Source organism: Phycodurus eques, chromosome 3 (genome assembly GCF_024500275.1).
Source record: "Phycodurus eques isolate BA_2022a chromosome 3, UOR_Pequ_1.1, whole genome shotgun sequence".
NCBI classification, from domain to species: Eukaryota; Metazoa; Chordata; class Actinopteri; order Syngnathiformes; family Syngnathidae; genus Phycodurus; species Phycodurus eques.
In genome coordinates, this window is record NC_084527.1 from 12,121,359 (window position 1) to 12,192,500 (window position 71,142).

The 71,142-nt window shown below is 41.7% G+C and overlaps 3 protein-coding genes across 8 annotated transcripts in view; 2 read left to right on the forward strand and 1 right to left on the reverse strand.

Annotated features, from left to right (window-relative positions):
• Positions 1–1,242: 1,242 nt before the first annotated feature.
• Positions 1,243–9,435, forward strand: fsta (follistatin a). 3 transcript variants are annotated; one of them, XM_061672088.1, is made up of 6 exons: positions 1,243–1,427; positions 2,099–2,296; positions 2,401–2,619; positions 3,134–3,358; positions 6,542–6,772; positions 8,750–9,435. In XM_061672088.1, the coding sequence occupies exons 1-6, from the start codon at positions 1,337–1,339 to the stop codon at positions 8,830–8,832; spliced, it is 1,047 nt and encodes a 348-aa protein (XP_061528072.1). In that variant the 5' UTR covers positions 1,243–1,336; the 3' UTR covers positions 8,833–9,435. The 3 variants fall into 3 exon arrangements, with proteins under 3 accessions (XP_061528072.1, XP_061528073.1, XP_061528074.1); XM_061672089.1 differs by having other exon boundaries at positions 2,099–2,290; XM_061672090.1 differs by having other exon boundaries at positions 6,918–8,833.
• Positions 9,436–10,752: 1,317 nt separating this feature from the next.
• On the forward strand, positions 10,753–31,809 carry ndufs4 (NADH:ubiquinone oxidoreductase subunit S4). Its single transcript, XM_061672094.1, has 5 exons — positions 10,753–10,866; positions 13,943–14,021; positions 29,583–29,755; positions 29,824–29,897; positions 31,602–31,809. The coding sequence occupies exons 1-5, from the start codon at positions 10,772–10,774 to the stop codon at positions 31,703–31,705; spliced, it is 525 nt and encodes a 174-aa protein (XP_061528078.1). The 5' UTR covers positions 10,753–10,771; the 3' UTR covers positions 31,706–31,809.
• Positions 31,810–46,300: 14,491 nt separating this feature from the next.
• arl15a (ADP-ribosylation factor-like 15a) overlaps positions 46,301–71,142 on the reverse strand; it is a 142,223-nt gene continuing 117,381 nt past the window's right edge. Inside the window, exons 5-6 of one of the 4 annotated variants that reach the window (XR_009768276.1) lie at positions 55,692–56,018; positions 46,301–46,534 (exon numbers count right to left, since the gene is read on the reverse strand). Coding sequence is in view for 1 of the 4 variants with exons in the window: in XM_061672093.1 (XP_061528077.1) it covers positions 55,866–56,018 (153 nt within the window). In the remaining 3 variants the exon portion in view is untranslated. Of the gene's footprint in view, positions 46,535–48,641; positions 50,820–50,850; positions 56,019–71,142 lie in introns of those variants that run through there. The other 3 variants (XR_009768275.1, XR_009768274.1, XM_061672093.1) reach the window with 3 other exon arrangements.

The following is a 71,142-nucleotide window of genomic DNA, read 5'->3' on the forward strand; positions in this document are numbered from 1 at the left end:
AACATGTGCTTCAGATATATTGTAGTCACAATAATTATCAAAGATGTTTTAACAAGGTATGCTTCGATTTTTAAATGATCACTTCTTCATCACTGGTGACCTATTTTTAGAACAGGACCGCGGGCTACTCGTGTGGGCATGTTGCTGATGTTCCTAATGATGGCCAATGTATGACTTTAGCACTTGGACCGACTAGATCCTTTATTTATTTATTTATTTTGTAATGAATGATGAAATATGAATGTATTAATGGTTGAGCTATTTTTGACTACAAGTGCGTGTGTGTGTGAGTTGACAGGATGCATTGCAGAAAAAGTGATCACCAGGGAGAAGGAGGGGGGGGGGGGGGGCGACACGGCGGTTGTCTGGCCGCGGAATCATCACCTCCCGGCGGCGTCTGCTTGCAAAGGAGCCGCTCCTCTTCCACTATAACCAGACTTCTGCAGAAGAGGTCGCACAAGGACTTCTGAAAGGTCCAAACTTTGCACCACTGCGCGCGTATGCACGTGTATGAGCGTGTGTATGTGTGCGCGCTCCATTCAGTGAAACGTAACACCAGGCCGGCTCCTCAGTCTGAAGCCCCTTCGGAAACAGGTTTGATTATATATAAAAGCTTGACCCGGGAGAGAAACCCAAACAACTGTCTGTGCTAATATTAGACGCATGCGCGCCTGTGGAGGACCTGCACGTATTATTGGTGCTTGGAAGGTGGGGTGGCATTATTCCATCACAAGATTTACACATTTGTCTGCAGTTGGTGGAAGAAAAAAATATCAGTTACCACCATATAAGCCCCTTTAATAGGAAGGACGGATGTCCAATAACACTGCAGAAATGCACCTTCAACATGAGTTATTATCATTAGTATTATTATTATTATTCACATGTGCAGAAAATAAGTGCATTCATTTATATATATATATATATATATATATATATATATATATATAGAGAGAGAGAGAGAGAGAGAGAGAGAGAGAGAGAATTGTTGCAGGAGAAAGTTGCATGTCACCTGACTGCATGGAGTGAAAGAAGTTTGCTGAGAAGAAGAAGAAACAGAACAAGAAAACACATCTCCCCACCCCCACGGCAAAAAGGAGACCGCCCACCAGAGACAGTCAACCCGAGACCCCTTATAGATTTAAAAAGAGAGGCTGCATTCTCAGACTGACACTTATTCAACAGTGCTACCTTAAGCAGATTACTTTTTTTTTTTTTTTTTTTTTTTTTTTTGCACTGCCTCGCAGGGTCAAAACAGGCGCTTTCGTGCTGCTGCTGCTGCTTCTTGTCCGTCTCCTTCTCCTCCTCTCGTTCCACTTTGCCTTCTTCCCCCATCATGTTTGGGATGCTGAAAGATCACCCCCAGCCGGGATTTTTCTTCTTCTTCGTGTGCTTCTGCCACCTCATGGAACATCAGAAAGTTCAAGGTAAGCAATTCTCATCTTTTACAAACTTTTCTCTCTCTTTTTTTTTTTTTTTTTTTTTAACTCCCAACACAAACACACAATTTCACATGTAGTGCACATGCAACTCTTTCATTTTTTTAATACCTTTTTTTCATGAGTTAAAATGACGCGTAGAACAGGTGCCGTCTACAACGGGAGAAGTGAGGCAAGTTTTCTCGTGTTTGGATTAACTTGTGCCAAACTTGCAAGGTATTATTTTTGAGTCTGCATGGGAGGATTTATCAAGCAACATGTTGTTTTTATTATTATTATTATGGTTTTTTTCTTCAATAAATATGTGTTCGTGAAATCTCCACGCTTGATAGCGGTTATGCAAACCATTTGCAGTGGTGTAAAAAGAAAAGCGTGTTCGGCGCGTCATTGCGCGCCGTGGAGCTTTGGTGCTGCATGTCTAGACGCTCCGCGGCTGTGGGAATTAGGAGCACCCTCTTTTTTTTTTTTTTTTTTTGGTCCCCCCGTGTGCTTATTTGGTGCTCGCATTGTACGCGCTGTCACTCACGCGCACGGGAGCGAGTGTTGGAATAGAGTGGGGCGGGGTGGCGGGGCCGGGTTCTAAAAGCGTCCGAGGTTTGTTTGTGCGCCGAAATGCAAACTTTTGATTTGCAAAATGTATTTTGTGTTGTTGTTTGCAGCTGGTAACTGCTGGTTGCAGCAGGGCAAGAACGGCCGCTGCCAGGTGCTCTACATGCCCGGGATGAGCAGGGAGGAGTGCTGCAGGAGCGGCAGACTGGGCACGTCTTGGACCGAGGAGGACGTCCCCAACAGCACGCTGTTCAGGTGGATGATCTTCAACGGCGGAGCCCCCAATTGCATACCTTGCAAAGGTGGAGGTGCACTCATTTTCCCTTGGTTTGCACATTATTACGCGTGCGTATTTTCGGGTTTACAGCCGCGCGTCATCCTTTCTTTGCCTCCCTGCCGCGCTGCGTAACAGAGTCGTGTGATAATGTGGACTGCGGGCCGGGCAAGAGGTGCAAGATGAACAGGAGGAGTAAGCCGCGCTGCGTGTGCGCGCCAGACTGCTCCAACGTCACGTGGAAGGGACCCGTGTGCGGCTCGGACGGGAAGACCTACAAGGACGAGTGCGCGCTGCTCAAGGCCAAATGCAAAGCCCACCCGGACCTGGACGTGCAGTACCAGGGCAAATGCAAAAGTCAGTCACCTGCTCTCTCCCCTTTCCACATCATTGCGTAATTCTCGCTTTCATTTCTTGTTCTTTCTTTCTTTCTATCTTCCTTTCTTTCTTTCTTTCTTTCTTTCTTTCTTTCTCTCTTGGTCTGTCTAGCTCTCTGGCTCTCGATCTAACGATCTATGAATTGATCGAATGTCCGCCTGTCTGTCTCTCTCTCTCTCTCTCTCTCTCTCTCTCTCTCTCTCTCTCTCTCTATCTAGCTAGCTAGCTCTGTTGCTGTTGGGTGGAATCCTTGCATCTCTAAAAGCATTATTTTCCTGGAATTTTAAAGAACAGCATATTTTTTGATGTATTAAACATTGTTTCGTTAAAGAGCACAAGCATTGGTCAATACTTAATATTGCTTAACCCCCGTGGGGACTGACCAATTGTATGAAATTGGGTCCAAAAAAACATGAAGTTGACCAAATTTTGCCCGACAGCAACCGTTTACGCTCGTTATTGCATTATGGTGTAAGACTCTTTCATCGCGCAGAAACGTGCCGCGACGTGCTGTGCCCCGGCAGCTCCACCTGCGTGGTGGACCAGACCAACAACGCCTACTGCGTGACGTGTAATCAGATTTGCCCCGAAGTGACGTCCCCCGAACAGTACCTGTGCGGCAACGACGGCATCGTGTACGCCAGCGCCTGCCACCTGAGGCGGGCCACCTGCCTGCTGGGCCGCTCCATCGGGGTGGCCTACGAGGGCAAATGCATCAGTAAGTTCCCCCCCCCCCCCCCCCCCCCCGCACCCCATCGACCCCGCGTGCACCCGACCCACTTCTTCGAATGTGTGTTTATTGCTCCCAACATTCCACGCTGGATAGAGAATGTTTGCTCAAGAAATTATGGACATTTGATTATTTCCTGATGTTGGCAGCGCTTCCCCTTATGGGGGAGTGGGGAGGAACAGCAAAACACAGTTCAGTGCTGGGGGGAGCTAAGTAAGGGGCAGTGGTCGGAAGTAACCGAGTACAAATACTTCCTTACTGTGTCGAAGTACTTTTTTTTTTTTTTTATCTGTGCGGGGAAGATTTTATTGCCAGTTAACTTTTCACTTTTACAGAAAGCTTATGTTTATGGTGGGAAGATACATTCTAGACCCACCTGAAATAGGGGAATATCCATGATATCGAGGGACCATATATAAAATATTTTTGTTTTACTTTTATCCCTCCCACACATTTCAAATACATTTAAACACACATAGGAAATGTGTTTGAGCACAAACATTTTTTTCAAAAATAAAATCTACAGAAAGTACTGTCCAGTATTGATAAGTGATTTGTTCTGTGACTATACCTACATAGCATTAATGCCTAAGGCGGTGGTTCTAAAGCCTCTTACGTACCACCTAAAAAAAAATGTTCATCAAAATTGAGACCGAGGTTTTATTCCTCAAAAGAGAAAATATTATTATTGTATGCCATTGCAACATTATCTGCAGTTTGAACATTAGCATTGCACTTAAATATAGGAAAATAAATAAATCACGATTCAATTCAAATGTACTACACATAAATGGTAAATAAGAATTGTACCTATAATAAATGTTTAAAAACAAACACTTATGAAAGATTGAATGTAAATCTATTGAACTTAAGTTAAATACAACTGAATTGTACTTAGGCAGTCATTCTTTTGCGTACCACTAGTGGGAGCCCAGATTTGACACTTTGATAATCACAGGCCTAAAGTATGACTTTCCATTGTTATGGAGGAGAACAAATGAAGTGTTGTCAGTATAAAGGCCGTGTAACGCCGTCCTTCCCGAAGCATATCCTGAAGTTTAACTTCTCCTGAATGGCCAGAATCTGCCTCTGGCACTTAGGCTCTCTGCCAGAAGCCAAAGAAGATTCAGGACGCTTGGGGATCAATCGTAAGGATTAAAAAAAAATTATTCAACGCATTCTATCTGAAAATCCAGGAGATTACCAGCAGCCAATCAGAGCCCAAAAGAATGAAAATCCTGCAATTACATTATTTGAGATATGTATTGACTTTTTACTTATTTAAATCAATATTGATGTTTTCAATACTGTACGATATTTATATTAACGTAAAAAGCTGTAAAGAACCATTCAAAAAATAAAAAAATAAAACTATTGCTATAAAGCGGATCTGTTTCACAAACATATCAGCTATATCGTACAGCTGTTTAGGTGAACTGTGATATAGCGTGGTACACTACTTTGTACATTCGTACACAGGTATCTGTACTTTCTCGTCCTTGCTTTTCCAAAATAGACTTGATGCAAAGAGTTGAAAAGTCAACTGCTGTTGAGATCTTAATTGATTGAGCTCGTGGGGACTTATAAGGTGGAAAAAAACGTGGGCAGCTGCAACACGAAGTAACGTAAACCAGGAGGCGTTGACAAAAATGGCAGAGAAGAAATATACGTATTCCCAAATTCAAACATATGTTTTTTATCCTCTGCAAAAAACTATTAATATTACTCTAGACCACAGGTGTCGAACTGATGGCCCGGGGGCCAGATCCGGCCCGCCACATCATTTTAGGTGGCCCGCGAAAGCAAATCAAAATTGCTCATTGTGTTCTGGTGTAATACCATTGAGATATTAGCAAGCATTTTTTTGTTACCAATCCCCCTTTGAAAAGAAATGTAACAGTTGAAAAACATGTTTTTATAGGCTTCTGATTTCAAAACTGGTTATTCATCAATGTGTTGTGTATACTGTATGTAATTAGAATATATGTGGTAATCTTTCATTTATATGGGTTCGAGGGAAGTCATAACTACAATGTGGCCCGTGACAAAAATGAGTTTGACACCCCTGCTCTAGACTACAGTAGTTGAATGATACTCTTGTTTGTTTGTCTGCATGACTGTATTATACTACCGCCCGGTGGCCTAGTCACACACAACCGAAGGATGCACAAACAGTTTAAGTCTTTACGTTCTAATTAATTATGGAACTGAATCTACGTATCTCAAGGCACCACTGGGTATAATTAATGGTAAAAAATAAATAAATAAATAAACATTTTTAGTTTCGTACATAAGTACATTTCAAAGTCTGTTCTTGTTTTACTTTTAGTGAAGTAAAGGAGTTGAATCAGCATTTCTACTTTTACCAGGGTGCTTTTTTTACACAAGTACAGTGGAACCTCGGTTTACGAACGACCCCGTTTTCGAAAAAAACATTTTTAAAGATAAATTACCTTGGGTTACACACTATTTTCTTTTCACGACTAGCTTTGGCGTGGCCGCAGAAGGCTCTGGACTTTTTCTCATGCCGCATAAACATCATTGACTCCATGCTTCAGGTATATTTGTTTTTTGTTTTGTTTTTTTTGCCTAAAATGGTCACCACTTCCCACAATGCAATGCAAAAGCCGCATCGCATTGTGGGAATGCAAAAGCTGCATTGCATTGTGGGACGTGGTGGCCATTCAGAGCTAGCAGTAACCACAGTGAAGGTAAAGATTACTGTACCCAAAAAGGCTAAGACACTCCACAGTGATTTGCTACCGAATCCACTGTTATTTCATCATCATAAATTGCCTGATTTCTAAATTGCACAGTATTTGTTTTTAACCACACAAAGATCACAATGAGGTAAATATAACGTTGTCCTGCAGCTGGAACGGATTCATTTCATTTCCATTCATTTAAATGGGGAACATTACCTCAGTTTGCGCACGTTTCGGTTTGAGAAAGCGGTCAAACAAATTAAATTCGTAACCCGAGGTTCCACGGTATCTGTACTTCTATTTAAGTACAGAGAGTGAGTACGTCTGCCTCCACCACTCAGGGGGAGGATTTGTGTCCATGAGATCTAGTGTTGAAACAAATCAAATCAAAGCATGAAACAGCTTCCAAACAAGATGTGTCCTTCATTCCCTGACCCTGCCCCTTGAATGATCTCTGTGCTCCCAGAGGCCAAGTCATGCGAGGACATCCAGTGCGGCGGCGGCAAGAAGTGCCTGTGGGACGCCCGCATGAGCCGAGGACGCTGCTCGCTGTGCGACGGCGCGTGTCCGGACAGCCGGACGGACGAGGCGGTGTGCGCCAGTGACAACACCACCTACCCCAGCGAATGCGCCATGAAGCAAGCCGCCTGCTCCGAGGGGGTGCTGCTGGAGGTCAAGCACTCGGGATCTTGCAACTGTAAGTAAATATGACAACAGAGCTAGAAAAAGAAACAAACTCCCCACCCTCCCTCCAAGGCAGAAAGACAATATTCCACATTGCTTAAAAGACCCCCTCCCCTTGCCCCTTCCTTTCCCTTCTTTTCCCTAAATTCCTACCCCAGACGCACCGACAAGCACAGCTTTCGCAAGAAGAACGGACTTGGAATGGAACGGACTTGCATGATGTTGTCATTTTTTTTTTTTTTTAATTCCCCCATGTAATTCCTCTGCAAAACATTGTAACAGAGAGACTGTAATTCAATACGAGTGACGTGGCAGTTTGCAGTGGAACAATCATGATATGTAAATATAAAATATGTGATGAGTGCCGGAGTATATTTTGCCTTAAATCTCATTCAGCCGAGCAACTAATGGAGCGATTCCGTCGCACGCGCCGAACTAAGGATGGCCATTTGGACTACACTTCACATTATAATCAATTGACCTGTTTTGATCATCTCTTTCTCTCGCTGAATGTTCTTAACTCCTGTTTCCATGCTAGTGTCGTACTGAGCAGAATAATACTGACAAGAGTGAACACCATCTATACATCCATCCATTTTCTATTGCGCTTGTCCTTCACGAGGGTTGCGTCCAAGATGAAGCCTATCCCACCTGACTTTGGGGCGAGAGGCGAGGTATACCTCAGACGTGTCGCCAGCCAATCATAGGGCACATATAGAAAAACTACCATTCATATAGTGCATTTGACATCGTCTCAGTTTAATTAGTTTAATAAAAGTTGCGTCACAAATTCTCTCAACAATCATTGAACCGATTAATCGATTATTATGCCCATCCGTTGTTGTAAATTCCATCAATGACCTTACTGGTGCGTTTACAGTATGTGCGTGTCTGTGTTTTTTAATTTTTTTAGAAATGTTTTATTTTGCTTGGCTGTAAATCAATCAATTCCATAGTCTCTTGTAAATACGCTCCCAGGCCTTTTCGCTATATTCACGTGATGGTGATTGTAACATTGGTGCCGCGATAGGTCAAGATGAACGGTGAATTTGAACTTTGATAATGGGGTGTAGACTACCTATCTATCTGTAGAGCAGACAGCATTTGTCGGGGGTGGGGGTGTGGTGGTAGGGTGGTGGGGGGAGTGGGGGGTGCTATTGAGCAAGAGCCCTAAAGGAAGTATTGCATTTACATTCCATGTTGCTCCACTCAAAAGAATGTCTCGTTGTTAGGTTCTCGTACTATGACACCAGAGGGACCAACTTTACGATCACCTCATGGGCTGAATATTTCTCAATGTGATATCCGACAGCTCGCATAGGAAGCTCACCCACGTCCTCCTTTGATTGTTAAAAAAAAAAATTAAAAAAAATAAAAATAAAAAAAAATGATTTAAAAAAAAAAAAAACATCTTTATTGGTACATGTCACAATGTTTGGATTGACGAGGGACTGCCTGTTTTTTTTTTTTTTTTTAAATACTGTCACCCTTGCTTTGCTTAGATTTTATTTTATTTTATTATTTTTTTTTTTTGTACTGTGTCCAAAATGTAAAAAATGTAAAACGAAAAGGAAATACCTCAGAGTTGTGTTGATGATCTTTGAGCTGCTTGCCGAGGCCCGGGCTGTGACACCTCCTCCACTAACTAACTAACTAACTAACTAACTAACTAACTAACTAACTAACTAACTAACAACAACAACAACAACGAGCACCATACAGAGCAGAAAAGCAGCGTTTCTTTCACAAATCCACCCCAATCCACTGGACCCCGGACTCCCTGAACCTGTCCCTATCACAAACACCTCCCATCGATCCATCATCCCCCCTTTCCCCCCTCCCCCGTCCACCTTTTGTAGACCCCCTGCTCCGCTAGATAATGTAAAAGTTGCTTAATAGCGGCAAAAACAAGTACGAGGAAAGCTGTGTGTGCCAGTGTGATATTTGTTGTGGTCGGTATTCATACAACAGCTATATTCCCCTCATATAGCCATCAGAGAAGAGCAGGAAGAGGATGAGGATGATGAAGACTACAAGTCCTATGACCATTTATCTTCTATGCTGGATGGATAGCCCCCCAATCGTCCCCGCCCCCACACACCGATCCCCCCTCTTCTGATCACACCAATCCCAAGGAACCATGTCCATACTGTACATGATGTGTATGCTTATTTATTTTGAAACAAAAAGGAAGTATACATATAGTCCAGTCTGCTAGATGTTTATTTATACATTTGTTGTTTTCTAATTTATACATTTACAATGTCAGGCTTACAATCTACCACTCATTTGCTCCCTTTTTTGTTGTTGTTGTACTTTTTAATCATCTTTTTTTTTGTCTTTATTACTATGAAGAAATATATTTGTCCAAAGAGAAACGGTGTTATTTATTTGTCACGTTACCATATATGAGTTCTCGACAAATGCTGTAAATTGCATTCCGCTTTCATTCAGCTGTAAAAAAAAGAAAGACAGAAAGACAGAAAGAAAGAGAAAGAATAAAATCTGCTCGCCAGTGTCAAATTTCTATCACAGATGTTTATGTCACACCTACGTAAATGCATGTTTAGGCTGTGTGTTTATTTATTGGGAATATATCAACCTTTTTTTATGTACAGATGTATTTCTGGTTTGTTTACAGATCATAATAACTGACCAAAGGGAGTCTCTCAATGTTTTTTTTAAAAAACAGATGCAACACAGCAAGCAGTAATTTAAAATGAAAGACAAAAAGGAAAAAAAAAGAGCCAATTGATTATTCTTTTTCTGTTTTTCCAGTTCACTTTTAGGCCTTTAGCTTTGTCGACATTCTTAGATAGCATTTATATTGTGTCATTAGAACAAAAAGAAGAAAAAGGCACGTTTGGGATAATACTTGATGACTTTTGGAAACAATGTGCCATTAACATTTGTGTGCTGTTGTCTTTCTACTATGCCAATGTTGCTCTCGCTGAGCTCCGATAGGATTAACGTGTATTTTACTGCAGTATTCAACACAATATCACTTCGACAGTGTTTCTATTCTTTTGTTTCCTCACATCACATTTTTATTTTTACGCATTAGCAAGAGAAATACAAAATTCTCTTATGAATATATAGTTTTGTATTTTTTATGTAAATGTCATATGTACATACAAAAAAAGTTTGAAGGTATTTGTACAGATATGAAGAGTAAGACAATAAACGTTTTTTTTTTCCTTATTCATTTTCCTGACTCTTGTCTTGTGGATATGATTAAAATCGCCCAAATTAGATGGGAATACCCCTGTTACTGTAATAAATGTATTCTTAAATTAAATTAGTATTCAGTATTAGTATGTAATTATATATACAAATTAAATGTAAATTTATTTATTTAATTAAAAAGGATTTATTCAGTAATATTTTCGAATATATATATATATATATATATATATATTTATTTTTTAGGTTCCTACAAAAGGGTTGCACCAAACACAGCAAAGTATATGATACAGCAAATAAAATATCTCATAAAAAGCGTACGGTTGATGGTTGAGCAGTACAGATCAAATCATATGATAAAATGGTTGCTTTTCCAATAATGTTGGTGGTATAATAACACAATTCTGGAATGGCTGATACAATTGACAGTGAAAAATAAGTATAATTCTGAGGCTGTACTTTAAAAAAAAACAAAAAACGTTTGCTTTATAGCAGGAGTTCAATCAGTACCGCTACTTTAATAGTGTTGTCTGTAATTCTACTTTAATACAGAGTATGAGTGCTTTTGCCATCTCTGTTAAACATGGATCAATTAAAACACTGAGTTCACAATGACACTGTGGTAGAGAAATCGCTTGCATGATTTTGTGCATATCCTGGAAGTGGTGACTAAGCTTGTAAACGTCGTCATTAAATTATTTGTGCTCTGAATCATGTCTGGACACGAACGACCGTGTCGTTAACCCGGCCGGCACGCTGCAGTCGTTACAATATTCGCATTCCGTGGCTGCCAACTGTTTTGTCCTTCCGCAGCTGCCGTATGTAGTCGATGACAACAAACATGGCGTCCTCAATGTCACTTTTTGGACTGCGACGTCTTTCTTTGACTAACGCCGCTTCCAAAGTCTTCCTAAACCCCCTCAGGTAAATATCACATCGAGTGTTTGGTCCTTTTACACCCATTTATATGACCGTGGAGTGACTTTAGTAGAAATGTTACCTCTATTCGATAGAGAATGTCGCTCGTAGGCCGTGTGGCTAGCCTGTCGCAAGATAATCAAAAGAATTAACGAGACGTCCAAGTCCGACAAAATAGGTGGTGGTTGATGAGTGGAAGCTAAATCTGCGCGTGTAACTATTGAAATGATTGTTTCAAGAAAGAAAAAACGCCCTTTAACCCACACGGTTAGCCGGCTTGTTAGCCAAAGGTAGCTGTAGCTATTTGTGTCTATCGTTTCGAAATTACGCACTTGCTCAGCTCAGCATATGATTGCGGAAGCTATACGTGCCCAACTATCAATTTGTTTGTGTCATAACTTTAAAAAAATAAATTAAAAAAAATCGTCATTGTATCTAGATGTGGGAATTGAGTTAGTAAGTACCCGGGGGGGAGGGGCAAAAAAACCCTCAAAGTACTGAGGAAGTACTAACTAGAAATTAGTTTTTAATCAGCATAAACTATAAATTTTGTATTTGCTTTTATTATGCTTTGTTTTATGGCATCCACGTTGGCATTGCAAAAGATAATCTGTTCTCGATTGCCTTACCTGGATAAATAAATAAAATAAATACACAAAAGTATAAAATCGGACTGGATAACATAAGGTATAGTCCAACAGTCACTTTGCCTAAAACAACATTAACCTAAATCTTTATAAAATAACATAAATTAAGCTAAATTCAGCCACCAGAAATGGTCTTAAATTAACTTTGTCTACACTTGTGAACAAGCACTATTGGCTCACCAGCCTGAGATTACCTAGAAAACTGTGACGCATTTCCTCTAGTTTGAAGTAGAGTTATTTTAGGCAGACGCAAATGACAGCACATGATTATAGCTGTTGTTTTTCGTAGTCTGTAAGGTAAATGTCGGTTGAATGTAAAGTCAAACACCAAAGAAACCCCCTTTCTGCCATGTTTCACGTAAAATAGTCACTTCGGAAACTTTAATTCTGTGTGGGGTCGCAGAGACTTTGTTTGCGGTCATCTGACTGCCTGGCCCCGTTTGATTGTGGAAGTGGATATGAATACTGTTCAACTGTGTTGTGATGATTATATTCTCAGGACATTGACTCGATCACAACTGGACTTCTGGTTGTGTTAGAAGATGTTTTGCCTGGAAGCTTCATCGGTTAATGCCGCAAGGCTTCGTTAGGACAGCACGAGCCTGGGTTGGTTTGGAAATCTGATAATTGTCGTTACAGTAAACAAAAATCCCAAAATTCACCATCCCCCAAATTTTGATTATTCAGTAAGACAAAATCAAAATGATTTTTAATATTAAAATTAGGTAGGAAAAAAAACATTTTTTAATGGGTTATTCCATCGATTAAACTAATAATTGGATAAAAGTTTATTTGGCGTTAAAGTTTATTGGGAATTTTTTTTTTCAGATTAGATTACTTTTTTATAACTGCTTATTGTTTTAACGATTAAACAAAACCAAATAAACAACAACTAAGCAATATCACAGGAGAGGGAGTGAGGTACTCACCATCCTTTTTGAAACTGAGAGCTACTTCTTGGGTACAGATTAATGTGACGGGCTACTAGTTTGATATACACTTCAGAGGCTGCTTCAGGTTCAACTACATGTCACTTGTAAGTTATTCATACTACGGCTGCAAATAAATTCTTTTTGTAATAGTTTAAACTGACAGTTTGTTTCCATAAACCGATTACGATTCAGTTACTGATTTGGTCCATAAAATAACAAAATATAGGGAAACATGTTGGTCATTGTTTTCCAAAGTAAAAGCAGTTGTTTGCAAATGTCTTATTTTGATTAAACATAATGATAATCAGTCTGCTTCTATGGAGGACTACAGAAATCTGACAATATTTACTGTTAAGAGGCTGCAATCAGAGGATTTGGTAAATTTTAAGATACACCATGACTCTAAACAATTAATTGTTTTACAAAATAGTTGTTGGTTAATTTGATCAATTAATTGTCGATCATTCAATTAATTATTACGCCTCTAAATAAAACTTTGTTAAAAAAAACGTAACAGACTTATTGAACATGGCATAAGTTTCACTAATATCAAATGGTTTTTAGAGAAACAGCTAGCCATTACTGACATTTTAAACTTCCAAATGCATGTTTTTGTCTCATTCTGAACACTAAGGGCACTATGTAAAAGGAGTACATAGATAAGTCACGAAGAAGAAGGTAGTCTGGTAGCTATACAAGTCGTAATTCAATTGCCATGTTACCTGTGTGTTTTAACTACAAAATAAAGTGAGTAAAAATAAATGTTTCTTGCGAAAATCAGGTTATAAAGTAAAACAAAATGGACAGCTGAATTGATACTTTATCTTGCCATTGCTTATTTCTTTTTACTCAACGTGCCACACCCCAGTGTGTCGTCCACCGCAGCTTTGTGTTGGGAGCGGGGCTATCTCAGCTGGAGCCAAGCAGCACCGAGTAGACTGGGCAACTGGGCTTAAGAACCTTGCATCGAAAGTCGCCACCCGTGTGGAATTCATGATCCATCTTGCAGAGCAAAATTTTCATCCATTTGTAGCTGAAAGTATCGCCACATGGCTGTCTTGGCTGTCATGGCTTGTACTCCATCTGCTCTGTAGTTATATGTCAGGCTGGTAAAGAGTTGTCGGTGTCATAGTATCGGAGCATTTCTTTGCGTCCGAGTACGATCCCTACAGATAGCAAAGCGAAGCGTCTTTGTGATTGTCTAGAAGAATGGTGCTCTGGAGGCACATTGCACATTGACAAAGAGCTACACAGCCAGTCCTCACCAGACAGTTGACCACAGTTGACATGAAGCACATCCTGTCATTAGGATGCGAGCCACACTCGGCCAGAAATTCACCAGACAGAAGTAATAGGCAGCGGGGAGGGGATTCCCACCTCACTGCTTAATTTTCACCTCGCTTTCTCCGAGATAGTCCCGCTTGCCTAATTGTCACTTTTGCTACTTTGTGTGTATTTTGTCATATATTTGCGCTGCATTACATGCACATCTAATGGTTTTAGGTCTGCAAGCACGTCCGCGCAGAGGCTGGCAGAGGGAGCGGTACCAGACACGCAGCTTATCACAGTTGATGAGAAACTGGTAAGTTTTCCCTCCTTGTTACAACGTGAGACACAAATTGATGTTTGTCTCATGTGCTGCTTTCCAACCACACAATGCTTTTATCAGAGGCCAGAGCAATTACGCTTTTGTGGAAGAAAATGTTACAAACTCTTCTCGTCGCTTGCCAAATTGACGCTGGAATCAGTCGAATTGGGAACTGTGTGAAATCCTGGCAAGCGCTATAATTATGATACAATGATTTTGTGCTGATGGGAGACCTGCTTAAGGTAAGGTAAAACAACAAAATGTCTGTTGTTTCAGAAATATAAATGTGAAACATACATTAAAAGTACTTGAAAGGAGTTGCATTACTTTAGTAGCAGGAATCCTCTAATCAGCCTCCAAAAAGTAAGACATTTATTATTGCTATGAAAACTAACCATGAATAAAATGCATACAATCAAATGAGGAATGGATAATGCCATCATCCATCCATCCATTTTCTATGGAGCACTTGTCCTCATTAAGGTCACAGGTGAGCTGGAGCCTATACCAGGCTGAAGTGAGGGGCGGGGTCCGCCCTGGACTTGTTGCCTGTCAATCGCAGAGCACAGAGACAAACAACCATTGACACTCACATTGACACCTATGGGCCATTTCTTATCCACAGACCGCAATAAACGTAACATGCAGGTTTTTGGAATGTGGGGGGAAGAAAACCCAGAAAAGCCTCACACAACCATGAGGAGAACATTCAAATTTATCACAGAAAGTCCTGAAACAAGATTCGAACCATGAACCTGAGAACTGTGAGGCAGACGTTTTAACCACGTGTACACCATGCTAGTCTACTTTGTTATACACAGGGTGTATGAATATAGGACCTAATGTAGCTTTTGTACTATAATCCCGTTTGGGGCTCCCATTTGCTGAATTTGCAGTCTTTGCATTCCTAATCTCTCATTTATTACCCATGTGCTTGCTCATATTTTCCATCTTAATTTAATCTTGTAAAAACACTCCACGCAATCATTTTCAAAGGGGGTTGTTTCTACCTTTTATATTAGGTAGTCCAGATGTCTTTCGCAACAAGGAGCTGAAATCTAAACCAATATTCAAGGAGTTTCATTGTGATACCAACACACATTTACACATATGGCATAAAATTAAATACCCAAGGTCCTAGGTTAGCCCAATAAGTCTCAAGACTTGTGAAATATAAATAGAATAAGATACAATAAGACACAATAAAAAAGATTTAAAAAATACTGATTTGCAGTTGTCAATGTGTGCCAAGGTACAAATGCAGCAATGATTTGGATGTAACGAAAATAAATATGCCAGGGGGTTGAATTGCACATAATATCCATCCATCCCTCCCTTTTCCTCCGCTTATGCGAGGCCAGGTCACAGGGGCAGTAGCTTTAGCAGGGAAGCCCAGACTTCCCTCTCCCCAACCACTTCAACCAGCTCTTCCGGGGGGATGAGGAGGCGTTCCAAGACCAGCCGGGAGACGTAGTGTCGCCAGCGTGTCCTGGGTTGTCCCAGGGTCTCCTCCCGGTGGGACATGCCCGGAACACCTCACCAGGGAGGCATCCCAATCAGATGCCCAAGCCACCTCATCTGGCTCCTCTGAATGTGGAGGAGCAGTGATTCTACTCTGAGCCCCTCCCAGATGACCGAGCTTCTCACCCTATCTCTACGGGAGAGCCCAGACACCCCACGGAGGAAACTCATTTCGGCCGCCTGTATCCGGATTCTTGTTCTTTCAGTCACGACCCACAGCTTGTGAGCATAGGTGAGGGTAGGAACGTAGCTCGACTGGTAAATTGAGAGCTTCGCCTTTTGGCATAGCTTCCTTCTTCACCACAAATGAGCGATACATAGTCCGCATCACTGTAGATGCCGCACCGATCTGCCTGTCGATCTCCCGTTCCATTCTTCCCTCACTCGTGAACAAGACTCCCAAGATACTTGAACTCCTCCACTTGGGGCAGGATCTCATCCCAGACCTAGAGAGGGCACTCCACCTTTTGAGGACCATGGTCTCAAATTCGGAGGTGTTGATTTTCATCCCAACCGCTTCACACTGTGCTGCGAACCGCTCCAGTGAGAGTTGGAGATCTCGGCTAGATGAAGCCAACAGAGATGCAATACTGAGGTCACCAAACCGGACCCGCTCTATGCCTTGGCTGCGCCTAGAAATTCTGTCCATAAAAGTTATGAACAGAATGGGTGACTGGGGTTGGGCATCGAGAACCGATTGGAACCGGGACTAACGTTCCGGTTCTCCCGGAACCGTTCAAATTTAAACATTTCGTTTCCCAGTTTCTTTGCCTAGTCCTCCAGCTGCGAAGAAGTAGTGGCGAAAAGCAATGAAGAAGCGGCGTAAACCAACGAAGAAGAACGGGCACGATGACGTGCTTGTGCCCAACGGCAGCAGCGGCGAACGAATGTGTGTCTTAACTTTGTTAAAATGAATGACCAGTTGCCTCAAAGAAACACTTGGAATAAGATTATATTGTGCAAAATTCTTTTAACAGAACTAAAATAGCAAAATATTACCTAAAGTATTGTCTGTACGCTTACTAATGGTGTATATTTCCATTATTTCTTGAAGAAGTTGTAACAATGGTTTTGAACATCCGAGATGGACTTGATTGTGTTGGTCTTTGGAGGTTCTACTGTTAAAGTCGTTAAAAGGCGACTAAGATACGAGATGATAAATGGGGAGCTTCGTAAGAATGTGGAAGTCTGCTGTGGGCTTGTTTTTGGGGTTTGGTGGATTGGGGATGGGGGGCCTTGGTGCTGTGTGTGAGCAGCGTCAGTGTGCTTTTGTCTCACACCAAAGCTGACCATACTGGCAGAAAAACCTTTGGCTGGGTGGAGTGTCTGTCTCTGTCCTCTCAGTGGGAGCTACTTAGAAGAACAGCAGAGGGGAGGGGAAAAAAGGGCCTCAAAAATGAGGGTGGGGGGCTGGTGGTGAAAGAAAAGAAGCTTGGAAAAAGTTTGTGAGACACCCTGAGACTCTGAAAAAAGACAGTGGGCACTTCAGTATTGTTGGCCACAGAGGTTCTTTTGTGGCCCGACGTTGCTGGCGACGGCGGGAAGAACTCCAACGCTCGCTCAGACGGGCCCAAAAAGAGAGGCCCTCAGCTGTTTACAGTACATTGGTGCCCAGGTCACATGGGAGAGGCCAATGGGAGCCCTCTCCCTTTTGGGCATTCAGACTATGTCAGCACGCTAGTCATTCATCCGGACGTCAATAAGTGCGAATTGCTTTCTGGTTAGACCAATCAAACAAAGGTCTCAGTCCGCTGAGAGGTTATGTCGGGTTTGCACGTTGTCTCCCTCCCGAGCAGCCCGAGGAGAAAGTGCTGTGTCGTGTTGCCAACGTTTCTGAATAACCTCATTTAGATGAGCTTGCATATTGGCCGTGGCAAAACAATCTTTGATTTAGCGCCAAAAAATCTTTTGATGACATTCAGTATCTTTCCATCGATCTTGTCTGTCCAAAACAGTGCAAAGATTACAGGAACTTGCATCTGCACTTTGTGTAATGTTCATCTCTATTACAGATGGATTGGGAGGTGGGGTGGATGGGGGACGAGGGGACCGAGTCTCCTGGAGCTGAGGATTAGAAAGAATACTGAGTAGAATAAACATTTTTTTCCCCTGGATTTTCTAAGACTAGGAAGCTTACAGTATTAATGACAGTTGTGAAAAAAACTATCTGAAGCATCAAAATTGTGTGAGGACATTTTGTCTTTTTAGTTTCTTATTAAACTGAAACATTTCTGCCACCTTCAGTCCCAGAGTGTAGATGCCCCAGTCCCGTCTTGTCATATGTTTTTCATGGGCAGTTAAGATTGTCACTCGCCAATGAAAGGCATGTCTATGCATAGATGAAGAACTTTAACATGATTCATAGGACAGCATAAATATAATATAACTATCATTAATTCATATGTTAGAAGAATTAAACTAAAATTAATACTCTCCCAAGATAAATTTGGCAATGAAAAAAAATACTTTCTTGGAGGCTATTCATAAGAAACAAATGTGAATCAGTTTATTTATATCTTTTAAGGGAAAATTCATGCACATTAAATAAAAGGACTACAGAATGACAGTTACTACCCTTAATACTAACCCTTTTGTGGCAACAGCTTAAAGGTTTGACGTTTTTGAGCACATTGTCAAAAACGCCTCAACTTGAGCCCCCCACCCCAAAAAAAACAAACAAACAAACAAATAAATAAATAAAATGAAATAAAAAGCCCTGCGTGATGGAGCCCCAGTGCCCAGAGCTGTTTCCTAGACTGCCCATGCCGACCTGCTTTTCTTTGTAATTATTGTTTGATTTAGCATGCTGGGCAGCTCCCAGCGTCCGGCTGGCAGGCCACTGATACACAGCTTTACACGGAATGTCTGCGACCTCTCTCACTTGCAGCCTAGCCTTCTGCTTTGTGTTCTCACCCTTTGGGAGAGATCATTTGCTCCGCTAGTCTTAGAAAGTACATAAAATAAGCAATAATCCAACATCAATATGTCTGAGTATCTATGTTGAATTTACCTGTGGGCAAGCACGTTCCCTCATCCCACATAAAGGCAACGTCATAATCTTAAAGTGCTCGTGAAGCCTTGTTATAGAGTTCTCTAAAAGCACTTGGGTTTTACAAGAGAGAGGAGACGTATATTATTCGTGAGCGGGGGAATAAAGAGGGGAAGCAAAGAAGACAGGCGGTGAAGCATGAAACTAGTGTTTGATGCTTAGCACGGTGAGTCTTCCAATGGGGAAATAGAGCAAATTTAGAGTAAAGCCTTTGCTGGACATCTAACATACACAGCTGGACAAAAGCTGTGCAGTTCTAACTCTGTAGGTGGTTCTGTCCAAAGTCTGGTTAATGTTGTCTATTACACCCCTAAATTGAAATCAGAATGACAGCTTGTGAGATTGTCAATCAAGGTGACTACTGCAAAGACACAGGGTACATTCATAAGCCATGTCTGGTACCATAATTGTTCCTTGCCTCCTTTATAGTTAGGAGGCAATACCGCCAATGTAGCCAACAGTAGAATTGCAAGGTCTGCAGATAACGTCTAACTAACTGATCTGATTGTGAGAAACCAAACCACGTCTTTCTTGGCGCCAAGTCCGTGCCGTCTTGTTATGAAATACATGACAGCTCCAAGATGCGTCCAATTATCATCGTCCTAATTGTGTCACAATCAATCACGCTTTTGCTTAGTTCGTATGGCGTAGGGAAGTTTTGGACGGCGCTGTTATTACTTCTGCCAACGAAGCTATGTTCTCATCGTTGCAAGTTAGGCTGTCAGCGGGTTCTCAAAAACTACTGGCCTTATCTAAAAGGTTTAGTGTAATCTTTTGACATGGTGGTTTATGTAATCTAATTGTTTTAAATTATCGGTTGGTGCACCTTAACCATCTAATAGGATTCAATACAGGACCTGTATCAAATATTCTGCCTTTACAAATACGGAAGTGCAAACTATAGCTAGAATGGCCCTCATTAGGGAGTATGACGCATGAGTACATGAGCATCTCAGCCTCAAATGGCGCACACACACACACACACACATACGGGGGGCTGCTTGTTCAGCCCTTATCCATTTATTTGGTTCCAGGTGGCATTGTTAACTCCTCGGCCACCGCTAGAGCACAGACCTCCTCGTCCAGTCCTAATTTGAATTAGCTCCAATGCTGTATACTTTTGTATATATATGTCATATGATACATTTGAATAAGAACAGGAACTAAATCTACTTTTTTTCTATTGCGTTGCCCTTCGACATTTCGTGGAAATCGAGTAGTTCAAATATCGCTTGAAGTTGAAATATTCGTTATCGAATCGAAGTTGTTTTCGTGTGATCTTGTTACCTACCTCTGAAGTTGGGCAGCGACAAAAATCAACATGATTATCAATCCATACCAACATTATTGCCAGGAAAGGTAGTTCTTGTTTCATTAGATGCTGTGTTAAACAGTGAGGAGACATACACACCATAGACGTGGCAGTAAAAACTACTGTTGTTGAGATAGGAAGTTGATGTCGTACTAACAATACGACATAAAACTAAAAGAAACTGTGTTTTCTTGTCCAGTAAAGAGGCAGAATCACTGTAAAATACAAGCTACTCGCAGTCGGGCTATATTTAGCCCAAGCAGTTTAAGTCTGCAGTCCAGGGGTGTATATTCTCTAAGCCTGTCTAGCCTCAGACACCGAGCACGTTTGCGACACCAGACCCGACCCCACCTCCTGTCCCCTCGCTCCCACCCTAGACAACTGAAGTGTGTTTTGTCTGGTTGCCCTCTCGAAAGGCACGTGAAATACAAAATGTCAGCTGTGTCTGCGGATGTCGGATGTCTTTGAAGGGCGTCAGACAAGAGGCTTTATTATGCATCCTCCACTAAATAGTATTTCATTCATTAACACTCTCTTCCATACAGACTTAAGCCTTTTAAGAGGAGTCCTCAGCCCCTTCAGCATTGACCAGTTTCATAGGAAGTTGCTAAGTGTTGTTTGAAGAGCTTGCATGCCACTTCTGTTTACTTGTTTGCAGGATCAAACCTCTTATGAACACTACATGTTTAGAACATAACATAGGTCTGATTTCATCTGAAACTTTTATCCTCCTCCGTGCTACTCGTTGTAGATGTACCATTAAACAAATTTACTGACTGGACTAATCTACCAAAGAATAATGTATCACTGTTAGTTTTGTTGGAAGACTACAGACAGGCAGGATTAATGAGCGACATATTCTAATAGCTGTTTCCATTTAGGATCCTGTTTCAAGTATTTAGACTCATGAAGCTGTCATTCCAAACTTTCTTTGGTGCGTCATGTGCGCTAACAATCATGCACCAACACTGGTTTTTGTTGGTTGGAGTCCAGTGTTTGAAAGTCAATTGATCTGGATCTGCGGTATTTTAATAAAGATGTATGCTTCAAAGTAGCTTTGGCACAAACTTGCCGCATTTGTCCAAAAGAACTTTTGAAACAAGAATGTACGGGATGCTACACAGCAGACAATGATACGTAGACAAATGACATGGCCCGTCCAGCCTTTCCATCCTCGATGGTATGCGTAATGTGAGATTCGAGATGACCCTCACGCCAGCTGCTTCTTGTTCTCTTGGCCTCGACCACTCCCATACATGAGCAAGCAACCTAATATTTGTTTCAACATCGAATCAGTAATTGGCACGCTTTTTACACTTCAAAGATGTTGCGAAGGTGGGAACCGGCGGAGGTTGTTGAGTGAGGGTCTGGGTCTGGGTGCGGCCCGGACACTGGGTTGAGGGGTGGGGTTAAGGGTGATGTGTTTGGGCTTTCAACACATGCTGACTCGACATGATTCAGCTCCACTGACCCTGCGACCTCTCCAGGCTGCCGAGCTGCAGCTTTGTCATACGGATGTTTGTGGTACGATAGCCTGACCGTACGCCCGACATATCATAGCTGTCATGGCGTCTGCCGCCGTGTGAGACATTTTGTCAAACAACCGTGGTCCATCGGTCTGACACTCAATCAATTACCTAATATAGTCATTGTGAGAATGAAAATAGAATAGTCACACTTTAGCATAAACAAACAATTTGTTTACAGGTACCGTGCATAATAACAAATAATTTGATTCAAGAATGAAGTAAATTGATTCTAAATCAGTATTGTACAGTGACTGAAGGAAGTAAGGCAACAAAGTAGTTTTAAGCAAAGGAAGCAAAGATGCAAGATAAAGAGCAGGTCTAAGAGAAGGAAGGTAGGCGGGAACGAAGGCCGAAAAGAAGGTAGGCGGGAAGGAAGGATGTCAGAAAGCGGGAAAAGGTTCTGATGTTGAAGGAAGAAGGTAAGGAAGGAAGGCAGAGAAGCAGGTTTAAAAGACGGAAGGAAGGACATGAGGTTGCATGAATAATAAACAGGTGTGATGGAAGAATGGAATGAAGGAAAATGGCAGAAAAGTGGGTTTAAACAAAGGAAGGGTGAGAGGATGCACAAATAAAAAGCAGGTCTTGGGAAAAGAAGGAAGGAGATCAGTAAGGAAAAAATATACCAGGGAAGAAGAAGAAGAAGAAGGAGAATCACTTGTTATTGTCTTGAACATGCATGCATGCACACGAAATTTGTTCTCTGCATTTAACCCATCACAGTGAACACATACACTTGTTAGTGGAACACACTGGAGCAGGGGGCAGCTGAAGCGCTCGGGGAGCATTTCGGGGTATCAGTGTCTTGCTCAAGGACACCAGTCCGGGGGATGTTGGCGGATGGTCCAGTCGGGGTCTTGAACCTTGATCCCCTACGGTGGTAGGCGATGATCTTAACCATTGGTCCACAGCTGCCCGTGGCTCAACGGTTAAAAGCAGGCCTGAGTGGAAGGAAGGCAGGAAAGAGGCCAAGAAAGGAAAGTGTCGAAACAAAGAAAGAAAGCGGCAGAAAATAGGTTTCAGAAAAGATGAAAGAATGCAATAATAAAAATTAAAATAAAAAAAGGAAGCAGGTAAGAAACAGATGCCAATAACACGAAATTCAACTTGACTATTTGCAGTTTCCTATAATGTAGCAAAAAACGATGTTTTTTTATTTTTCTGGCATAATGCTGTCTTCAGTATGTATGATATTTATTTTTTTGTAGCCTCTCTTTGAGACAGAGGTTACCGTCGGCGGTAACCCCGCCCCCCAAAAAACATCAATCTAGTAGTCCGCTCAACCAAACTGCAGGCAGAAGGCTGTTGTGTGTGGAGGCCCCACTCATCCAATCACAATTCTAATCTCAAACACAGCTGTGGTTTGATTTGTGATTGCCAGTCAGCAGAAGAGGTACAGTGTACTATAATGGCGATGCCCTTGCGATAGTTTTGCCAAACTAGGACTAAACAGGGCAGCAAAACCAGCTAAACCTTTCTACGACGGCCAGTTCATCTTGTCACTGTGACAAAAAAAAAAAAACATATATATATATATTTACTGTAAATATTTCCAAGTGGAGGCATGGTGGACGTCTGGTTAGAGCGACTGCCTCACAGTTCTGAGGACCGGGGTTCAATCCCCAGCCCCGCCTGTGTGGAGTTTGCATGTTCTCCCCTTGCCTGCGTGGGTTTTCTCCGGGCACTCCGGTTTCCTCCCACATCCCAAAAACATGCATGGTAGGTTAATTGAAGTCTCTAAATTGCCCGTAGGTGTGAATGTGAGTGCGAATGGTTGTTTGTTTATATGTGCCCTGCGATTGGCTGGCAACCAGTTCAGGGTGTACCCCGCCTCCTGCCCTTGTGAGGATAAGCGGCTCAGATAATGGATGGATATTGCCAAGTGCCCAAGAAAAAGCAAAACGCATTCACACACTTGATCCTTGGATGCTTGCTGAGCTGAGGTTTACCATGCTAATGTTGTGCACGTCTGCCTCTTGGCTTCCCCGTACGCAGATGATTTTCTAATAATTGAGCCGTCAAGGAGCAACACAAACAGATGTGAATTTTATTTTTATGGTTTCTTTTAGGACTAAAATAATCCTCTTCTTCTCAATAGCCGCGAGGAGAGTATCATGTGTTTGAGCGAGAAAATCCAAGATAAGCGAACCAACAGTAACGGTGCAGAGGACGTGCCGCTCCCAGCTCTTGGCGCCGTTCCGCCAAAAACTCCGTGAGGTCCTTCGGTATTAGCTGCTAGTCCGTATCCCCCACACGTTTTCTACCTTCATCCAACTTGGCCGCCTGTGATCTCAGATGAATTGTCCAGTGCGTTTTCTTGGGTTTCTTGGGTCGTTAGTCAGAAATATTTTCAAGGCACTTTTCTTTCCATTTACGTTGGCCACAAAAATCCTTAAAATGTCCCCTACTTTTTTTTTTTTTTTTTTCTTAAGTAGATCTGCAAATGAAATCAACAAGAATGTTGAGAGCAGATATCACCAAGGAGGCAAAAGTGGGTTTAAATTTCCAATGTCGAAACTGTGGGAAATGCAGTGCAGGAAATGTGAACGATCTTGTGTAAATCATTGAAACAATATGGACATGATGTTGGCAGGACAGTTTGTGTCCCTCACTCATACACAGCTGTGGGGTTTTTTTTTTTTTTTTTTGGGGGGTGTTTTGTTTTTTCAGCCTTGGTAGGCTTCTTTAGCTGTGTCTTGATAGTTTTTTTTTTTTTTTTTTTTTTTGGTGAAGCGACTCTAAAAGTCATTCATCGACATTCATGCTCATTAATGGAAGATTGTATGTAACCAATCAGGATTAAAGGAAAGGAGCTAATCTAAGTGCAAAATAACAAAATGCTCCAGTGGACAGGAAGTCAGACTTGACTTGAAATGCCAAAATGGAGCCAAACAACATCTTTGATTTGATGGATTCTTTGAGCATTGAAAATAAATCCCACTTATTGTTATTTTCTGTCAACCTGTCCTGCAGTTAAAAAGTACATTCTCACCGCACCAATACAAATATCTATGGAGCCAAATTGCGCTTGTTATCAAGTGCATGCGGCGTTTATGCAACTGGCCATTGCAGGTCCCAGTCAGAGCATTAGGAGTAGCAGCTTTCAGCATTGTGGTAGAACCGGCGACCCCACCGCGACAAGCCTCCCTATGCTCTTAATTTGGCATGTGGCTCGGAGGTGTCACAAATACCGACACGCTTTCACGTGACGGAGACTTTAGCGCCCGCACCCCCCTGCTCTTAATCTCAGCATTCTGTCTGCGCAGCCAGGTATTGTCGGGCCCTCTGAAGGCCCTGTGAATAGTGTCAAACTTGATAGTTCTCATTTTTCTTGCTGTACGTGGCAGAAGAAAAAGTGCCCACCGTGCGGGTTTTTCCTTTTGTAAAGGCTGCCGCCTAGTCCTCCTGGGAACGCAGCGCATTCCAGCCACAATCGTTCCCTTTGTGAATCCCAGTATTGTGGCCCACAGTGTGCCGGACTGATAACCTTGTGAGTCCTCGGTCTCATGCATGCCGGCATGGTCTAGACTGCTCCTAGCGCTTACAGTGGCCCATAATGAACCAAGAGTGTTTCCAGTGCCTTTGTTTTGACACAGCCTACCGCCTTCATGAAGGACCTTTTGAGTAAGAGGTGATTCAAGCACCACTACATTCAGATGAATCACTCACCGTACTACTTCTCTTACGTCTGCATGGTGAAAGCGTTCACACTAATGCTGCTGGACATTACATGTATTACTTATTGTGTGAATCCTAAGAGAAACGCATTAATATTATTGCTCTTGGGTGTCAGAGCATTTTCAGACTAACGAGTTTCTCGATACGAGCTGTCATTTTTGTTTTGACTTGCAGCACTATATGGTAGCACTGAACTTAACAAGCAACAGCTTGGCTGATGGCGAAGAATTCCAAGCTGGTTATTGCCACTCCCAGTTAAGTTTGCTGTCAAACTAAACATAAAACAAAGAGAATTACACATTGCGTATTTAAAAAAAACAGATTGCTTTGCTTTAGATAAGTCTGTTTAGTTTATTGTTAAGAAACAATGCAAAACACTATGGATGTGTTAGCGAATAGCATCGGTGTTGCAGTGTATTTATAAGTCGGAGGATAAAGGTGTTATGGGTTCATATTTTCATAATGTTATGTAATACATGCACGTCACTTCCAGCAAGTTTTCAACTATAGTTTAGCTAAAAAATTGTTTTTTTATTACGCGTATTGAGCACTCCCCGAACATATCCGAAGCTCGAGACACCGGGTTGTGGTTACTCTATCCACCGCAATGTCTACCGGAATAGACGTTGCAATTGCCAAACACAGCGCACCACACTCTATACGCAATGGCAAGCCAACGTGTTGGAATATGAGGAGGAGGAGGATTTCGATATACAGGAGCACCCAACTGAACTTGTCAAACCGTACGTTTGAGCTGATCAGGAGGTCGGAACCTGACAGTGATGACGACGAGCAGCCAAGTAGCAGCTGTTCAACAGAAAAAGAGAGTGGCCACCGGCTCGATGTGACGGTATGTCTAAAGCGTATCTTTTTATACAGTCATGGCTAGAAATATTGCCACAGATGACAGTACTGAAAAGTAATGTGTGGGTCTTTTTTTCCTACCGCCCAGTGCATAATAACCATAATAGTCGTAGGTATATACAAGGAAATCTTACCTCTTGTCTGCGCTGCTTCGCCCCGTCACTGTGGCGGCTGCGAGATTTATTTCTCTTGCTGGCTGTTGAGGTCCCGATGGCCGTAGGAAAAATAGTTGGCACCGCAGCTGGTTTCAGCCTCTGCCTCACTACACCTGCGTATCGTGTTCTGCTGTGTTTCTCAAAACACGCCGGCTCGAAGTGATCAGCACAGAGTTTGGAATGCTTGCTAGGGACCCATAGCTGACCGCGTTTCTTCCCCTGGCAGTTGACTTTCCCTATTCACTGGTCACATATTCCTTTTTCACTTGGAAAGCCTCTTTCCACTGCCTGAACCATTTGTACAATCAAATGCAACACAATAAACCATCGGGACATCGCTAAATCATGCGACAACAAATATACAAGGACGGGAACAACAGCATGGAACAATGGCACACAACGCCGAATGAACAGGCTGTTTGGCTCGTGTGACGTCACAGCGCCGGATAGAGCCGAAGACCCGAATGCGCATTCTGAATCATATTTATCGATTTAACTGCTGTATATCTGCTATATAATCACTTCGAAATGGCAGATTTGGTTTATAAAGGGGTTCTAGAGTTATCAAGAAATGTTTTAACATCTTTGTCCTCTGACCTTTAAAACAACTTTGCCTTAGGAATGCCCCCGCTAGCTTAATGCTAACACATAATGGGAAACGGCATTTATTGTTCTAACGAATAACACCAGTGTTGCTGTGTTATAACCCTTTTAGCAACAAATACCTTGGAACAAATGGCGACGCAACACATGAAGAGAGACAATATAACAATACTTAGGCATATTCTTTATCCTCTGTGAAAAATTACTAATATTACTGCAGCTTACTGGGTAGTTTTGACCGGCTCAGTTTATATCGGTATGCCTATATTATACTACCCCTAGGTGGTCATGTCACGCAGACCAATAGAAGCAGCACAGTGTCCATTGAATTGAGGCTAAAAAATTTAGCAAAAAATGTTTACTTCTTTACATTCTATGTTTTTATAAAGTATAATATTATAGAGTGGTATTTGTCTTATTAAAAATACTTTACAATTAATTTTTTTTGGAGGTGGAAACAGAGTTAAGACCGTCGTCACGAAACGAATAAATCTTGTATTTCAAGGCACCACTGTATTTGAAAAAATAAATATGTATGCCATAAAATCATGTTGTGTGAATCTATGCACTGACACTCATGACCTTGTGTGTCCAAATTAAATGGCATGTGAATGCTGAGATTCAAGCGTTTATTTACAGAAGTTTTAAGTCTTATTGTGTTAATGCTAAGAGACCAGCATTCACGTTTAATGCTCTCCTCTGTATTTTCTATAAAATAATATAAAGAAATGTTATATCGCCACAAATGCTCTCGTGTGCCAGGAAATGTTAGGTTTTTGTGAGAAGCATTGACACTAATGTTGTTTTTATTGTGTCAATGCTAAGCGAGAGGCATCGTCACTTGTTTTGTTTTTGAAAATCTTGAGGTGCGAATGCGAAGAGATCATTCACACTAATGATTTCTTATTGTGTAAATTGATCAGAGACGAGCGTTCACACTGATACTTTAGTTTGTCCAAAAAATGTCTCATATGGATGCTGAGAATCAAATAGTTGTTTGTTTTTCACAGTACTGCATCTTGGATCCTCTGGTTAGTCACACAATTTCTGCTTAAATCCCAACGCCGACAACATTTCCAAACATGTATGGTTTTCTTCACCAGTTTCCAACTTGCTGAGAAACAAAAGGACGGGAGAAACAAAGGCGTCTTAATTTAGTTACACTCTCACACGGTCTCGGTTGTTCTTATGTCATCAGCCATCCGCCGCTCTCCTTTAGGGTGAAGAGAACATGTTTTTCTCTTCTCGGCAACACACAGGAATTGTTAAGGTTAAGTAGTTGGGGCAGACGGAAATAATTACCAAGCACTTGTGAATTCTTCTCCCCCTTTTGTCCCTCTTTTCCTTGAACAATCCTTTCAACGTGCAGATCTTGTTTATGATTACATTGAGTCGCACCACGGCCAAAGATGTTTAGCAGTTGGCCCTGTAATTTACAAGGCTTAAATACCGTTGGAATCTCCTTTACCGCAGCATAGATGGGGCTTTTGTGTGTGGAGTTCATGCAAAGCGACCCCGCCTCCCCCCTTCCTCCTCTCTACAAATCAAGCGGCGGATGACAGACAATGATGAAAATTTTATTCTTTGAAGTTGTAAAGGCCATTGAAACGTGTAAAATTCTTCAATTGAAAGGGAAGACCTCGGTCTTGGGTGGTTGCTGCCGGGGTGCTGGGAGGTTCGTTCGGGTTTTGTCGTCCACTCCCCATCGCCTGTTCGCTCTTTCCGTCTGAAATTGGACAGAATCCTTGATAAGAGCTTCAAGGAGCACCAGTTGCTTAGGAATATACACCCCTCCCCCCACCACACAATTATCCCATCTTCTTGTCAACAGTGGCTTTACTTTCTGTTGGTGCGAATATATCACCGGAATTGTCGGGCTTTCACTTCATCCAAGTGAATGCGAGAGAGATGTTCGCTTTTAGCCCTGGAACATTTTGTCGCCGGTAACTTTTCGTTCCAAAGTTAATGCTTTAAGCATTAGGTAGGTAGGTGTAGGTATTCCTAAGGCAAATCTATTGTTTTAAATACATGCGTCACTCTCTGTTTTATGTTAAGTTTGACAGTAAACCTCAACTTGGAGAGACAATAAAGAGCTGGCAGCCTTTTAAAATTTTTTTTTTTTTTTTAAGACTCGTTCACAAACTGCTGCTTGTTGTGAGGTCAGCTGAGTTGAGTTCACTGCCACAATCTCTCATTTTTGCTTGCAAGGCAAAAAAAAAAAATCAACCGAATTTTATTTCAAGAACTTGATAGTCGGGTCACTCGTATCTCAAGGCACCAATGTAATAATAAATTTGGTGGAAAGGGCCTAGCCAAGACACAGAAGTTTGAACCTTGTGGAGGCCATGGGATTTTGTGTCCAATTTTAAAAGAAGTCCAACCATCCCAAAAGGCTAAAGCCAAGTTGAATTTCTGAACTGCTGTAGGAAAGATATATTATCTGTATCAAACACTGACATTTACGTTACGTTGAAATATATGCTCAAATTGGAATCAATAAAACTTTTTTTAGTGTGCCATGGAAAAGTAGACATAAATCTTGACTGATTAATGCGAAGATCACATGATTTACAAGGCAGATTTTGCGCTCTTCTAGAATTCTGGCATGTAGAATACGTTGTCGTTTTCTCGTGGCCTCTGAACACCTGCTAGTCAACTTTCTCGCAGCCCCCATCACAAATCCTTCAAGCTCAAATGTTGGGGGAAAATATATCATTCACCCAATAGAATGAAAGAGCCAGGAAGAGTGCAAGAGATGTTGCCTCAAATCACCCTACCAACTGTGCGTCTGACTACAAGTTGACTCATCAGCTGATTTCAAAGTCATTTGTTCCTCTGTGCTCCCAGGACATAAGCGCTGTGACAGGGGTGCCGGAGGAGCATGTGAAAACACGCAAAGTTCACATCTTCGTGCCCGCCAGAACAGCCATGCAGTCGGGAGTGAACAACACCAAGAAGTGGGCGATGGACTTTGACACCAGGGAGCGTTGGGAGAATCCACTGATGGGCTGGGCCTCAACGTAAGAACCGCTCTCTCAAGATATTTTACATACGAGGTCCTTGCTTCACATTTTGATTTATTTCGCAGCGCTGACCCCTTATCCAACATGGTGCTCGCTTTCTCCTCCAAGGAAGACGCCATTGCCTTTGCTGAGAAAAACGGTAATTGTGTTTCAGTGTTTTAAGCTTTGTTTAGAGTGCCAGGGGAAGAAAATGTGTTAATTCACAATAATGTACACTGTTCCGTGTTGCGTTTCTCTTTCTTTAATCGAGTTGATGTCCTGATATTACGAGAGAGACACACCTCGCAGTGGAAACAGAAGCCTGATTAGGATTCGCAATGGCAACCCATTCCATCAGTCATCAGAATTAGTGTTTTTTTTTTATTCATCCGTTCCAAAAAGTCAAAAACGGAGTTGTAGGAAAACAGAAGCAATATTTCCCATAGGAAATAATGAAAATTCAATTCATCCCATCCCCCCCCCCCCCAAAAACATTTTTTATAGAGATTAGGCGTTCCAAATTCATCCATCTATCCATTTTCTGAGCCGGTTCTCCTCACTAGGGTCGCGGGCGTGCCGGAGCCTATCCCAGCTATCATTGGGCAGGAGGCGGGGTACACCCTGAACTGGTTGCCAGCCAATTGCAGGGCACATACAAACAACCAGTCACACTCACATTCACACCTACGGGCAATTTAGAGTCTCCAATGAATGCATGTTTTTGGGATGTGGGAGGAAACCGGAGTGCCTGGAGAAAACCCACGCAGGCACGGAGAGAACATGCAAACTCCACACAGGCGGGGCCGGGGATTGAACCCCAGTCCTCAGAACTGTGATGAAAGTGATGATACTTGGAACTTTCCTTGGCCCCACGGTTGCTTAGTGTGATGCTCAGTGTCTCACTCATGTGAGGACACGCTGCACCACATAAAACGGCAACATCTTACCATGCTTAAATTCGCCTGACAAAATAGGAGCGTTAACAGAAACCCATGTTGTAAGCAAGGTCGGTAGGATCCAAAATGGCTGATACGTCCATGATGCAATGCGGTATGAGGACACGTTCCCAAGCGCTACAAGAAAATCTTCAAAGTTGCGCATGGGATGCTTTTTGTTGGCGCTCAATTCTGGGAAATGAGTGGCCGAGTCATAAGGGTGGGACAGATGTGGGATGTGCGAACCATTTTCAACTGTACATAAACCAAACGGATGTACAACTTGGGGGGGGGGGGACTTGGCAAAATTATCATTAAAAACATTAATTGTATGAAACCTGGGGCACTCAAAAACTCAGGTTCCACTATATACCGTTTTGTAAGTGTGATGCTTTCATTAAAAAATTACATTGAAGAGTGACACGGTTACGGCCCTCTTAAACCGCTCAAGGTTTTGTTGTGTTCAAGTATCTTAAGAGGATAAAAGACCTAAAGTCACCCTTTGTCAGGTCTGTAACATAGCAGAGAAATGAAAACCAGTTTCGCCAAAGCATTTGTGTCAGCACACTGAGCGAGGACCGGTAGACAAGCAATAAAAGTTTGTATAAAAGTAGCCATGACGATCACATAAATGGCTCTAAATATGCAGTACAGGCATTGCAGATATCAAATTCCAGCATTTCATTTTAAATAATTGCGTTTAAAGTGTGTGCGAGTCGATTAGAAATGCAAGTTCAAACAGCCGATGACGCCTCCAAGCATCTGGGAAGAGTTTGTTGAAAGGACGGGCCGTACTGTGTTTATGACTCGGTGACAACAGCCAGCCCGCGGATGTCCACCCAACGCCTCCGCCGCAGTTGGAAGTCGTTCAACGTGAACATTCGCGACGTCCTCGTCGACCATCACTCACGCTGATGTTTGCCCTCCAGGTTGGAGCTACGACATCACCGACAAACGGACCCCCAAGCCTCGCGTCAAATCCTACGGAGCCAACTTCTCCTGGGATAAGAGGACCAGAAGGTCCGCTAAGTAAACTCCAGAGTCATCTGTTAGTTGCCGTGACCTCCCGTTGTCCCGCCTGCAGCGGACCTGTATAATTCCTGTCAATAAAAACTTCATCACACGTTTAAACCAAAACCTTGCGGTCATTATTGCGTTCATTTTTCAAACATTCACCTCATTACCGACTTCCTAATGTTTCGCACTTGATTCATGAAGTGTCTGCAGTGTGAGGAGGTTTGTGCAACAAAGGAACTTACTAGTACAATCAGAACCTGTTTAAACGCTGGAATAAATATATGTGTTGGCCAAAATTGCTGTTTTTCCCCCGGGTGACATTTTGCTTCCATCTGCCTTTGGAGTTTGGGATTTTTTTTCTTAGATGATGATTGACAACAGCATAAGCATTATTATTAGTAGCCTCTTGTGTTGTCGATTATATACCATTGCATGACAAACAATGAAATTCAGTCAAATCCAGGTCCCTATTTTAATGAAACTGGTGTCTTTGGTGTTGAAGCAGCACATCAAACCCTTAAATGGACTTGAAAGCATGAAACTATCCTAAGGAGAAGATTACACGGGGTTCTCCGTTCACGACGGTCTGGACACGTGTGGCGGTGTAAGAATACGTCCTGCGGCAAAAGACTATTCAGTTATGGCCTTACTTTTTCCATTCATGGCTTAGAAGTGTTTTTTTTTTCATACAAACATTTATTGTAATAATGACATATTATTACCATATTATGGGGTTCGTGTCGGAAAGATTCAGATTCAGTCGTTGCCATAAATGCTATAACTGTCTATCATGTAACCTTTTCTTTTTTTATATGTCCTTTCCTGGAGAGTAACAACAACAAGACACATAACTCAGGCGATAAAGTACCGAAACGCATTTCCGCGATAACATGGCGATGTGAACGAGCCGCAAATGGTTTGAAAGCGGAGATTGTTTGCGGCCTTTGTGTTCAGTAAACAGTGGCGTTACTCTGCGGCCCGATCCCGCTCTGCGTGACTGCACTGACGTTCACATACCAGTCATGGGCGCCTAATTGGTATAAGCCTTCATTAATTAACGCACTGCATTGCAAATCTTTCACAGCCTTGTGCTCGCTATTTATGTTGCTCTGTCGCCGGGCGCATCAAAGCCACCGATCTGATACGAGTGTAATTGTCCGATGGGGTCGGCGGGCCGTGAATGACAGCAATGTGTTGCTGTTAGCCTTTGAAATGCACTCGGCGAGAAGCGGCGCGGGGGGAGAAAAAAAACGCTCTTCGTCAAAGTTGAAAGCGTTATAAGTGCACAAATGTATGCGCAATGAGAGCATTGATTGTACGACATCCTCATTATGACCGACTGGCCATGCGCAATCCTGTTCAGGAGCAGATTCGACGTGAACTCATGAGTCAAGTGGTATTATTTATTGTGGACTCATTAACACGCAAACATATTTGAGTATCTCATGAAGGCAAGTCGCTGTCTTAAAAATGGCAGCAGGTAGCAAATGTACTCGCACACTATTTAACTTGAAGTACAGAGAATAGAAGGAGAAGTACTGATTCAGTTCCTGTACAGACAGAAACGTACTTCACTACAGAAGTAAAAATGATATTTTACAGTCAATTATTATCCAATACTTGCTTTGATAATGTAGTATACATTATGTAAAAACACTCGAAATCCCCCAAAGGCACGTGGGAAAATGTTTTGTGGTCTAACGAAACCAAAGTTGAACTTTTTGGCAGTAATTCCAAAAGGGATGTTTGGCGACAAACAACACACCAAAAGGACAGCATCTTGCCCTTTTTCTGCAGCTGGAACTTGGGCCTTAGTCAAGTTTGAGGAATTATTATGAACAAATCCAAATAGCAGTCAGTGTTGGCACCGGCAGAAAGCAAAGAAATTAAATAAAATGCCAGGAAAAACCTACGAGAAATATTTGGGGTGAATCAGAGGCACTTTAAATGGTGGCAGGTGTGTGTTGATACCCATTTGACAGGAGTTTGAATATGATTCAATTCTAAACACAGCCACACATTCCAGTCATAAGAGGGTGTGTCCCTGTTATATATTTTTACTTCTCCCATGAAAGAATTTTGTTTCGATTGGGTCGCATGGGTTATAGGTCACTTTAATGGTGGCAAACGTTTTGAAATTAATTATCTTGGTTATATCGCAAAAACCTGCCATTTAAACTGGGGTGTGTAGACTTTTGATATCCACTCTATCAGTGGATCAGTAGCATCTAGGGTCGTTGTTCAAAATGCATGGCGTTTTTGCTGTGACAAGTTTAAAACATTTTAATGGGGAAATATATCATAAAGAGATCATGACTAAAAGATAACTTTGACTTTGTGGTTTTAGATAACATAAAGTAGGTCTAAACAAGTACACCTGCTTACATTTATTAGATCACCACCCAATGCAAGATTTATTTAGCAGCTGCCCTAAATTTGGTAGAACAGCATTGGTAGTTACTAAAACATATTTTTTCCCCCCATAGGGGTCAATACACTAGATATGTAGAACCTCTTATTAATGCTAAAATAGAATTACGATTGGAATTTCTGAATTTTTAGATTGACTGTTTTACAAAAAAAACCTGAAAAAAATAGTCAAGCACATTATTATTTCTTCAGGCGTCACAGCTATTTACTTTTCTGAACAATAATAAAAAAAAATAGTGGTTGAATCTTAAACTGGATTAATTTCGGACTTCTCAGAGCGGCACTTAAGGCCATCTCAAATTTGGGTAAAAAAAGGTATTTATATAGATATTTGTTCAGCAATGTACAGTCAATTGAAAATCACAGTATTGTAGTCTGAAGTTGATCCATTGAATTATCATTTATTTAAATGCTAAGCATTTGTTCAGTCTAATTCCAAACATCCCGAGTTGGAGGAGAAAGCGGACTAAAGTGTTAGGACTGGAGCTAAACATTTATTGATTAAAGTTTTGACCTCAGCTACATGGGCAACCTCATTCCAATCACATTGTTTTCGTGTACTGTTAATAGTTCCACAAATGCATTCTAAAGTGTTAATTTCTTTACACAAAGTGAAAAGAAAAAAATCTGCCTTTTCAAAAAGTATTAAAAAAATATATATATTTTCTGCATTTTTCTTGATAAACTCAAATGCGTTTAAAATGAGTATGCTTTTCACGTGAATCACTGACAGCTGCTTCACATCTTTGTTGCATGGGGTCCACCAACCTTTGGGCATCTGTCAACGTCTATTCCAGCCTAGGACCAAAACGTTAAAAATATTGAGATGTCAAAACATGTGACGTGTTCTATGTTGTATATGATAAATGTGTGTCACTATAAGAGCCAGTAGAAGATTCTTGACATCTGATGTATGCGTGTAGCACCTGCTCATTAGTATCGAGTCTCTGGGTTGGCTGGCAAACTATTTTATTGTTGTATGGACTGTGTTTGTATTTGGCTCAAGCAGCTGGGAGATGCAATAAAAATACTTCGCTCACTACAAACTAGCCATGTTACACTTCAATTCTAAACTTAAAAACAAACAACAAGACTGCTTAGACCAGTGTACCCAATGTTTGTTGATCCAAGGTATGCATTTTACATCAGGAAAATGTCATTGTTGGATCCTCGATAGACTTAAAGCGCTGCGATTGAATTTCTGACTTTGGAAGCGGGACCACCGCTAAACATTTTCTCCAGCACAGTCAAAAGTTAGGTGTCCGGGATCAAAGATGGAGAACAAGAGCCTGCTGTGCTTGACCTCCGTCACAGTTAAATGAGCGGCAGACCATCTTCAGCGGTTAATCCTGGGACTAGTGCGAGGGTCGCGGCACTGATCAGAGAAGTTCGTAGTCGCCATTGAAGACATCGCCATCATTGTCACCAGTGATGATATAAGCCTAGCTAGCCCCTTAGACATTTTGTCAACCTTTTGAAAATGTGTAGTGGCGGTTTCCCTTCAAAACCAAGAAATTCAATCACAACTCTGCTTCCGATGGGCATCCAACAAAGACGTCATTTCCAAAATGGCTGACAGGAAGAGGACAGGCTTATACAATCCTTTTTTATTGTTTTAATTTTTTTTAATAAACCATGAAACAAGTACTTAAACTGTGAACATTTCTGAAAAAGAAAATCAATATTTAGTAGGTAAAAAAATAAATAAATAGCCTCATTACTTTTTGACTGTCCCTCAAATATTGCTTACCTTTTCCTCTTATAAGAAACTTATTGTTTCAACATATTGAAATTCAGTTGATGTTCACAATTTAACAGAAGTTTAAAAAATGTGAAACTGTGCTGGGCTGTCCTGGTTTCGTTACAATTTTTTTCTATTTTGAAAAGCAGTAAAACAATAACATACACTAAGACTTTAGGGGAATCAATGAATGAGGTTAACCATCCAATTGTGTGTATTCCATGTAAATATATTATACAGTATCTTATAATGTACTATATGTCCACAAATGCAGATTTCGATAGACACATTTCTGGAATAATAATAGACTTTATCCATCCATCCATTTTCTGAACCGCTTATCCTAAACAAACAAGCATTCACACCTACGGGCAATTTAGAGTCTTCAATACACCTAGCATGCATGTTTTTGGGATGTGGGAGGAAACCGGAGTGCCCGGAGAATACCCACGCAGGCACGGGGAGAACATGCAAACTCCACACAGGCGGGGAACCCCGGTCCTTAGAACTGTAAGGCAGACGCACTAACCAGTCGTTCACCGTGCCGCTAGACTATTCATATGCGCATTAATCTATCACAATATGTCAAGTATACTACACTACAATTACTACATTTACTGATGGGAAAACGTGAGGTGAGTATTTGAGGGAGGCATTTATTTGTCTTAATTGGATGATATAGATAGATTGACCCTGCCTCTCTTTACACGAAGCAACTAAAACAGAAAAACAGCGGTGCGATCCTTTAAAGCATTAGCAGATTTATAACTACAGTATGTGTAGTGGAGTAAATTGCAACCAGTAGAAAGTATCTGGGTTCGGGGTTAGGGAAAGGCCCTCTCCTGGGACCGAAGGCATCCGCCGCATTACACTCTCATGTTGTGCCATTTATTTGCCTGGGCCGCTTTCCCATTCACACCGATATCAGGTTGGATTGTCCTAACATACAAACACTCCTTGTCCCCTCCCAAAAGAGATGAAAGATGCTCTCGGTATACATTCCAGACCCAACCACAGCGATGGTGATAAGCCACGATATAGTGAGCTTATCTTAAAAAAAAAAAAAAAAAAAAGTTGTCTTTAGCAGTTTTGCCCCTCCCACACGCTTTAGACACATTTAAACTTATTAAAACACACTTTTTAAAGTTTTATTTAGCACCTGTTCTCGCTCTCGCTCGCACAGTTCTCCAAATAAGAGGTCAAGTGTGCTTGCTTCAAGCTGATTTGTCCCTCCCAGTTAAAGTTTACTGTAAGATGAACACACAAAACAAGAGAATTGAAAATGGGATATTTAAACACCAACATGTTCAACCAAACCATATAATTTAATTTTATGAAAGTCAGCTAGCTTAATGCTACCATACAACATTGACACACTAACTGAAATGAGCAAATATGTTACGGTAAATATAATCCTTCAAACAACTGCTGCTTTAACACACACGGCGCAGCAACACAAATGGAGCAAATTGCATCACTCGAGGCTCTTAATCCTTTAAAATATGTTGGGAAGATGACGGAACCACAGTCGTTCGCTTTGGTGGTTTTAATCAAGGCCTTTTCGCTAGCCAAAAAGCTCAACATGACCACAAAATGATGGGCACGCTGGCAGCGCTGACTGTAAAATTGTAATCAATGACGGCGTAATTAAATTCAGCATTCTAGTTGTTGTTTTTGCAAATGATTGTAGGGATTGAACATGATGTTCGGGAGGTGTTTATGTTGGTGCACAACAGTATATAATACCAATTTTAATGATTGCAGTGTTTGGTAACTCAAGTACTATGTTTAAAAAAAAAAAAAAAAAAAAAGTAGGGATTTTGGAGACAGGATTCTGCCCGACCACAACGACATGCGGGAACAACGACCATTACTGTAGCTTATTTGGGGATCTTCTCTGCCTCTTCTTCTTGCTCTTCATTACGCTGCATCTCTTCCACTAGACTTCAATACCTGTCTTTGGCCCCATCACCCGCGAATAGTAAAAATAGCAAAAATCCGAGGCTAATTGACGCCTATTATAATGGCATTGGGAAATATACTGTACAAGAAACCACCCCACCCTAGGAAACACACCTTGGACTGTAAGTCACGACTTCTGTCTATGATTGGTTGTCAATCAATTGTCGCACCCCCCCCCCCCCCCTCCCGCCCCCCTTTGTTACCTTGTTACCCCAGAAAAGCAGCCTATTCCTAATGTATTGTTACTTTAACACTAAAGGTTATCAGAAGTTTTTTGGTTTTTTTTGTGATGCAGCGGGAGTGTGCAGTTCTACATCTGGACTTGTTTTTATACTGTAGAAAACCCATAAAAATGATGGTTTAAAAATGTGCGATATAGCCGGGATGTGAATGATAAAGCGCGAGATAGCGGGGGTTCACTGTAGGCCAGGAAGACAAATGAAAGTGACCAGTTAGCGCGTTGATCATCTGTAAATGAGTTGTTGATCTTCTGCAATGTCTCCCGAGGCATCAGTCGCTCCCAAGCATCATTTATTGGCTCATCGCATCGTGGCCAAATGACACGCGAGTCTGTGAGAGTCTGGAAAAGTCATTCATTTAAGGTGCGTGTTTGAAGTGGTGCGGGCCGTGGCGGCCGACGATGAATTGTCCCCCGAAGAGTTAATTGATGGCGAGGCTCGGAGCGCAGGGGAGGGAAAAGTTCACTCGACTGCCGTTTGAAGGAGATGCGAGTTGGCAGAGCAGGAGAGGCTTGAAGATTAATGTGGTCAAAGGGGGCTCTGACAGCCTTTCCGCCGCTTGCGCTTCTCTTGGGTGGCCCGATTGGTCTTGGATGTCACTTTTGCTACTTAATCTTGTGTATGTGAAGCAGGCGCGGCGGGAGGGTCCGAGAGGTGGGCAGCAATGGCGGCGACGCGCAGAGGAGGTGGCGGTAACGGCGCTTTCGTAAACGCACTTTTTGTTTTGAGCCAGTGGACGAGGAACACTCGCTTCTTAACTTTGAATATGTGATGCAAATCCAGCTTGTAAACACGCGCGTCTTTATTTTCGTCCACAACATTGGGTGTGGATCACAAGTGCAAATGTTCCACACTATTTAATAGTACTTAACACTACTGGTGCATTCTATAAATCTCACTGCAATCTAGTGGGATTTTGTACAAAAGTCATTAGTGTGTATGTATGTATGTGCGCGCACACACACACACACACACACACACACACAGTGGGGCAAAAACGTATTTAGTGAGCCACCAATTGTGCAAGTTCTCCAACTTAAAAAGATGAGAGAGGCCTGTAATTTTGAAAATGATCGGCCTCTCATCTTTTTAAGTGGGAGAACTTGCACAATTGGTGGCTGACTAAATACTTTTTCGACCAACTGTATGCGCGTGTGATGAGTCCAGATTTTCTCTGCTGCGCTCTTTACATATGACTTGTCGTTTAGCATCACTCGCCTTGAATCAAAACATGCCCAAAAAAACAGATGTTGATCCCATTCCAAGGCACTAACTCCGCACCATGACGCTCCTCATTTCAACTCTTTGCTGTACGTTCTTTTTTTTTTTAAGCATGACTCCCTCCACCGAGTGACTCAAGGTGAGCTTGCGCTACAGAAGTGCTTGGTGCCACTAGCTTGTTATTGGGGCAGCGTAATCGAGTCTTATCCATGCCTTCGCACCCTGGTGGTTGGCTGACCTGGTTGAGAAAGTGCTTCAAGTTCATATGCGGCAGAACCCGCATTTTAAATGTACAAATTGCTGACGATCAGGCTAATTGAATTGTGGCAGCCAAAATCGTAATCACGATTCAAATTTGATTATGCGGTTTGTGTGTGTGCAAATAATATAAAGTTTTTCCCTTTTTTGGTGACTGAGTCAGTGCATCAGTCAACTTGACATTGTGAATGATATATAATATGAATATATAATATGACATGTTTAAATATTAAGCCACAGAGCAGAATGAGAGCAAAGTGGTGGACAAGAGGCTCCTTTTCTTTTCTTCTCAGGTTTTTGTGCTGTTAATCCCATTAGAGGATGTTTAGGCTTCGTCCTGAGCACAACAGTAAACACGTGATCGTCATGTGATCAAAACACCGGAGACATTTCAGCATTCTCTCATGCCTGATCAACACATGATCAACAGGTGTGTGCGTGCGTGTGTGTCCAATGGCTTTAACACACTTTGACCTTGAATGTTTTACCTATGAGTTACGTGTGTTACGAAACAACCTTTTTCTTTTTACAGCCAGTCATGTGCATGCTAAACTAAACTGGTCTCTTCCATGACCCGCGTGACAGTTAACCCTAATCTCCAACCACCTTAAACACTATTTCTGGATGCAGCTCCCGGCTTATTGGCCGCCGCTACAAAGCTGACTCATGGCTACCTTCGCCGTTGCTCATCTGACTTTGCAGTTTTGTGGTCTGAGTCAGGTCGCTCGCTCACCAGTGGAGTGTCGAAAACACAGGTGTTCTTTCTCCGCACGCCCCGGCGGTGTTTACTCGAATGTCCCCCACAAAAGACGTGCTGTTTTTTGTTTTTGTTTCCCCCTTCGTTTGTATTTTGGAGACGTGCAAGCTGCCCACAGTCTCGTCAGCTGTAAACTATTAGGATTCAATGAGCTAATCCGCCTACAGCATTTGGCCTCCCGCCCCGCGGCACACCAGACACGGCAAAGTCATGTGCAAAAGTTGCATTTATATGCAACAGTTAAGTACTTACGGCTTCATATTAGCTGTTTATCCACCGCCGGCTTATTTGGAAAAATCGCTCAAGGCCACGGCTTGTAAAAATGTGACGTGTCCTTTCTTTCCTTATCTTGACCATGTAATTTAAACCAGAAGTAGGGATTCATTTTTGGCACCTAGTGTACTAGTGGTTGCTAATTGTGCCTCACAGTTTTGGGTTTGAATCGTTGATGCTTGCTGAACTAAAGTCTTGCGCAGTATGCTAACATCTCGTGTGATGTTCAAACCTTAGTGCGTTTGGGGTGAGTATTGGACGACTGTATAGAGTTTGCAGAACACCCCTACCCCCAACAGACGCCCGTTATTTCTGCAGTTAAGTAAATGGCGAAAACCCACAGGATCTTTTGGTAAGTTTACGTGCTGATGACGGCGCTACACGATGCCACTCCTCCTCCTTTGTTTTGGGACTTGTAAAAAGTCACAGTCTGGTGGGCATCAGCAGGACAGGGGACTCCGGAGTCTAGACTGGTCGAGACGGCCATGTTAGGGTCACGCTCATAAAAGACCCCCCCCCACCCCCTTGCCCTACCCTTGGACACAAAATCACCTGCCCACATGGGTCAGAGGCTACTGGGCCTCATTCCTGTGCCTGACAGTGCAAAAGTTTGCTTGTGTGGGGGTAGGTTGCACTTTTACCCCCTGTAAAATGAATTTAGATATTTGTTTCTTAACACATTACAGTGGACCCCCGCATACTCGCAGTTTCGCACCCGAGGATTCACCTATCCCCACATTTTTTCCCCCCAAACATTTTTTCCCTTTTTTCTTTTTTCTTTTTATGGAGAAACAACCTTGATAACGCTTGTTGACTGTTTGTCCCCGGTTATTCACAAATTAGGGGGTTTAAAAAAATATATTTTTTTCAATGCAATTATAAAGGGCATAAATTACTCACACATTTTCACTATTCGCGATCCGGCCTGGTCCCTATCACCCGCAAATCGCTGGGGTCCACTGTATACTTGTTTGCAGAAAACAGAACTACTGTATGTTTAGTACTCAGTAGTGGAGATATAGGGCTCTATTTTCCTGACTAGCACAAATCAGGCAAATGGTGTAAACTCTGCAAGGGGGCGGGGTTAGACCGGGTTGTCGTAATCTCACAGACGCACCCGCGCAGCCGGCATATTTAACAAAAGGGGCATCTGACTTTATTTACCACCAATCAAAGCGCCTTATTTCAATCATTCCCTTTAAGTGAGGCGCAATGACGTTCTCGCACGCATGGAGAGAGCGATTCGTACTGACTGGAGCAAATAAACAACATGTTTAAATACAGGATGAGTTGGTGATAACCACAGGTGACTTCAATATGTCCGCAGAACTCATGAATCCATCCCCACCCATGCATGATCGTTTGTGTATGCGCCCCGTCCCCCTCACTCATAGCTGTGTGCTAGCCAGTGTGGTGATGTAAAGAAATAAAAATGGGCTAATTATGATAACGATGCATTCAATGAACTGCTTTCTACAGTGATTAATAGGGGGTTTGATGTCCGCTGTTCACATATTTATGAATGAAATACATCTGACGCTCCCCACATAGTGGCGGAGCTGGTGTATCTATCTGCCCACTCTGCAAGGAGACGGTCTAGATCTGGTTTTGGTACTTTCGTGGACCGGTGTATCCCCCAGCGTGTTTAAAATGGGACGGCTGCACTGGTGTGGGCGTCACCACCACTGGCTTTAATCGTCTCCAATCGACGCGGGTTATTACCCTTAAAGGGCGGCTCAAATAGTCCTCGCACGGTGACGTCATATATGCAGAAGAGGACTCAGCGATCCGTACGTGACTGGAGAATTGAACGTTAGCAATATGGTGAATTGTGATTAAAAACAGAACGAGCTGGTGAAAAATCACTGGGGACTGTGTCGAGTGACCTCACTGATGTGTGTCCCCTCAAACAATCGTTCGTTCAAACCGAATTAAAAAAAAAAAACCCCAAAAGACGTTTGGACAGGGGGTTTCCACTGGCTTGGCTGCTTTCGAGCGCCTTTTTGCTGAAATATAGCGTAGTTATGTGTAGGCATAAGAAAGATGCTAGATGAAGTAGCATCCGTTTTCCAGCACATGGCAGCGGTATTTGATTGACAGCTGAGCGGGGCGTGGTTTCAGCACACTCCCGAAGACACGCCCACAAGGTTCGAAAGCAGCCACAACAGCTTGTATCTTCACAATTTTATTTACTGGACGATTTTTAAAATGATTCAAATTTAGCATGGTTGTTAACAGCACTCTACTCTGTGGTAAGTCAAATTCAGAAGACAGACTTTTGAGGGGACATTTGGAAAATGGACATTTGTATCCCAATAGGATGCTCTGTGGACCCATAAGATTACGCAACCACGTAAGTCTTTAGTTATCCGCCTATTTCTGAAAAGACGTCTGAGCGAGTCCGCCTGCACTTCAGCCCCAATGTGTCACATACACACAGTATAGTGAATGAACGTCTGCTTCCGCGAGTTAAAATACTTTTATTGTTATGTTTCCTGCCTCCAAGTTCTCAGGTCCAGGGTTTAAACATTGACTTGGAGTTGTATGTGTGGTTATTCTCCGCTTAGGTTTATTATGTATTAGGTATGTTGGGTTTACTGAATACTTGAAATTGTCCGTAGGTGTGATCGCGTGAGGGTCGTTTATCTACATGTGCCTTGCGATTGTCTGGCGACCAGTCCAGAGTGCACCGAACCTCTCGCCTAAAGTCTGATGGGATGGGCTCCAGCTCACCCTTGACCCTAATAAAGACGAGCAGTGAAGAAGATAGATGAAGGGAGTGAGAGCAGGTGTCCTCAAAACCCTCACAGAAGGCTTTAGTTCACGGTGGGGTCCATTTTGAAAATGAAAATGTCTAATTCCTGAGCCCATTTCACAGCAGTGGCCGCCATTAATTGACCTTTCGAAGGAATGCGCCACCCCGTCTTTGACGGACATTTGCTTTTAGCGACGGACGGGTGCAAGGCGATAGCAGGGAAGGGGGTTGTTGCGGATGCTTTGGGAGATAAACCACCGTGCCCCCTGTGCCTCAGACAACAAAGAAAGTGAGTGATGTTTGTCTGAAAAGCAAGAGGGTCGCTCTCCCTGCTCTTGTTTTGATGTGGTGGGGGGAGTTGGGGGCATTGGTGGGTGGGGGGCGCCCACCTGGGATGCGAGTCTCCATCAGCACCGGGGCCACGCGGAGAGGAAGAGAAACAGCACGCCGCACACACATTTAGACAGCAGGACAAACAACGGGAGCGACAAGCCAGGCGGGAAAAACACCACGAGGCGTTCAGGTGGCCTCAGATAAACGCACGCTGTGGGGGGCAATTGGTCTTTGTGCGGCTCAAGTTTGAATGTGTGGATAATGACATGAGGGCGTTTGTAGAAAAAACAAAAAATAATACACATCTCCATTCACCAGAAAGCAGCTTGCTAACACATGAAAACATTTATTTGTTAGCCCACAATCAAAAGTAGTACGATTGGGTCACCTGAACGTGACCCAGGAAGTTGCCTGCTTGCTACCTAACTAACAAAAAAAACACTTTTTTTTTGGCCGATTGAGCCACCAACGGACCAGTTTACCCTCTCCCACAATCAAGTGTTACAATCAGAATCATCTTTATTTTGCCAAGTATATAAAAAAAAAAAACCCACAAGGAATTTGTCGCCGGTAGTTGGAGCCGCTCTAGTACGACAACAGACACTCAAGTAACAGAGAATACTTTTGAGACACAGACATTGAGAAAAACAGTCACTGGGCAATAAAAGGTTGGTACTAATCTGGCAATGCTGGTACAATTATTATTATAAATGTGCAAAAAGATGCAGAGTTCTCTCACAATGAGAGCAGTTTGAATGACTCATAGAGCAATAGTCCGGTGCAATGACCATTGTGCAAAGGGCGCCGAGACTTCAAGAAATGTATGGAGTTTAAAGTGACTAGTAGTGCGATAAGCTGGGCCAATGTCGATTGTGCAAATGGTGCAGATGCTACTCAGGCACATGAGTGGCCAGCATTGGTCAACAACAGATATGCAAATAGTGGAGCGTGGCGAGACTACTAGTGAGTGCACGAGTAATGTATAATTGGCCCGACAGAAATGTGACAACAAACTCAAGATTTCAAACTCAATGATCAAGGTAGTAGCCAGCTACAGGTACATTTCAATACATTAGAATTGTTTCAACTTTCTTTTTTGTTAAAAAAGGCATTTTCACCTAAGATACTAGTGGAGGAGATGACACAATGCTGATTAAGCCATTCAGCTCCTCTAACATCTTGCATCATTTGTATCTTATTTTTTTGTATTTTGTGAATGCCCTATTCATTTCCCACACGGCCCGGTTGGTGGCGCTCTGCAAATGACGGCACGGAAATGACGCATGTCCTTCAAACCATAGTAAAAATGTTGTAGAATCACATACTGTATAAGGGCCATAACATGCATTACCTACTTCATATTGAAGCGACGGTTCTGTTCTTTTGTTGTAATGCAGAATTCAAGCTTAGGCGGGCAGCAGAGGTTACATCTTATAGCTTTTATGTCCCCCTAATGTCATTTTCAGGTTTTGATTCTAAAAACATGACATTTGTTTGAAGATGAATGCTGAAAACTTGCAAAGACTGAGAACAATGTCGTACGGAATTGTGGCGATATAGCTAAAAACTCTTTTTTTTCACGAACTCAGCTAGCCGTATTTTTTTTAAAGGGCTAAAAATGAGCCCTGTGACGAAAGCAAGCTGGGGTGTATACATTTTGGCATGAGTCCCCTTCCCCAACTATTTGAACACCAAGCGCCCTTATTCAATGCAGTGGGCATTTGACCGAATTTCCACTTCCATATTCCTAACAACTTGGCCCACTTCTACCAGTATAGCCGCTGTCTATGTTAGTCACGATGGAGTTTTTTTCCCCTTCTGATCAAAGTGTCTCTCAAAGATTATCCTGCGCGATTATCCTGTCGTGTGGAGTGTGTTAAGTGATTCAGCCCTTCAATCGTAAATATTAAAAATGCGTGTACCCCGCAGTTGCAGACTTTTAGCCACAAGAGGTGTTGTGTGTGTGTGTGTGTGTGTGTTCTAAAATAAATGCGTTTGCATTTTTAAACGTAACAAGTCCCGTGTACAGTGATGAGTGCTGAGGGATACAAGGCAGATAAATCCTTAATGGCCACCTTTGATTTCAAAGTGCTAACTGTTCATTCCAAAATGTCAAGTAGTTCTACAGTCCAAATAAGGTGCGAGGTTGGTTTTATGCATGCACATACTGGAAATGAAAGAGCGACAGATACGAAGCAGTTCAAAGTTCAACTCATTAAGAGTCAATCAGGCCTTAATGACTTTTACAGCTCGGAGCGGGAGGACTGGAAGCCTCCGGAAGGAAGGAAAAAAAAACAACAACCTTCAGTCTGTTTAATGGCTTTGATAGTAAAGACCATTTATGTTTTACGTTGACTCTCTTTAAAATCTGGCTGAACGTTACTTGTAAGGGGAGCGTCACAGCTCATTTGAAGAATATGATCGAATTCAAATAGTATCGGGACAGCTGGTCTTTGTTACACTCACAGTAGCCGATTCATGGATTGATAGCCATCCTGTTGTTGAAATGGAGATTTTTCTCATGTAATTATAATTATATAAAATTCTAGATTTCTTTAAATGTACAAAAGAATTGGATCAAACCTCTGCTATACTCCGTTCTCATTCTGTAAAGATTTTATGACTTGTTTTAATTTCCTTTTTCGGTGCTAATGATTAACCATGGAAGCAGAGTGCATACAGGGGCGAAAAAGAAAAAAAGCACAACAGGAGGGGTTGTGTCTATACAGTATCAAGTAAAGCATAACCCTCACTGTGAGGGTCCTGGGAATGCGGCGTGTCCTGCGTCGAGCATCATCATCATCATCATCATCGTCATCGTCAACAGTGGGAGGCAGAGCAGGGGTACGAAGCCCAGATGGATGTCAGGGTAACATCTGTTATCAGCACAAAGACACAAACACACTCGATGGAAGAAGACAGGGAAGATCTCGGGTAGGCATTCTTCTCCGGGTTTAAGAAAACAAGCCTGCTTGTGTTTGTCTTGTAAACACACATTTACATGTGACAAACTCACTGGGTTAATTGAGGGGAGTGTTTAAGAGAACTTTTCATAATAGGCCTCGGGGTCAGAACGCAAGTGACTACCGCTGACTCGAATTGAGAATCATGACAAAAACCTACGGCAGATATATTCCAAAATTGTCTTTGAGTAAATTTCGCAAAACATAATGGCGAGCCTGCTACCTAACGTCAGCTCTAGCACACTATAAACCGTCATCTATGCAACAGAAAAGCCAATTAAATAGCCGTTCCCTCCATGATCATGTTAAATAGCTCTGAATTTCAACTTACCTGTTAAAATGTAAATTACGGCCGGTGTTCCATATTCGAGAGAGCCAATCGGAGCCAAGAGCAATAAAGGTGAGACTTCTACTCAAAAAATGTTGTTGGCCAACTTGATGAATTATAATAGTAGCCTGTCAGAGCAGGTGTTACTGTCGGCCTGAGTTGGTGCATGCTACTAGCTAACATTACTTAACCTCACCACAACACAAAAGAAAGCCTGCAACAGTAGCCTACTGTAATAAATGTTATCTATATAATGGGTTTCTGAAATGTTGTGTATTCCTCTCCATTGCTCTTTGTTGCCTTTGAAAATGGGAATGTGATGCACTGAAGATGTTTATGTTAAGATCATTTGCAGGCATAGAATACGATAAAAGAATGTGCCCAATACTAAAAAAAAAAAAAAAAAAAACCAGTAAAGTCAAAACAATTTCGTTAATACCATGAATAAATACATGTACTGCATATGCATATCTCTAAATAATTACAAAAGTTTTTTTGTTTAACCCACATTCAAATATAGTAGCGTAGTAGGCCCAAGTGTTTATCAAAAACAAGGCAGAGGTTTTATTTATATTTATTTGATACTATTGTAAATCACTGGAACATTATGCACAGCTGGAACAGTAACTGCGCTTAAATATAGAAAATATTTTTGTTTACTTTGTGGTTCAATTAAAATGAATTGCACATAAGTTAAATAGAAATTGTACCTAAATGTTTGAAAAGAAACATTTCTAAATGATTAAATGCAAATGCACTGTACTTAAAAGTACTGTAATGGATTAAAAAAAAACAACAACAAAAGTTGCAGCAACAGTAACATGCTCAATTTTAATATTTAATTCAGTGATTCTTTCATCTACCACTAGAGGGAGCCCGAACCATAACACACTTTGGGAACCGCTGCTATGGTCCGTTTATACATAAATGTTGTCCACGTGATCCCCAAAATACACTCGATTGATGCATTTAAAACTCAAAATCTTTTTTAAAAAAAAAATCCCTCCCTCAACAAAAAAATATACCCCCCGCCCCCTTTTCCCCCTAAAGTTACTCCACTGCCTCTCATAACATCATCTTTTCGTCTGACACGTCACACATTCAAACTACAGTAGTAGAGAAGGACAAAATCAGCACTGAAGCCATTTCCCCTCGTTTCTCAGTAAATCAGTCGTGGTCAAATGACAAGGAAGAGTTTGTTGACGAAGACGTCCTGCTAAAAAGGTCAATACTTTACATAGCATTCTTTTCTGACTCATCACAACAATAGGTAAACCTGCACAATCTAATGACATCCAATACAAAACTATACCTTTAACAATGTTTATTGTTTGCACTGGTGTACAACTTCACTGCATCATATTGAGGGTTATAGTCTTAATATTTTAACTCTCATGGAGCTAAATGAGGCAACCAGAATATTAGAAACAATAACTAGGATCTGTCTAAAACGTACATAGTGTCAAGTACCAATGAGATCAGCAACAGTTTAATTTCAATTGAATAGTCATGTACTTATTACATTAATAAACATGTTAGTCCAGAAATTCTTGGTCAGAGACAACCCCAATGTTTTCCACTCGTAACGTTGCTACTGTTAATATACAGGTTAAGTTGACATCATTTGAGTGAGAATTGGCTATGTTGTAAGACTAGAAAATGATGTAGTCTTACAACATAGCCAATTCTCACTCAAATGATGACAAATTTTAATGAGATGAGTAAAAGCAGTGTCGTCCCCCCCACCCCTTAAAAAAGACAGTGAACTAATCAGAAATACATTGTAGACATTCTTAATGTGGTAAAAAAACAAAAAACAAACAGGGCATTTCTAAGTGACCGCCAAACCTCTGAATGATAGTGTAAATGTGCAACAATGTGTTTTCATGGAAAACATGAATTGTCAGGGTGACCTCAAACTTTTCAACAGTAGTGTAAGTTCAATGTTAGTTCAATGTTTTACTTTTGTTTTTCAGTGTGATAAATGCCATTCAATTGCAATGAAAAATCATTTTGAGTCTTATAGTTAAACACAGTGAAAACAAGTGTGTGTAGTGTACATTTTTGGGGAAATTCAATACAAATACAACAACTGGAAAGCACATTTGAACATGGCACAACAAAATTCATGAATCCATCCATCCATTTTCTGAGCCGCTTCTCCTCACAAGGGTCACGGGCGTGCTGGAGCCTATCCGAGCCCTCATCGGGCAGGAGGTGGGGTACACCCTGAACTCGTTGCGAGGCACTCGCAGGGCACATACAAACAAACAACCATTCGCACTCATATTCACACCTACGGGCAATTTAGAGTCTCCAATTCATGCATGTTTGTGGGATGTGGGAGGAAACCGGAGTGCCGGGAGAAAACCCACGCAGGCACGGGGAGAACATGCAAACTCCACACAGGCGGGGCCGGGGATTGAACCCGCAAAAAGGGCGCATATTGAACTTTTCTGATGGTTTGTGAACTTGGTTATGCATTCCAACCGTTTGAGTATGTTGGAATTTTGATGAATCTTTTATTTTTCAAAGAAGCCTAATTTTGTTCACCTCGGTCAGTGATTCTCAGTGTGGCACAGTCGGCTCCCTCTTGTGGTGCACAAAAGAATCTCTGCCTATGAACAGTTCAGTTATATTTAACTTTTTAGTACATTATATTTGCTTTTAATATTTAAGAACTGTTTGTTTCAAACCATTTATTCGGTACAATTTTTAACTTTTATGTGAAATACACTTAAATTGAATCATTATTTGAGGCCACCAGTTCTGGGTGTACTGCGCCTCTCACCTGAAGATAGCTGGGATAGGCTTTCAGCACGCCCGTCACCCTAGTGATGATACGCGGTATGGAAAATTGATGGATGGATGGCATTATTAGAGCCAACTGAGAACCATAGTGGGCTAACTCCATTGTTGCCATTTTGCATGGTAGTGAGGAAAAGTGCTGAGTGCAATTTTCTGTATTTAAAAATCGGAACCAAACCTTGATTTAGAACACTATTCTTCTGGGGGAAAAAAAAATTTAATCAGCCTTTCCTTGTGATTTCTGCACTTAAAAATGACCAAAAAAAAGAGTTTACCTACTCAATGGCTCATTTAAGTATTTTTTTATTCATCCTACATTTAGGTGTTAATGTTCAAACTGCATAATGTTATAGTGGCCTAAAATAATCTTAACTAGCTTTTTGTGAAATAATTTCTTGTTGTGTATTTGGATTCCTGCACTACTGTATGTTAATGTTGGTTACGATGGGGCGACTCACAGTTCTGAGGACCCGGGTTCAAATCCGCCCTCCCCGTGCCTGTGTGGTGGATTTCTCCAGCTACTCCGGTTTCCTCCCACATTCCAAAATCATGCATGCTAGGTTGATTGAAGACTAAATTGTCCATAGGTGTGAATGGGAGTGTGAATGGTTCGTTGTCTCTTTGTGCCCTGCGATTGGCTGGCGACTAGTTAAGGGTGTACTCTGCCTCTCGTCTGAAGTCAGCTGGGATAGGCGCAAGCACTACCTTGACCCTTGTGAGGATAAGTGGTTCAGAAAATGGATGCATAGTACATGGTGTCAAAATGTGGTCTCCGATATTCAGATTTCAAATGATGTCACATTTTTTGGACTACCCCGTATACGTATGTGGCCTCTTGGTCCCCGCCGTGGATGCCCAAAAGTGAGCAAAGTCTCCTTCGGCATGACCGAAGGGGAAGCAGAAGGAGCCGGAGAGGAATACAGGAAGAGGCAAAAAGAAGAGGATTTGTCCTGGGAGGGCAGCATCTTCCCGAGGTGCCGTGTTGTGCAGCAGACTGAAGAGAAGCGTGTCTGACCCAGAGGCACACACTGGAAAACAGGATCAAAGGGTCACCGCAGCAACCTGCGTGACACATTGTGTTCACCACCAGGAGCTCACAAAGTAGATCACCAGCAGCACCTCTCTCACTTCCCTGACCGTTTGCACTTTAGCTTTACACTTCAGAGGACTTTGCCCAGTCCGAGGGATTTATTATATTCAGGGGACATTTATTTATTTATTTTTTATTTGGGTCATTCTGCAAATAGAGGACATTTTATGTACCTGCCCATGTACCTGTTGTGTAAATTATAATTTTCCTGAAACAAAATGCAACTATAGCTGGAATAAAGTTAATTCTGAAATATTACACTGGGTTACAATTGTTTGTTTGTTTGTAAATTGATTTAGGACAATTTTGCATCACTGAATCTGAAAATGACATCCAATTCTATTGTTCATGTCAGGTTTTCATGCAAAGTGTTTATTCATCAAATGTTACAAATTATGTTCATTAATCAAATGTTACAAACTCTGCTCATTCAACAATGTATCGCAGACAAAAAAGTACCTGTAAATTGAATGTTACATCATCATTGTTCAAAATTCAGGGCATGAACCTCCGTTTATTTAAACCTCTAAAGTGAAAATACCTGTACATGTAAACAAAAAACAAAAACAAAAAAAAAGCATGTGGCTGTAGTCCAAAATGTTGACCCAATGTGGTATTTGGATTCAGCACATCAAAATTGTCCTAAATCAGCTAAATAAACTTGGACAATAAATTTACTGTTGACGAGTGTTATTGAAAATACCAAAATAGCTCTCGAGCAGCCCCTAAAATGGCTTCTCTTGTCCCTCTCTCTTGATGACCAACTTACATCAAATGTAACAGATGAAATACGTTTTAAAACTGTTTTTTTTTTGCAAGATTTTGTTGTCTTTCTTTTAGTTGTTAACATATTTTGTTTTTATCAGTTGTCTTTTAAATAGTAGTTATGCTCTAAATCTGTCTCTCAACATACACAACCCTGTTACTAAAAGCTTTTGAACCGTCCAGAGGAAGAGAAAAAAAAGTGAGCTGCATGACTCGGCAGAAATGACATTATCAAGCTAATTGCTAACCATGGGTAGATCTCAGGTTTTTTTTTTTTTTAGTTTGTTCATGACCAATTAGCATAGCAGCTAGCAAAGCTAGCATGTACTCGAGCAAAAACTTTACAAGCATTGAGTTGTAACCCTGTTACTGTAATTAGAGTTATAGTAACATTAAATGTCTTAAAATACAATCAGCAATATTTTTGTAACGTTTTTCCAGGTGCTTGAGTATCTGTAACAGGGTTGTACCAAACAGCAAAATATAAGATATGACAAGTATCTCATAAAAAGTATACTGTTAATGGTTGGGCTGGACGAATCAAATTATATGATGGTTTGGTATTTGTTTTTGTTGAAAACCTAACACAAATGTAAACTAAATGGTCAATTTTTAAAAAAATGTTGGTGCGCATTTTTTGAACATGTTTTGTGAGTTGAGTTCTCCACCCCACTGTGATACTTTAATTATAAATGTTATTCAATTCAGGCAATGTTCACTACAAAATAATTCTCCGTGCCAATTTACAAGACCTTCTCACCATGACGTCACACGTACTGTACTTCCGAATAGCAAAAACTGATTGCAGCACTCGTGAACAAACCCTTCCCTGTCATTTGACCAAGGCAGAGCGATTGAGAAAACAGGGGGAACGGCTTCAATGATCATTTTAGCCTTCTTCTCTACTGATATTGTTTCATTGTGTGAAGTGTCATGTTGAACTTCCAGTGACCAGTACGAGAGTAATAACAGCAAATTTAACACACCTGCTCCCCATTCACGCCTGAGACCTTATGACACTAATGAGTCACATGACAGCGAGGAGGGAAACTGGCTAACTGGGCCCAATTTGGAAATTTTCACTTAGGGGTGTACTCACTTTTGTTGCCAGCGGTTTAGACAATAATGGTTGTGTTTTAAGTTACAATATTTTGAGGGGACAGCAAATGTACAGTGTTATACAAGCTGTATAGTGACTAAATTGTAGCAACGTGTCATGTTTTCAGTGTTGTCCCATGAAAAGATATATTTACCAAAATGTAAGGCGGCGTAGGCCTACTCCCTTTTAGCGAGATACTCAATGTCTCATATATCATGTTGTTCATTATTATTATTAGAAGTATTGTTTGTTTATAACAAATTATGATGATCTTCTTGGGTTTTATTTGTAGTAGTTTTCTGTTGTTGTTGTGTTCCACAAATTGTAAAGATACAGCCGAGACAATAATTTAGATTTTTACCAATTTAATAGATGTAGACAAACCGAAAAAAGAGTCAGGATTCAAAAAGTAAAGATGAAACAAGACAAGAGCAAAGAGTGAAAGTTGTCCTGTTGTTTGTTCAATTTTGCAGACTGGATGCCAGGTAGATGACGTCAAGAGCAGAGAGGAAAAAAAGAACCCAAATACACTTGGGCGTGTGTGTGTGTGTGTGAAGATGTGTGGGGGTTTAGGCCGGTCTGGGCCAGAGGGGGGTCTTCACAGACAGTTGGAAGGCATTAGGGTGTCAGACAGGGACTTGTCACATGCAGCTGTTGCTGCAGCTGATTGACTGACTTTGTATTGGGCCGCGATGGCAGCAGCCTGCGTGCGGGCAGCGCGAGTCCACGCAGATTAGGACAAATTAACAACAACAAAAAACAACGAGTGACCCTGGAGGCGTAAACACTGACGTGAAACACATCAAGCACATTTGTCAATACATCCAATCTGTGCGACTTCATACGTGAGTGGGACAGGCACACTGAGAAGAAAAGAAAATAGTCATAAAAACAATAACAGATTCAAGTCCGATTTTTGTAGGGGAAAATGTTGCAATATTATGTGCATTGAGAAATATATCGGGGGGAAAAAACATTTCTAGCAATCTTTACGTATTTTTACGTATTCTTGTAACCCTGACTTTTTTTGACTTGTCTCTCCTAAAACCTTTTCCTTGGGATATTACAACTTTATTTGCATAAAACAATGATTTTGTTTTAGTGCCAATGGGATGGGTAACTCTGTGAAGGCACCATTAATGTTGAAAGGTACATACTATAAGTTTTGGAGAAACTTATGCTGCCATCCAAGCAATGTATTTTTCATTAACGCCCCTGCTTATTTCAGCAAGACATTGCCAAACCACATTCTGCTCCTGTTACAACTGCGTGGCTTCGTAGCAAAAGAGTGCGGGTACTAGACTGGGCTGCCTGCAGTCCAGACCTGTCTCCCATTGAAAATGTGTGACACATTATGAAGCGTAAAGTACGACAACGGAGACCTCGGACTGTTGAACGGCTGAAGCTGTACATCAAGCAAGAATGGGAACGAATTGCACCTACAAAGCTTCAACAATTAGTGTCCTCAGTTCCCAAACGTTTATTGAATGTTGTTAAAAGAAAAGGTGATGGAACACATGACCCTGTCCCAGCTTTTTTGGAATGTGTTGCAGTCATAAAATTCTAAGTTAATGATTATTTGCTAAAAACAATACAGTTTATCAGTTTGAACAGTAAATATCTTGTCTTTGTAGTGTATTCAATGAAATATAGGTTGAACATGATTTGCAAATCATTGTATTTTGTTTTTATTTATGTTTAACACAACGTCCCAACTTAATTGGAATTGTACAATGTAATAATATTTTTTTCTTGTAATATTTCATATTTTGTATAATGTTTCACCCGTTTTGCTAAAGCAATTTTTGTGTGTGCAAAATTAGAATGTTTTCCTCATAATTACTACTTTATTGACATAATATTAAAGATTTATTCTCGTAATAGTGCTAATTCATGCTTGTAAAATTGCAACTTGAAAAATGATGACTTTTTCTCATAAAATGTAACAGCTTTATGCTTGTAAAATTAAGACTATTTTTCTTCTCATCTTAATCACATTACAACATTATGCTTGTGTCTTTTTCCCCATTTTCATGTAACAAAGTCCTCAAAAAAATGATGACCTCACTTTCCCTGTATTGGTACAAAATTACTGTAGGAGCGTTTCCTCGTTACGTGTTTATGCTCATAATATTGCAAATTCATGGTTGTAAAATTGCAACATTTTGCCCAATCTTAATACATTATTCCCATTAAATGATTTTTTTCCTTGTAATATTACAACTTTTCCCTGTGATATTACAACATCATTTTTGCTAAATGAAGACGCTCAACTCATAAAATTACGACTGTTTAATTTTTATCTTGGGTTGTACAGAGTTTATGCTGTTCATTCCATTCATTCTGACGTTTTTCAGTAGAACGACATTCTCATACTATTACAACTTGATACAACTTTATTCTTGTGAATTGATAATTTTTTATGATAAAATTACTATTATTTTCCTTGTAACTGTTTTTACTTTACCATCATAAAAGTCCAGCTTCATTCTGGTATTTTTGGGGGATATTTGTTTCCTTTCAGTGTGCCCCTAGTACTCGTATTAGTCATTGGCTCGAGGAGAAGAGTTCCCAAATTATGCGTGGTGTGATATGCATTAAAAAACAATTATTACATACATAAAGCGCCATATGCTGCACATCGCTAAAAGCACTGAAAACGTATTGGCGCACTCGCACAGTCACATGATTAGTAGCAGTACTGTGTACGGTGTGCCGGTTACGTGGTAACTGTACAGCAGACTCCATGAGATAGCGCTACAAGGCTCAGGCTAGATGCGGTGTCACACACTGACACGCCGATATGTAACCGCTGTACACGACACACTTGACACATGTACAGTGGAAACCACATCAATGGTTCCCACTCGAACATCCTGAAAAGTAATTAGTGGAAGAGTTAAACTTATCTACAGGTAACCTGGGCTCCACTTTGTGTGTGTGTGTCAACAAGAGTGCAGCGAGAGATAACAAAGCCAACCTCATCACACGGTGCAGGAGTAGCTTCACAACAACGAGGTTCTACGTGGTTCCGAAGGCCCCTGGAAGGTAGTTCTGAAGAAAGGGGGGCGTGTATTCGTCGGTGTGCGCGCACCAGCGGGACATTTCGATGACGTCGTCTGCTGTTCGTGTCTCTTGGCGCTACCTTGCGCCATCATATCCTGGCGATCGGCGTGTCTTTGTCTTCCAGCAGGCCGATGAACTGAGCAAAGCTTTCCTTCACGGCGTCCACATGGTCTGTGCTGCTGCCGTCCAGGATCCACCGCTTGCCTCGGGCCAATGGCTCCAGCTCGAAGTATTTCTTGATCTGCACACAATTATTATAATTACTGCCATGAGTAATACAGTGGACCCTCACTACTACGGGCAGACGTGGTCCAATGGTTAAGATCAGCGCCTGCCACCGTCGGGGACATAGGTTCAAGACCCCGACCGGATCATCTGCCAACGTACACCGGACTCACGCCTGTGGTGCCCTTGAGCAAGACACGATATCCCGAACCGCTCCCCGGGCGCTTCAGCCGCCCCCTGCTCCAGTGTGTTCCGCTAACAAGTGCGTGTGTGTGTTCACTGCGATGGGTAAAATGCAGAGAACATATTTTGTGTGCATGCATGCATGGATGTTCATGGCAATAAAGGTGATTCTTCTTCTTCTCTCGTGGGGGCTAGGGACCGGGCCTGACTCTGGATAATGAAAACCTGAAAATAATTGACGCTCATTATAAATTGCCATAAAACATTTTTAAATAATCTGTTTTCCCCACCAAAAAAAACTGCAAAGGCGGCACGGTGGACGACTGGTTAGAGCGTCAGCCTCACAGTTCTGAGGACCGGGGTTCAATCCCCGGCCCCGCCTGTGTGGAGTTTGCATGTTCTCCCGGTGCCTGCGTGGGTTTTCTCCGGGCATTCTGGTTTCCTCCCACATCCCAAAAACATGCATGAATTGGAGACTTTAAAATTGCCCTTAGGTGTGAATGTGAGTGCAAATGCTTGTTTGTTTGTATGTGCCCTGCGATTGGCTGGCAACCAGTTCAGGGTGTACCCCGCCTCCTGCCCAATGATAGCTGGGATAGGCTCCAGCACGCCCGTGACCCGAGTGAGGAGAAGCGGCTCAGAAAATGGATGGATGGATGGAAAAACTGCATATAAGTGGGGGTTAAAACCACAAAACCACAAGTTTTGTGAAAAGGAAAAGTGCTACTTTGATATGGTTCGATGGGTTGGCTACATCAAAACATTTTGACCTTTGCCCTGAGACATCCCTTGCAACCCAACGCCTCCGAATTTTAATTGAAGATCCCTCCCCCAGCGAGTAGTGACCTTGCAGTTGCGGTACGTGAAGTAGTGTGATATTTTTACGATTTCCGACTGTCTGTGAGGCAATGAAGGAGTCTTAACAGATGAGCGAGTGTCTGAATGTGATCAACAAGTTGGGCCTGTGCAACAGAGGATGACAGGGGAAGTGAGTGAGCGAGCTTGCGTTGGGAGCCACGCACAAGGAGTTGACAACTGAGAAAATATCAACGACGTCCTCGATTAATTGCAGTCAAAGCTCACAGTTAAGAATGTTAAAATATAACTTAACGTTGCCCGTACACCTTTGTTTTGTTTTTCTTCATGATAGCCATGGTTTGACCCTGCAAGTGATTATTTCCATTCTTTCCTTTGGGACAAATGGTTTTGCAATATGAACAAATTGGAGGTTGTTCACAAGTCTGCACATGTTCCTGTCAAAGCATGCCAAAGCGGGTGATTTGAGGAGGGACGTCACCTTTAAAAATGAAAAAGGAAGCAATCAATGCGATTCTTTGGCTGACGATGTTGTTTTTGAGACGGCCCTGAGGTCAGCTGGCAAGGAAGTAAATATGAAATAAGAAACAGCGGCTTGTTTCTGCTGTTCAAATAAAAACCAAAAGACGACCAAACAGGTGCATTTGACACATCATCAATCTTAATGTGAGACAAAATTAGTTTTGTCTTGGCTTGCTTTGTTTAATATCTTGCCAGATTTACAGTCTGCGTATTAAAAAGGCGCACAATCATTGATTATTTGTTCTATTTCTTAATACAAGCATGTGAAGACTCATCGACTGGGAATGTAAATTCCAAAGTATCCTCGGAAGTGTTTTACAAAAAAAACGTATTTATATTTGTGGCTCTTTAAATCTTTAATGCTGGTGATCATTGACTAATCGGACGAACAGGTCATTTTATCTTATCAGACAAAATGATCCTTGGACGGTGCAGTGAATTCCCCTGTACCCAAATGCCTTGAAATGAAATCACTTATTTCTGCAGAGTGTCGTGCTGTCAAGCTGTGCCATGGTGTGTGGCATGCCCAGGATGGGGTTTCGGGGGAGGGGAGGGTCTTGTGTCTACTCAAATGCAGCCAGCCATGCCAACGGGCGGGAGAGCGAGCGCCGTCTCTTGCCTCCCTGAGCCGAGTCTCTGTCCGGGTGTAATGTGAGTTTAATGACAGATTAAGTCACCTCAGCCGCGTTTGGCTCAGAGGCCCGGCGAGAAAGCCGAGCGGACCCAAACAGTGTGAACAAATCTGTCTGGGTAACATGAGCCACCCCGGTCCAGGCAGTAGCCCCAGACCTAGACTGCAGACGATGCGGCTGGCTGCCTGTCTGCCTGTCTGGCTGGCTGACGGTCTTGCCTGTACCAAGGCCCTCTTCTGGAAGACTCTGGGCCCTGCACTGGCAGACAGTCAAAAAGCCAGCAGTGTTCAGTGTGCGCAGGTGTAGTCAGCTTCAAGCCTCTCTCGCTCCTCCTACAACCTGAGGGCAATTCACCAAAGGGCAATTGCCTTCTCTAGCATTGGCAGGCAACTGCTCTGAATTATGTTCTTGTTATCTGCTAGTACAGTAAGAACAGTGAAGGAGACCAAAGATTATGCATTACGGCTTGTAATATTACCCTCCCCTCCTAAATTTGTAACGCCGCTGTCCTGGACATTTTTTTTTTAAATTCCTCATACTATCTGCTCACCAAAGAATATATTCAGTAACATGAATAAATGCACACACATATTTTTCCGTGGAACGCATCTACTTGTTTATAGCGGAAATCCGTGACTGTATACTGTGTAGCAATTATTTTTTATTTTTTGTCTTTTCACACAATACTTAACTTTAGGAAAGAAGCGCCACAGTGGTCATTATACTTTGTCATTTATTGCAGTAAAACATTATGAGCACACTCATGCAGGCTCTGCTCTCAGCCACAGCTCACACCCAGAGACTCACACGCAGCCTCGCTGACATCAAACACCAACCCACCAGGCCCCGTCTCTTAATTCATTCACTGCCAGCAGTTTTCAATTCACAGTTCTCCATACTGCTAGCCATTTAACAGCACTTTGACTGATCTTTCAATACCCACATAATATTGTGTTCTGTGGCAATAAACGCATCAAACCTACCAAAAGAAAGAGTAGACTCTTCTTTCGCCAGAAAAAGTTTGTTTGTAGCTTTTTCCGTTTTTTAGCAATCAACCTTCCTCATTCACTCCACAATACTGTGTCATCTTTTCTCACAATTGCGATACAGATTTTCTACTACCTACCACGTTTCTACCCGTTTATACTATACATATACATACACTGTTCGAGTGTGAATTGCCTAAACTTGTCAAGACTACCAATGTGTGGCATTTCTCTCCCGTTTATAATTTACATAGCCACTACCACCACACTTCAGTGGTACAGCCGGGTTCACGACCCTTGTCCTGCATGCTTCCCCTCCGGTCCTTGTCTTGTCCTTCCCTCACAGGGTGTAGCACTACTGCCCCATACAACACTCTTGTGTATATGTAGGTATATAATGTTTTGCTTTCCTCATCTTGTTTACTGCTAGTGCTTTGTCTTTTTTTTGTCTTCTTTTCTCACTCCCCTCTAGAAACCTTGTTCTGTTTGACTGATCGACTTTGATTCTCAATATCCATAAAAACACTAAGAAACCACAGCGGCCGCTTAAAAAGTCCACTGTGACACAGTAAAACTGTTCCAGCATAAAAGGGATACAGTGCCACCTTTCTGCTTGACCTAACAGCCGAACAGGACAAAACAAACAAAAAAACAAACAAGAAGATTTTTGCATAGTTTCCCCACTTTAATATTTAAGATCATCCTTTAAGATCAACAAAGATAACCCAAGTAAACATAAAAGGCTGTTCTTAAATGTTGACTATTTATTAACTTCTCCCTTGTTAAATCATGAATTAACTGCAGCTAATGAAATTTTTTGGTTCATTTTCACTGACCGCACCCAAGCCTGATTACCTCCAGACCTGTTAAAATCAAGAAATCTCTTAAATAGAACCTGTTTGAAAAAATGAAGTCGGCCGATAAAGCTAAAAAAGCTGCAACAAAATGCCACGATCCAAAGAAATTCAAGAACAGATGAGAAATAAAGAAAATGTTTATCAGTTTGGAAAGGGTTACAAAGCCAATTATAAAGCTTTAGTATTCCAGCGAACCATGGTGAGGGTTAATATCCTTCCCATGAGTGGCATTTTTTCTTTAAATATGCTTACAATGTGGTGTTTAAATAAAATGGATGGGGTAAAACTATTAAAAAAATATTTTTCTTTTTTTTTTTTTTACATGGTCTCTCTATATCGCAGATTTTCACTTATAGTGGTATGGGCCTGGAAGGTATCCCCCATGATTCACAATACATTAATACATTACATTTAATTACCCCCATGAATTATTAAGAGTACTTGGATCCCTTGAAAGTTATTTTTTAAAATCATGATTATAAAACAGGGCTTTGTCTGAGACAGGTCCCGTGATCAGGGTATATTCAATCCAGAGGTTTTAGTCCCAGCAACAACAGGTGGAGCTTTGGCCTTCAAACCGCTTTAGTGTTATGAAGCTGAATGAACCCTGTGACCTAATGGCCGGGCGCATCCGCACCGGCTCGCCAACAGTGTGGCCCAAACCCGTTTCTTTAAGATTAAGTCCTCCTAAGCGCACTTATGCTTGCTTAAGGAATTGCGTGAGGCAGCAGGAAGGGTAAGTATGTAGTTGCCAGATGGCTCCGAGAATGACCAGTGGGTCATCCAGTCTAACGTCTTCTAGGTCATACACACCAGCCTATACATACAGTAGGAGAAAGTGGCTTATACCTCCGTATGGGTGTAAAAAAAATCCATAATCACCTGCATCACCTGCTTTCCTGGTGCTGGGATCCAGCTCATTAGTCACTCGAGATACACAATTGTGATTCAGAAGAGCACACTGACAACAGCAATTGAGCTTTGACTTGTGCTTCATGCACAGTGCTCTGACTGTCAACTTGTGCAAGGCATTTGATACAGGACTACTATTGATGCACTGAAATTAAAATTATTGGTCAAAACCGAAAAGAAATTATTATGCCAATTATTAGTAAAACTGCATTCATGGCTATGACTGAAGAGCCGCCAACCTATAGAAATTCACTTGCAGAACAATTTGTCTGAATTTCTATATTTTTAAAATTATGTCATGAACATTACAGCAGGACAGTTATTGCAGTTATATTATGTAACAGGATAAAAATAATTCTGCAATTTGACAATCGTTAATAAATTATGGCTTCAACGTACTTCTTGTACAAATGCTTTCTCTTGCATGCTATTTTTGTATTTACTGTACCCCTATTGCTGCTAAAATGCTGCAAATTTCCCCACTGTGGGACTAGGATATCATCTAATATAATACTATACTACTAATAATAAATATTTATTATATTAAATTATTTTAAAGCTTATAGGCTCCTGTTCTCAGGTGACATACTAATTCAGTTCTAGTTTCCGGTTCCAATCCTTGTGGCTATGTAGCGTTGTGTACAGTATTATTTTCTCTCCAGACACATTATTTTGCCTGCTATTTTACTGTTCAAAGTTGGTTACGCTCTGCGATAACGCAGTTCTAGCCAAACCAATGTGACAAGTTTACTGTATCACCCAATCATTTATTTTGGTGTTTCGCAACTAAATGTCACGATAGCTTAGCAATTAGCATGGCGTCTCTGTCTTTTTCCTGTTAATTACTCCTTGTCCTCCCTTTATGACAACAATACATGTCAAAAGTGTAGCTTATTCACTGCCATGGAGGCGACCCTCTGTATATTAATTACGATGGGGTTTCTGATCCAATTAAATGTAATACAATCTAGATGTTTCGTGAACTTGTTGAGTGCATTAATACCTTGTTTGAATGTAATTTTCTGTTACTTTCAAAAACAAAACTATACTTTTCCTCTACACACCACAGCACTGACCTAATGTGTGCAGGGAATACCTGTACAGTTAGTCAGCTGTGCATAAGCTGCAACCCTGGCAAACCTAGTTCCGGCCGCTTAGAGCACGACTGGCTGTGCACGGCACCTGGTTGCTCGGTGGCCCATACCAGGAACACTACATGTGACACTCACTAGTAGATTCATGTCAAGTGAAGAGGATATCCTGTCAGAATAAATAGGCTTGGCTGCCGTCTTCTGCCAGTCGGTACCTCCTGGCCACCTTGACACGTGATGGAAGAGGACTGTCAGAGATAGACTGACTAGAAAAGAGAAACCAGAACAACGCTTTGGTTCGTGTTCTCGTCATGAATGAGCATGACTGCTTTTCATGCCAGTGACGTTATTGCGTGTCAAATGATTGTTCTGATCAGTGGCAGCGCCTTTGCGCCGTTTCCACTTTACATGTGCAAATGTTTTGGAATCTGGAACATTCAAGACAGGATAAATGGCCGTTTTTCTCCATCTCGCTCTTCTGCTAATATTACAGTATTAGCCTTTGGAGGTAGTATTTATAGAGCGAGTAAAGTGGTGCCTTGAGATACGAATGACCCGAGTTTTTCGAGATACTGTAGGAGCTGTTATCTGGCAATGTTTTTGCTTTGACTTGAAAACGAGATACACGTACTTAATGGTGGCCCTGAACTCAATTCAACTCACTTCACAATAAGCAGCAGTCTGGCAAATATTGAACAATTCATGAAAAAAAGCAGTTTGAGGCTGTTTAATGCCACTCCCAATAACACTGTGTATTTAAAACAACATAGCGTTGCCTTATGAAAAAAGTCTGCTTACCTTACCTTTACAAACAATGCAAAACGCCATTGACATCCTAACAGTTACAATCGATAGTCGTGGTTTCAGAAGCAACAAATATTTGAACACACATGGTGGAGAAACACAGACAGATATCAATAACAATACTCTGGCATATAAGTATTTATCCTCTACGAAAAATTATTAATATCAAAGCATCTTATTGAGTCACTTACAGTAGTAGTAGTGGTCGTAGTAGTAGTTGTAGAAGACCATTCTTCTTCATTTGTGTCTGCATGACTGTACAGTATTATACTGTCTCCCGGCAAGCCGGGCACACCAGAAGGAGCAGCACGAACTGGACAGCAGCATTAAATCATGATGCACAAACTTTAATTCTTTACATTCTAATAAATTATGTAATTGCTGTATGTTTTTATAAAGTACATTATTATAGAATGCTATTTTCTCTTATTTAAAAACATAAACCAACATTTTTGTTTTTTGGCGTGAGGGTGGAATGGATTAATGGCATTTCCATTCATTTCAACGGGGAGGGTTTTGAGGTACGAGCGTGGTCACGGAACTAATTAAACCCGTATATCGCTCTGTTGTATTTTCTCCAGTCTAGTGTGTGCCCGGTTAATAACCGTTAGTGCCTTTCTTATGGGTGTAATTGCAGAGGCCCAAAGGCTAAAGTATGACTGTTACTGATAAGGCAACCCACTTTGGTCCAGTTATCGTGTGATACGCTCACATATTTGGGAAGTCAGGTCTAGCATTCTTTCAGAGGATAACAGCAAAGCCAGATGGAACACATGTAGGTCTGCAGGACAAACCCCTGCAGCAGATCTGTATCGAAGAATCACGTTTAATGGCCCACGCTGTAAACTGTAGATTTCTTATGTAGGACAGTTATTCTTTGTTGAGTCTGGCTCCTGCATTTGCCCAACATCCCAGAAGTCTGAGAATCAAATCTGAATTAAATTTTATAATAATGAATAATACTAGCCGGCACTGGTGGACGACTGGTTAGCACATCTGCCTCACAGTTCTGGGGGCCGGGGTTCAAATGCCGGCCCCGCCTGTGTGAGGTTTGCATGTTCTCCGCGTGCCTGGGTGGGTTTTCTCTGGGCACTGCGGTTTTCTCCCACATCCCAAAAACATGCGTGGTAGGTTGATTGAAGAGTCTAAATTTCCCGTAGGTGTGTATGTGACTCCGAATGGTTGTTTGTTTCTATGTGCCCTGCGATTGGCTGGCGACCGGTTCAGGGTGTACCGCCTCCCGCCCGAAGATAGCTGGGATAGGCTCCAGCAGCCCGCGACCCTAGTGAGGATAAGCGGTAAAGAAAATGGATGGATGGATGGATGAATAATACTAATAATACGCTTCCTGTTTAAGTACAGCAATAGGATCATAAAATGGAAAATGGAAGAAGAGGAAATGCTCACTTGAGAAGATTTTAGCCATTGGTGAAAAAACAAAACAAAAAAACAAGCCAGAACACAAGAGAAGCCAATAAAAAGGCTGACTCAAAGTGATATGCTATCCTTCAGACACTACTTTCCTGCAGGCAACATCAAAACTGCTCTGTGGAGCAAGGGGAGCTTTACTCAATAAACTCATTGAAGAGCTAACTTGATTTCAGCCTTGAGGTTTTCATTTGGGTAACCTTCAGCAGGGGCTCTGTTCAACAGAAATAACATCCTTTGTCCAAATGCTACTTAGGATCACGTGTGCCTACCAGACCTATGGGGAAGAAGGCAAAATGGTGCCAGAGTGCATCATTAAACACTGTATTTTTATTATTTATTCCAAGTTTGGAAATACAACAGGTTCCTTTCAATTTGAAGATGTGGGGTCCCTGTCTCTCAGAGGAAGAATTAGGACTTCTATGAACTAGGGAAAGTGGCATACTCAAATATCCAGACAATCAATTACCCTGTCCCTTGACATGTCGGGCCCCTGCCAAGATATCAGTCACCTGGAAAGTGGCCCACACTGGCGACTACGTTGAAATGGTGGGGTAACAGGAGATCCACTTACCATATAATAGGTATGCCTTTGTTTGCTTTTCCGGCTTACCTAAAGAGTCTAGAAGACATGAGAAAGCCTGGCGCTCCCTACGAAGGGAACACTTGGGAGGTCAGTGGAAAAAACAAACATTGCACCACAATCTGTGGGAGGTGTCAAATGAAACCGCCCACTGGCCAGTAAATAAAGCCAGTTGATGCCAGACTGCAACACCTTGGGCAAGGAACCCTATGTTACTGTACCTTAGCCTGACCCAAGGTAAAGGAAAGTCAACAAGCCCATCATTTGCCAAGAGAAAGTAGGAGGCACATGAAAACCACATTTGTTTCATCAAGTGAAGACACCAGGACCTGTTTGATATTTGTTAGATAGTGGGGCCAACAGCACATATGCTTCAGATAGTGGGGCCAACAGCACATATGCTTCCAACACCAAACTGTGCCAAAATGAAGTCAACATTCAATTGTTGTTAGCGAGCCCATAAGGACTTAAAAGAAAAAAAAAATGTTTTGAAACTGCTAGCAGGTTATGAATGTAGCCTCACTTCACTGCTCCCTCCCCCTGCCCTTGCGTCTCTGACTAAAGCCACACCCATCACTAAACCTGAACTTCACGTCATACATGTTTGCCCTTGTTTTGTCTCTGGATCTAATACTTTTGTCGCCTTCCGGGGGTAAAACAAAAACAAAAACAGGCCAAATAAAATTCTGGAACACATGCTAAAGGACTGTTGACATTTGTATCTGTTTTCAATTAAAATGTCAGTTTGTTTATACAATGGTGCCTTGAGATATGAGTTTATTTTGTTCCACAAGCATCCTCATAACTCAAAACACGTGTATCTCAAATCATCTTTCGCCACTGGAATCAATGGAAATGCCATTAATCCGTTCCAGCCTCACCTCCAAAAGTTTGTTTTTAATGAGAAAATTAGCATTCTATAATATTGTACCGATCGAGTATAATACGCTCCCCCAAAATCGACTCCAAAAACCAGGACAACCCTTCAAACTATTGTAATACGCATCATCTATTTGAAGCTATCCTTGCTAAAAATATTATTATCCATATTTTATTTGGGTTTTCAAAGAAATGTTCTGGTCTGTGTGAATGCACTGATGTAATTCAGATTTTTATGATCGAATGTTCGTGTCGCCTCCTTTCCGTTTCTACTCGTGTTCTCATATTAGCAAAGAACAAAGATGGTGATCGACTCAAGTCAATTCTGAATGATACGGTCAGTATAACATTTTCATAGTACTGTTGAAAATAGTCTTACCGGTTAGGCTGCGATTGGGTGCCATGTCGTCCCTGTCCTGCGATGTGTAAAAAGGAGTTAGCATGTAGCAATGGATGACGAGGGGAAAAGCAACATTGTTGTTGCAATGCTTGTTTCCAGCACGAGTGCTCCGCTCGGAGTTCACAGTGTTGGATGAATCAAGTCACCTTTTTCACAACCTCTACGTACCAGTAAATTTATACAATGTGAATTTCTCTTCCATTTTCCTTATACCCTTGCATAATACGCTTCTTTTCATTTGTTAGGGAAAAAAACATTATACACAAGAAATTAAGGTAAATATAATGTAAAGAATCAAACAGTTTTTGCCACATTTTTTGCCTTAATTCAATGAACATTGTGCTGCTCCTTCTGGTGTGCACGCCTTGGCCACCTGGGGCCAGTATAATACAGACATATGGATATACTGTACATGGAGACAGTCTCAGCTCAAGCATGGCAGTAATATTGGTAATTCTTCCCAGAGGATAAAGAATATATGCCCGTGAGTATTGTTATATTGTCTGTCTGCATCCATTGCTGCACTGTTTGTGTTCAAATGCTTAAAGCGTTATATAACACTGCCACATACATCATATTCGTTAGCCCATCTAAGGCTTTTCACATTATGTGTTAGCATTATGCTAGCAGAATCTATATGGTTGTTTTAAATACAACACGTGTGATTCTCTTTGTTTTATGTTTAGTTTGACAGTAAACCTCAACTGGGAGTGGCAACAAACAGCTTCTGGCGTCCTTTTTGAAGAATTCTTCACTAAATATATCTGCCAAACTGCTGCTTGTCCTGAGTTGAGGTGAGTCACTGCCATGATACAGCGCTTGTACCTCAAGTTTTTGTTTGCAGGTCAAAGCAAAAAAATCATCAGAGCAACTGCTCGTATCTCGAAAAACTCTTGTCACTCGTATCTCAACGGCACCACTGTATTACAGCAGGATTTTTGGAGCCGACGAAGGGTAATCATAAGTTTATTTAGGTGCCGTAAGCAGTTGCTGTGCATGCACGTCAAGTGCCCTCGCCTGTTACAGGCCTGACAATAATATTCCAGTTTTTCAGACACCTGTGTTAATAGGGGATGCTTGTGTTCAAATTCGGAAAGTATAAAAGTTTGAAAAGTCAAAGTTACTGGACCCAGGCCAAACCAGCAAGTGAAAGTGCTGCAGCCACACTGGAACCGAGCCGCAATTGTTTTTGAACTGTAGGACCACTGGCGTCGGCAAGTATCATATTAAGACCCCAATGTCACGGCGCAAAGCTTAGCTGCGTTAAGATTTACTGTCCTGTTCCAACGTGATAGGAGCAAAGGTCTCTCCCAGACTCGGCTCGGTGCAGGTTCAAAGTGATCCATTGATGGTACACTTTTCTTCAAAGCCAAGTGGCCACTGCCAGATCAGAGCCATCCCTCAGAGGTGCAGTAAATCTGAAATAGACTGCATAGGAGACGTTCTCGCTGACCCATTCAGTGTGCTCCATGCAACAATGCTATTGCTCTTGAGGGTGGTGATGATGTACTTTCCATACAGACATGCAAGATGTGTCTGAGAAGCTTTATACCATACAAGGAGATTTTTTTTCTTTTACAAATAAAGATCGAAACGCAGTATGGCTTTACAAAAACAAACTGACGTAACCATTGGTATGATGGTGAACCATTTCCACATGATCTAAAAATGGATCTAACCTGAGTACCTCATTCACTGCACAGGAAGTTTATAATTGTCAACTGGAATCCAACTATTTACTGCCACCGATGTATATATCCTTCAAGTATGGTTTACAGACCAGTTTTTCAGTAGAAGACAAAGATTAGGTGTTGAATTTCACCTTGTCGCATCGATTACGTGGGACAGAAATGCCAACATGTTGGAAGTCAGACAAGTTCAAGCACCTATCACTTTAAAAGACTATATGTATGTATGGTATACACAGAGTTTTTGAGAAAGTGTGTAGCAGAAAGTGTGCATCGGAATTGTGGGAAAGATGACGCAGTTCATGGAGTGAATGAGAAATGTAAAAAAATAAAATAATAATAATAATAATAATAATAATAATAATAATAAAACATCATTCAATTCAAGCTAAGTGGTGAGTCAGTGTTGCTCACAGCGCGTTTCATAGTAAAATATATGCCCCAAAAATATTTTGCAATACAATTTTTTTTGTTGTTTTATAATTTGAGGTGTCACAAAAGCAAAAAGGGTCAAAATCACTGTTCTGCTTGACATGTTTCTTTTCACAAAAAGTTTGTTTTCTCTTATTTTTTGTCAGAAACCGGTGTTTTGGGGTTCTAGTGCTGACACTAAAGAACAGAAAACCCTTAGAAAACAAATTTTTTTTCAGGTGAAAGAAGAGTGTCTTCTCTTTTGGTAGGTTCACTGATTATATTGTCACAACATAAGACAAAATTCTGTGGGTATTTAAAGATCAGTGAAAATGCTAAAACGGCTGGCAAAATGGGTAACTCTGCTTTGAAAATAGCTGGCCTCAAAATGGAAGCCATGTAAAACAGAATGGTCCATCTCTAAATGTAAAGTCTGTACAGACAAAAATGACTGATACATTTGTCACATTGGCACATGTGTTGAAGCTGGAGATCTCTCACAGAACGAGGAAGGAAGGTGAATAATTAGTAATAACAGTCAGGCTACAATCCTCTCATCTCGGCTAGAATATAATTACCAGATTCAGTGGCAGAGCTGTGGCCCCTTCACCATGGGTTGACCTGCTCGACATGAAAAAAAGTTTGTGAGGATTAAGTAGCTGGGAAGTGTGTGCAGTGGTGGAAGCGAGGTATCCCTGTTTGGCTTATTACAGCTTTACAGTAACTTAATTTGGTAAAGGACCAGGGCGGTCTGACAAAGAACATCTGGTCTTTGGTTCTCGAGCGGGTCAGCTGGCATCTTGCCTGTGTGCCACGCTGCAGGGACCAACGTGCCACCAACCAACCGCCCTCCTTTTCTATATTTCTCGTGAGGCTGCCTACCATGCTGTCGCAGCCCACACAGAGGGTCGTCCAAGCCCAGGCGGTCCATCACAAGCTACCCTCACCCTCCCTTCTGCAGGACCCCCCTAGTAGGACCCTCATCCCCCCCCTTTCACTCTGAGGCCCCCTTTCATGCACTAGTCCTGACAGTTGACCAGCTTGAAAGCTGTGGCAGGCCCCCCACTTTAGCACACAGCACGCGGCATTACAATCAAAGTGCTCGCCTTCTGCAAAAGATTTAAACCATGCATCAAGTTGGGGTTTGCACATGCTTTCACTAAAACAGAAACACACACACATATATATAATATAAACTGTTTTTTTCAGTCTCTTTGACGTCAGTAAACCAAGATTTGCTCAATCGAGACAAACACTATGTCCAGTTTTTACAAGAGCTTTTTACTTGCTAAGTAGCTGGCTTACTTGGGCTTAGTGAGCAGCAATAGTTCTCTAGAAAATGTGTTCATTTTAAAGCACTGTTACCCATTGCAGAAACTGATCCTAGCTATTTTAAATGACTTCCGAAGAATCTGTGTAGCCCCAATTGAGACTGCACACTAATACCACAAATGAGTATTTTTATACTACTGTAAATCATGAAAGCATACGAGTATCAAAAGTGAATACTTTTACAAGTGACAATCAAAAGTGACGGAAACAAAAGTGGTGCCACTTAAGTTGAACCTTGATTGAATGTTGGCAAAACATGACTACAGACTATTGGGAAGTTTGCTAAAAAGGTTTGTTTCAATAGATGACCAAAAGGTTCCCAGTGTTTGGTCCCTGTGAGTCAGCAATGGAACCAGGGGTCAAATCACATGCTGAATAGGCTTTTCGGAAGTCTTGTCCTGGCTAGCGGCGGCCAGTCGTCCGACCCTTCTTGAAAAACACACAAAAGGGAGGGCACGGGCCACAATTGGATGGGATTCTTTTTTTTCTTTCCCTCCAATGGAAAGTCCAGTTTTGAATAGGGTCTAGCTGGCTGAATTCCGTTCCTCCCTGATTTTGAGAGGACCCGCTGAGGTCAGGGTTCAGCAACATTTGACGTGAGCTGTGGGAAAAGGCAAGCTACGTGCCCGCACAACCTGCCGACAGCCTTCTCACCCAAAATGCCCCTTAACCTCCCAGAGGGGCGGACCACCAGCCCGGGGATGAAAGGATGAGAAAGGCTGTATGGGTGGGAAAAAGAAAGAAAGCAGAGATGAAGATGAGTGGGAGGGCCTGCAGTAAGACAAAGATGTAGAAGAGGTATAGAATCAGATCAATCAGCATCAGAGATGATTGAGGTTTGAATGAAAGTTATTAGCTGAAACAAGTGTGACATTTCTAAATTGATGGAGCCTGACAAGGGTAACCTTTGAAAAAGAATCTCAACAAACACATTTTTGGAAAACAACACTAAAGACAAAGTTGTCATCTGTAAGCAAAACAAATGTTTCCATTTTCTTTTTTTGTGTAAACCCTACAATCAGAAGCCCCGTTTACACTGCCTGTAAAAGGCATTTTCTGCCTTCTTCCCTCGCTATTCTGTAGAAAATTTATACCGATTACATTGTACAGTTTAAAAAGCGCACTGACATGGCATGGAGTATCAGAGCCATAACAAAGGTGCGACAATACCTCCGAAAGACATGAATTCGAAGAGGTCTGAAGATTAACACCCATCGCTCTCTGTTGTGTTGAAAGCAACTGTCACTCTCCGAAAAGAATTCTGCGGCAATGCCCACTGAAGATTGTCACTGTAGTGCCACCATCTCTAGTATGTGACTGCACTGAGAAATCTGTCATTAAGTAAACAAGTTGTGACACTTTCAGTGTCAATCCTTGAATTGAGCAGTTTAACAGACATTAATATGTCAATATCTACTGAAGTCTGCAATGTTACCTCTATTCTGTCGCACTTCTGCCCTGAACAGAGTGACGCGGTGCGAGAATGATCTAACATCTTGGACTCTGTAGTAACTCTCATTTTCACAAAGACCAACAATGTACTTCAATCTTTTCAATATACAAATGGCAACTATTCGGGGGCATTATACTCAGTGCAACAATGAGCACCGAAGCAG

Excerpts from the sequence above, each read along its gene's own strand:
- fsta (XM_061672088.1), top strand. The coding sequence starts at position 1,337 with ATGTTTGGGATGCTGAAAGATCACCCCCAGCCGGGATTTTTCTTCTTC. Across the intron at positions 2,297-2,400 it reads CATACCTTGCAAAGGTGGAG|AGTCGTGTGATAATGTGGAC; the intron begins GTGCACTCATTT and ends GCTGCGTAACAG. Across the intron at positions 3,359-6,541 it reads CTACGAGGGCAAATGCATCA|AGGCCAAGTCATGCGAGGAC; the intron begins GTAAGTTCCCCC and ends CTGTGCTCCCAG.
- ndufs4 (XM_061672094.1), top strand. The coding sequence starts at position 10,772 with ATGACAACAAACATGGCGTCCTCAATGTCACTTTTTGGACTGCGACGT. Across the intron at positions 10,867-13,942 it reads GTCTTCCTAAACCCCCTCAG|GTCTGCAAGCACGTCCGCGC; the intron begins GTAAATATCACA and ends TAATGGTTTTAG. Across the intron at positions 29,898-31,601 it reads TGCCTTTGCTGAGAAAAACG|GTTGGAGCTACGACATCACC; the intron begins GTAATTGTGTTT and ends TTTGCCCTCCAG.